Below are 72,089 nucleotides of genomic sequence, written 5' to 3' on the forward strand. Positions count from 1 at the left end.
TTCTTTTGGACAGTCATTAAGCGAGGAAATATAAGATATAGTGAAATGGCTGCCCAGTAAATCAGGTTTGTTCTCTGTCAAATCTGCAAATGAAGTGTTGATTCATTTTGCTGTTGAGGTCTATTGGCATCATCTTGTGTGGTTAAAAAAATATATTCCAAAACATTCATTTATCTCATGGTTGTTGGGCAAGAACAAATTAAGCACAAAGGACAGGTTGGTTAAATGGGGCATTATGATTGAAATGAAATGTGTACTATGCTGTACTGGAAATAAATCTTGTAATCATCTCTTTTTTCAATGCGAGTATGCAGCTTATATTTGGTCAAGAATACAACAATGTTGCTTGCAATATCGAGGGACTTATGAATGGAATACTAAAGTTGAATGGTTCAGTTGTCATTGGAAGAAATAATGCTTTATAAACAGTAAAGAAGTTGGCACTAAGCGTAGTTGTATATTATATATGGAAAGAGAGAAATTATAGGGTATTCCAATATAAATCCTCTGATGTTGAAACTATTGCACACAGAGTGCTAAAGGAGATTCGCTGCTATGTGGTAGAATGGAGGGATGTATCAAGTACAAAAGACAACTGATTATTTTGCCTTGGTTGGGATTTGATAAGTGACTAATTTACGTAATAATTGTATGATATTTTATATTATTTTTAGTCACTTTGGTTACATTATTGGAAGAAAATAATTCATTTTGGGTATAATTGGTGTAAAATGCTTTTGTTCAATTAAATGAGGTTTTTATCACTTTTTACTTGGATTTTGTGCATTTTGACAGTTTTGACACATTTTCGTATTTCGGCTATAACTTGAGCTATAATGATCGGATTGAGATGATTCTTAAACCAATTTAAAGATAAGAGATAGATATACAACTTTGATGAAGACATCTGAATCCCGTTTGAATTTTTTCCAGGTCAAAAAACTGAATTACAGTAGTTAATTTCTATTGGTCGAAGCTGAAACAGGACAGTGAGCAGTTGAGGGTATTTCGGTCATTTATCAGCCTACACAGATCCAAATGAGGTGATTCTTGATGCATTGCAAAGATAATCAAAGGGCTACAAGTTTTATGTTTTGATCAAGAGCTAAATCATCTTTTATCATTAAGAACAGTTCAGTTGAAGTTGATGCAAAATCGGAGCAGAGCTGGAAATTGAACAAAAGTGCACCAAAATGTCACTGTAGCAATCCGGCTGGAACTTGGCCTGATTTCTGGCCAGATTGTGGTCAGAGAAGTCTGCTCTTTACGCGGAAAACTCAATTTCACCTTCACTAAGTCACATGTGATGCTAGACATGTGAGAAGCATTCCCAACTGTAAAAGGGAGGTGTAAACCTCACTTCTTGACCAACTTTCACCTTTATATAGCCAAAGCTTGCAAGATTGAAGAGAGAATATAGAGACATACGGGAGAACTTGGAGAGTGCAAAAATGTAGCTCTTTCATCTTCTGAGTGTTAGGTTAGCATTAGTGTAGACTAGTATAGTTCATCCATTCTTGAATGTTAGCTAGATTAGGATGAAGATGGAGATGAAGAAGGAGAAGTTGAAACTCAAGTGACATGGGTTATCTCTTCTCCAACTCTTTATCTTTTGTATCAGATTCTTAAGTATAGTTAATATGTAAGTTCTGGATTTTGTGTTCAATATGTGTCTCTAAAGTTTATGCCTTGGGTTTGGTTGAACTTTCTATAATTGTTAGTGTTTATTATTTGGTTATTTGATTGTTATGATTTGAGCAAGTTGTTTAGCACTTTGGCTCTTTAAATCATGATTAATCTGGTACCATTGATTGTGATTATCTAAGGTGTTGTTTCTGCAATGAAAATTGAGATTTAACACTAGTTCAAGAAGTGCTAAACATAGGGAGTACACTCACGAAAGTAGAGGTACACCTATGTGGTTTTTAGTGATTCATTTCATGTAATTTCACTGAAGAAATGAACTTGTAACTAATTTCATAACCATGAGAATAGGTATGGATTAGTTATGAGTATAATTGATTCACTACGAAAGTAGGTTTCATATGCATGAGGAAATTACACCATAACTAGCCTAGATGTAGTACTCAATGATCCAAATATAGCACTTGCATGAGTAGTTGGGGATACCAAAACCTAAGGAGCATTCATTTGTTATTTTGTATAATTTCAATAGGTTAAATTTGTTATAATTCATTGATAGTCTAAATAATAGAGATGATTTAGTAATACCGGTAATTGTTCACTCTTCCTCCTGGGATCGACCTGATATATACCCTAAACTACTAGTTGACCTGTATACTTGCAGTGAACGAGTGTAATTCAATTTTTTAACTTGTACGTATATGTAAAATACCCGTCAGGATTTTCCCCAAGTGATTTTCCTTAAATGTTGATAGCATAATCGGCGTTTAGTTCATTGTAGCAGTACTATTGCATAGCTTAATTGGTTGTAGCGGTACTTTTGTGTAGCAGATTCCTCTGCTCTTGTATACATTCATGTTCTATTCAATAAAATCCCTTTTTACGTAAAAAAAATACACTTAAATCACTCAAAATACACACTTATCAAATTCTTCCACACTTGAACTATTAATTGTCCTCAAGCAATTAAAAATTACAAACTATCACAATAGTTCGAATATATCCCTTTTGCTTATAGGGTTAATTATAATTAATCCCCTTAAGATATACCTCATTTCTTAATTTACCCCCTAATCTTTAATTTTGCTCACTTAAACCCCTATAGGACAAAATTACCCTTCTATTATTTTGACTTTTTATTTACCTTTTTTCCTCTCTTTATTTCTTTTTCTCTTTCTTCTCTCTTTCATCCTTTCCAATAAAAAACTCCATCTCAACGGAAATTTTTATTTTGAGTTTATAATTGCATTTCTGGGTGAAAGTTTAAAAGGCATCAAAAACTAATTTTGACTTTTTGTATGATGTCACGTGTCACAAATTTCAATTGATGAATATTAATCAGGTCACAATTTCATCTTATAATATTTTCTTGATAATAAAATGAGAAACTAGAAAGGAAAGAGGAAAAACCAAAATTAAAAGAATTGAAAGGCTAAAAAAAATTCTATTTTAGGAAAGTGATTTGAATATTTTTTTAATCATTTAAGGAGAAGATAAATCTCTGCAATTCCTCATTTTTAATTTCAATCATTAAGATGAGAATTTTTGTGGGAAAGAGGAAGAATTAAAAAAAAAAAAAAAGATGCAAAGAAAATAAAAGAGCACAAAAGGGGAAAGGAAATAAAAATAAAAGAGAAAAATAAGAGTTTAGAATAATAGAGGGATAATTTTGTCCAATGGGGGATAAAGTGAGACAAAAAATGGTTAGGGGGTAAAATGGGAAATGAGATGTACTTTAAGGAGATTAATTGTGATTAACCCTTGCTTATGTGTCTTTCAAATTTATTTCCTCAATAACAAGGTAAACCACTATCATATAACCGTTCATTTCATCACAAATACTTATCATATCAAGTAAATAAGAGAGAATTATATTAAGAGTTAAGACTCATTCAATTCATTTACTCCCTTCAACCAGTAGCGGAGTAAAAAAAAATTCTTAGTGAGGACAAAAGTAATACTAAAATTTTTTGCCTACTCTTTTTCTAGTTTTTTAAGCAAAAAAAAATATTCACCAAAAAGTACAAATGATACATATATTCCATGAAAAACATAAAAAGACAAACTCGAAATTATTAATGTAATAATAATTTATTTCAAAAAATAAACTAAATCATTTACAATTGTTCATGACAAGTTTTTATATTTTGATAACGTTTTACAACCTTCTCATTTTGAACTTCATGAATTATATTTTCTCAATATATGTAATTAAGTAATCATTTATCCAAGTGTCTCTCATTCTATTTCGTAACCGATTCTTCACTATATTTATAACTGAAAAAGCTCTTTCTACGGTAGTTGCAGCAACAGGCAAAATCAAAGCCAACTTTAAGAGCATATAAATCGATGGATACACAATATCTTTTTTAGTCTTCGCCAACTTTTGAGTTAGATAAGAGATTTTTCTTAAATCTAGAAATTCCTTAGTTGATTTCAAGTCATTAATATAAGTATCCAATTTAGTGTCAAGTGCAAGAACATCCAACTTAGAAAACTCACAAGGATAATGTTCTGCAAGACGAATCCATTTTTTCTTATCAAATGCTGCAAAGGAATCACTTGGGTTCAAGCATGCCATACAAAGAAGCAACTCCATATTAATTTCAATGAAACGATTGTTAAGTTCTTGGAGTTGTAAATCTATCACAGCACAAAATAACTCAACTTGATAGTGGTGAAGGTTTGTAATTTGTTGAACTTTTCTTCGAGATCTCCCACTAGTAATGAATATTTCATCCATTTTTGGAATGGATCTCATGTTTTTTTATAAAACAAACAAATTTCATCAAGTAAAAAATCCCATCCATGTTCCCTAGTAGCTTGTAATTGTTGCTTGGAAACTTTGACCAAACCCATAGCATTCACAATATCTTAATCCTTCCTTTGTAATGCTTCAGATAGTGCATTCGTTATTCCCATGATTTTCTTCATCAAGTGTAAAATACATGCAAATTCAAAACATTGCAAAGAATTAAGAAATGCATATGCTTGACCTTTTTGCTCCACAACACCATCATTTTCAATTATCAAAACAACATCTATTACAGAATCATACATAAGAACCAACTTTAACAACAAGCCAAAATGTGTGTAGTACAAGTTCTTTGAAGGCTAGTTTCTTGATTTAAGCCCTGACCACTCACAAGTTCTCCAGTCATTAGATCATCAATGACTTTCTTAAGTCGTTGTTCTCTAAGAATTTCTTGTCTTTTAGATGAATCTTCAAGAAAATGCACTAAGGTAGACAATGTATTATACATAGAAGAGACTTGGACATGTTTCTTTGCAACCCCTACAACTGACAATTGAAGTTGATGTGCAAAACAATGAATATAATATGCAGAACCATTTTCCTTCATGATCAAAGTCTTTAAACCACTATATTCACCTCGCATGTTACTAGCACTATCATAACCTTGACCACGGATTTGTGATATGCTCAAACCATGCTTTGAAAATAAAACATCAATTGCTTTCTTAAGTGAAAGAGCAGTAGCATCACTTACATGTAGAATGCCAAGAAAATGCTCAATCACATATCCATGTAAATCTACATAACGTATAACAACTGCTAATTGCTCCTTTGTTGATGCATCACAAGATTCATCACATAAAATAGCAAACAATCCATGTCCAATGTCATTTACAATAATGCTTGTAGTCTCACTTGCCAAAGCATTTGTAATATCCTTTTGAATATTCAAGCAATGAGTTTGAGATTTTTAGGGGCATTTTCAAGAACAACCTTTTTTATATCATCATTATGACCGGTAAGGAAGTGCAGAAGTTCAAGAAAATTTCCCTGACTTTTCGAGATATTAGATTCACCGTGACCACGAAAACCAAACCTTGGTGGAGGAGAAATCTAGCACAATCTACTGAGACTAATAAACGAGTCCGATACTCAGCTTTCATTTTCTCTGATTGCTTATAAATTGCCACTTCGATGTGCTGATTTTGATTAATAAATTTTGACATTTACTCCAACCTAGATTGTGTGTGCTGGTAGGACAACCAACATGAACATCAAATCTATACTTTTTTTTCCAATTTGTGAATCCTTCCTTAATGAAATTATCATCACTAGATTGTTCACCCACATCTGGTCTATATAGATAACAGCATAAGCAATAAACGACATCTTTTTCAATACTATATTCCAACTAATTCTTGTAATCATCATACCAGCCCCGGACAAATCGATGTATCTTTGTTCCTACCTTTCATTGTGAAAAAACATGCTCACGAGGTTGATATGGTCCCTTTTGTAAGTAATATCTCGGAATTTCATCTTGAACGTTTGGATGATAATCCCCAATTTTTTTTCTTTGGACTAGATCCGCAGGTAGTTCATCTAAGTTAATCCCCAAGCAACATTTTTTATTTTCATTTTTTGCACTTTCATCATCCTTGGCTTCTTCTTTATTAGATGACTCTTTTTCCATTGACTTCCTCTTGAAATATCTCTCCATAGCTAAAGAAATTAAAGTCAATATATAAGATACTAATCAAATTAAAATATTAAATAGACAATAAAATCTATCCAAGAACTATTTCACAAGTTAAAGTTATTTATTAAATGATTTATTTATTCATTACTAGATCAAATCATCCATCCCAACATATGAACCTTATCAAGTTAATTAGACAAAAGGATCCATATAAGAATAATTTGAAAGTTAAAATTATATGTCAAATGGCCCTCTATTCATCATTACATTAACTCTGATATAAGAAACTAATCAAGGTAAATAAAAAATAAATTATAAATGCATAAAAGCACCATTTCACAAGTTAAAATATTTATCCAATAATCCATTTATTAGTTATTATTTTAACCAATCAGTTTTCAAATTTCTTTAAAATAGTAATAGTCCATGCTCTAGAAATATATTTGCAAACAAATTCAAAATAATAATAAGAAGTAATTGTTTAGAACCTGATTTTGATGATCTCCTAAAGTTGGTGAAAAGTTTAGCAAAGAGTTGCAATGATCAGTGGCGGACCCAAAAGATCAACTGATTCTGGTGCAATCTCTGAATCGAATGAAGTGATCAAGAGAAAGAGTAGGGAAAATGGGGGACCGGAGGAGGGAAGGAAGAGTGGCTCTCAGTTGTGGGGGAAAAATAGGGGACCAGATGAGGGAAGGGAAATTGGGGAGTGGGGACCAAAGGAAGTGAATGATATGATTGGTACTTGGTAATTAAAATGAAAAAACTTTTTTTAGCTTATTTCAAATGAAATTTTGTGGCCCACATATTCTTTTAAAATTTTAGTTCATGAACTAATTTAGAGGACCACATAATTCTTTCACATCCTTCATAAGAAAACTTCAGAGGGCACACTTGAGATTATATTAAAATTCTATGGGTACTATAGGAATTTAAGGGGGGTAGTGGGGGCACCACCTTAAATCCACCAATGCCCTCAACTTGATTTCACTTTTAAGAAACTTACATGACCAATTCAAGTTATACAAATTCCATGATCATCTTTATTTACTCAAAAGAGGGATTTATTCAATACACAACAAATAACTTCCTCAAGTAGTGAAGATCGACATTGGTAGATAAAGACCTCCAATTACTCAACTTTATCACTAACTAGAGTTGCTTTTGCATACTCCTAATTCAAGAACTGTTTTACGCAAAAATCGACATTTGTAGATAAAAACTCGCGGTTACTAAGTTTCAAGAATCATTATAGTAGCACTTTTATTTATTCTCTCTCTTTTTTTAGTAACTTCCCTCATATGGAATGATTATACAAAAAATAATGCAAATATTGGCCATATTCATCACTCAAATTGTGAAATTCAATCAAGATAGATAACTTATCAAGCATGTAAAATTTAAGGTATAATTACTTCCACTTTACAAGATACACTTTCTTCATAGCAAAAATCCTAGTCACATAAGAGTTATTTCCAAGTCAAATAGGAAATGAGATTCTTAAGACACATAAATTGTACTCCAAATGAAGAATTTTGACTACTAATGGTTATGGAACTTCTTCAAAAATTGACAAAATTGTAAAAATTCTGAACCATTTTTCTCAAATCACCATAATTAAAAAGGAAGTAAACCTCTCCCCACACTTAAAGTGCACAGTGTTCTCAATGTGTGAAAATGAAAAGTAAGGTTAAAAGAAATACTCCCTCCATGGTGAATTGGCCTCTTGTTTGGGATCTTTGATGACCTCATTTTTCTTAAAATTTAACCATTATCTACATAAATGAAAATCAAAGATTATAAGATTCATATAATAACCGTTAGTTTGAAAAAAGTTGAAAATAAAAGCAACAAATTTTACTACTAAGGTCCAAGAAGTGCATATGATACGTAAATGTCAAATAATGAATTATATTGACCATAATGATTCACCATGCAATTAATATGCAAATGTATGCTTTGAATCTAAAAAAAAAAGTCATACGGAGTCATTTTGTATGATTATGCATCGTAAAGCACCTTTATATGTTCATCATACAAACTTATGCATAAATGAGAATAGAGCCGAAAAGGTGAAAAAGCAAACTAGCATGCAAAGTTAAAGAAATTCACCTCAAAATAGTTACAAGTGAAATGAAATGTGACAAAACTATTTTCACACTCAAATGAGGCTTAACATGAACTTTATGCAAATTGAACTTAATAAGGATTCATGAAGATTAAATATACCAATGATGCATTTGAATGTTAAAAACTACTTCAAATCATGTTAATGGTGAATACAAGTGTTGATTGATTAAGAAATTAGAAAAAAAAAGTGAAGTGCATGTGTTTTGCCCATAAAAAGAAGAAAAAAAATGTTGAGCAAAGTTTCCCTTTTTGGGGAATTGAAATACGCAGCCACGGGAACACACGGGCTGATACCCATGTTTTGATGATGCGTTTTCTCAAGAAATTATGAAGATGAACTAATACGTGACCTGAAACCGCATGCTCAACCATGCGTTGAGCATGCGTTTTTTAGGGTGAATATTCACTTCCTGCAATTTTAGTGCGAAAATTCTGCATTTTTCTGGAAATTATGTGTATGACCCCAATTTTTCAAAATGCAATCTAAATCACTCTATTGACAAAATAATCAATTCGCACATATCTAAATTGATCTAAACATGCATTCCAACCTACTATAACACATCATAGATACAATTACTCAAATTGAGGGGTTGAGTTCTCTGATTTTCCTTAGTTTCATTGACATCAAAAAGTGACTTTTGCCTTCTTTCTTGAACCCTACAAAACAAACATAATAAACATACTTTAAAACATATAACAAACATGAAAATACTCTCAAATGAAATAAATTAACACAAAACATTGAGTTACCTCCCATTAGGCGCTTCTTGATAGACGTTAACTTGACTATTTCATCTCATTTTTCAAGAAGGTTTTATTAATGAATAATCCATTATTTTAGGTCGTGGTGGATCCATAAAAGATGCCTTGATAGAAAAAATCACATAATCAAATTATACGAGAGATGAAAGAGCTTTACCTATTGCAAGTGTTTCATAAATATTACCTTGTAGTAACACCACTTGAGAATTGTCCAATAGACCGTCTGCATATCTTTATTAGGTGATGGTATCCTTAGAACTTACTTCTTCAAAATACTCCTCAAGAGGGGTTAAATATGAATTATTCATGCTCATCTTTTAAGATTCAACACTAGTTCCAAAGATATAATCATGTGAAATGGACATTTCTTCATTGGAACACAAATTAGATTTATCATTTTGATCAACATGCAATCCATTTTCATATACAACATTCTCACCATTCATAATAGAGTCAATTGGCATATGATTAGAAGAAATAACTTTACACAAATCACACAATTGGTCTTGAATTTTACCTATGTGAGAAGCTAGTTCTTCTAATCTATTGTCAACCTTAGCAAAACGGTCAGAAGTTGCATTAATTAACCTTTCAATTGCTAATTCCCAAGACAAAAGTGTATTAGGTAACCTTTCAATGGCTAACTCCTAAGATGGCTTTGATTCAACTTGGACAAATTTGGATTGGTAATCATAAAAATACGGAGAAGCATTATATGCATATTGATTACCCCAACCATAAGTGTAGGAATTATCCCAATTAGTACCATATTGATTAAAACAAGGATTGAAATGTTCAAATTCATCATAATAATTCACATTTTGTACTTGTCTATATGTATGAGTAGCATGATAACCTTTACCGAAGTCACAAATCACATGAATAGAATTGAAAGCATTAACATTCCTCTTTCATTCAAAAATGTTTGTAATGGTGTTTAATTGAACTTTTAATGTTATAAAATCAAGTTTAGCCTTTAAGTTCCTTAATCCATCTTTGAAAGTCATACTTTCGGACATCCTTTAGTTACCTCCATAGTTGTAATTTCGAAAATTGTTATCTATTGCCAAATTTCCTTCTCTCAACCTTTTATCCAAGTTTGTTTGCTATTCTCCTTATTACATAAAAAATGCTTACAAACAATCACAAATGCAAGATTAGTTAAGAAGAATAATTTAAAAGACACAAAAAATAAGACATTAAACACAAAACAAAAGACTCAACAAAACACTAAACACAACAAACAAGACACTTGACACAACACAAACACGAAAAGCAAGTAAAAGTGTCTAAACTGATAAAGTTATTTTTAGCACTGATATAGAATCAAATCTTCCCCGACAATGGCGCTAAAAACTTCATGATGTTCTACCATTTACCAAATTTTAACAAAACCTAAATATCCCATTTTCTACAAGTATACAGATCATTAATCAAGTACGGAGATACTAGGTGTCGATCCCACAAGAAAGATTGTCAATTACCAATGATTTTTGAATTCTTTTATTATTTAGACTATCACAAATACAAGAGATTAAATCTACACTACAAACATGAAATAAAAGTAATAAAAATAACAATGGAAAACTCTTGAGGTTATGGAATTCTTCACTACTCTCGCAAATGAAATTACCGATTAGTTGAATGTTATTATCTTGACTAGTTATGGTGTAATTTCTTAATGCATGTGGAACTTACTTTTTTAGTGAATCAACTATACTTGTAGCTAAACCATACTTACTCTTGTAATTACGAAATTAACTACAATCTTATTTCTTCTATGAAACTACCTAGAACAAGCCACAAAGGTGCACCTCTACTCTCGTGAGTGCACTCTCTAAATTTAGCACTTCTTGAACTAGTATCAAGACCCAATTCTAATTGTAAACTTAAACCTTAAGACAATCACAATTAATGGTCAGTTAATCATGAATAGATAAGAAAAAGTGCTAAAGAACTTGTTCAAAATAATGTAATCAAAATAACTAATTGAACATCACTAATAAGATATAGAAAATTCATCCATAACTCTAGACATAAATTTTAGCAAAATGTGAAGAGAATGAAACAAAAGACTATACTTATATTATAGTTGAACATGAACTCAAATACAAAAGAGAAAGTGATAGGAGAAAAATCACCCTTATCACATGAGTTCAAAGCTCTCCATTTTGCTCCTTAATTCTTCATCCAAATCTAGTTACAAGTATAAGTTGGATAAATTACACTAACTATACTATACTAATGAATTAAGAAAACTAGTGAAAACTATATTTTGGTAGTGTCTCTAGCCTTTCAAAGTTAATCTAGAATAAAAATTGATATTTTAACTGCAACAGTGACTATGGAACGTGATGGTGACATTAAAAATCTCAATATCTATGAGACCATGAAATATCCTAGTGATGCACATTCAATTTTTGTTAGAGATGTTATTGGCACTTTGACGTTGCGAAATTTTGAATTAAGTGATGAAGCTGCATTGAAGTTGTTTTTACTAAAAGTTTTGGTCATGAGCATGTTCAAGGAGTAAAAAGGAAGTTTGATTTTCCTTTTGAATTGCAAGACGCTGTCTTGGTTATAGAATCTCTTAAATGTATGATATGTCTTATGTTGACTTACCTTTGTCTCATTCAAAACTTCTACCATTTATTGTGCAGGGCTCAAAGTTAGAGTTAAGGCCATTATCTAGCCATCTAGAGTATGTATTCCTTGGAGAAGGAGAGAATCTTCCAGCGATTATCTCCTATAAGCTAACTACTTTAAAGGAAGAAAAGTTGATTCGGATGCTTAAACATCATAAAGAAGCAATTGAGTAGACCATAGTTGGCATCAAAGGACTAAGTCCGGTCACTTCCATGTTCAGAATTTTGTTGCAAGAAGATTCTAAACCTTCAAGAGAAACTCAACATAGATTAAATCCACCATTGATAGAGGTAGTAAAAAAAAGAATTTTTAAATCTTCTTAATGTAGGTATAATCTATTCAATTTCGGATAGTAAATGGGTAAGATCTATGCAAATGGTTCCTAAAATGATAGGTATAATAGTAGTTGAGAATCCAAATAGTGAGTTGATGCCTACTCAAGTTCAAAATGGGTGGCAAGTTTGTGTAGATTTTAGAACATTGAATGCATGAACTCGAAAAGACCATTTCCACTACCTTTTATTGATTAGACGTTAGAAAGGCTAGTAGGAAGTCTCACTATTACTGTCTTGATGGTTTTTCAGGTTTTCATCAAATTTTAGTTGCATCAGAAGACCAAGAGAAAACTACTTTCACCTGTGCTTTTATTCACATGTTGAAGGGTGTCATTTGGTCTTTGCAATGCCCCTTCAACTTTTCAAAGGTGTATGGTTAGTATATTTTCTGATTATGTAGAGAATGACATAGAGGTATTTATGAATGATAGTATGGTCAGTGATGATTCTTTTGATTCAAATTTAGTTAATCTCACTAAGGTGCTAAAAAGGTGTATTAAGACAAATCTTATCTTGAACTATGAGAAATGACAATTTATGGTAGACCAAGGCATTATTTTGGGACATATGGTATCTTCCAAGGGAATTGAAGTAGATAAAGTAAAAGCAGAAGTCATTGAGTGTTTGCCTTATCACAAATGTGTGGGAACTTTGCTCTTTCCTTGATCATGCAGGCTTCTACTGCCACTTTATAAAAGATTTTTCGAAGATAGTCCAACCCCTGTGCAAACTACTCCGAAAGGATGTGGTCTTTAATTTGATGAAAGTAGTAAGGTGGTGTTTGGCACACTTAAGGAATCATTGACCTCAACACTAGTTATTCAATCACCAGATTGGAGTCTATTTTTTGAAATCATGTGTGATGTGAGCAACTTTGCTGTTGGTATTGTTCCTTGACGAAGGGATGGGAGAGCTGCCTATGTCATATACTATACTTCGAGAATCCTTGATAATGCCTAGTCATTAAAGTACTTGCATACCAAAAAAGAGGCAAAACCAAGACTCGTTCGATCATGGATTCTCTTCAGTTGATTGGCCACAAGTGAGAAACCCATGCCTTTGCAAGTTAATTTTTCAAATAAGCATCTTTTTACAGTTCAATAGACAACTCCATGGTATACTGATATAGTTAACTATTTAGTGATTAGAATGCTACCTAGTGATTTATCTCGATTTCTAAAGATAAAATTAAAAGTGAGGCTAAATATTTTGCGTGAGATGATCCATACTTGTGAAAATATTATGTTAACCACGTTATTCGTAGGTGTGTCTCTAAAGATGAGATTCCCTCTTTACTCTCATTTTGTCACTCATATGCATGTGGAGGACATTTTGGTTCTAAGAAAACTACATGAAAGGTGTTGTAATATGGTTTATTTTAGCCAACATTGTTTTGTGATTCATATATGATTTGTAAAGCATTGAAAATTGTCAAAAGATGGGCAATTTAGACAATATAGATCAAATGACTCTTACTTTTATGCTTATCTGGGAAATATTTGATGTATGGGGTATTGATTTATGGCCCGTTTCCCTCATCTTTTGATAATATTTATATTCTTCTTGATGTAGATTAGGTATCAAAGTGGGTGGAAACTACTTGGACTGGCAATGCTAAAGTTGTAAATCTTGTCAAATCTCATATTTTTGTCAGCTTGAGTACACCAAGAGCAATAATGAATGATCGTGGAAAACATTTGTAGTTTAGGCTTTGATGAAGAAATATGGTGCCACCATCGAGTTTCTACTACCAACCCAGTAGCAGCATCGGCTAAAATTTGTCCCTTTTATGGGGTATACTTTTTTCATAATATTGTTCACATCCATAAAGGAGCCGAATGAAACCAAAGTTTTAAAGGGAAATTGGAACGACTTTTTGGAGCTTTTAAAGCAGTCTTAAAATTCCTTTCTTCTTTTCAATTTCAATGGATCATTTTTCAGGAGATTGAATGACATAACTCTTATTTGTATTTTACTTCTGAAGAAAGTGAAAAAATTATAGAGTAGTCTGCTAAATTATTCCAACAAATAATTGTTGCTGGGCATATGTGACTTGGTGTGGATGGAGGATCTAACGGTGATATATTTATCAAAAGTACAAGAAGTATATCGATTTTGGAAGTTCAGTGGTCAGATAAACTCCAAATAATTGATTGAGAAGTATTTTTGGAGTTCAGTGACCTGATGTTATTGATGATCAATTGGATGTAGTCAAGTTGCAAAAAAGTATAACGTTATACTAAATAGTGACTACTTGTACATTTTGCAAGGTTGAAGGGTGAACTAAACTATTTAATATTCAAGTTGACTATATGTACACTTTGCAAGGTTGAAAGGTAAATTAAATTATTTAATATTTGAGTTGAGCTCAACTAGGTTTCAGACTCATTTTAATTCTGTGACAGCCCCACCTCCCCCTAAGGCGAACCAAAGCGTTTGGCGGACCGCCTGCCCAACTCTCGCCGGGACTACAGGGTCAAAACACTCACAGCTCTAAAGCACGCGTGATAGAAACCAAAGGAAGCGAACAATTCGGAAGCCACCAAGTTAACTAATAACTTACCAAACCATAATATTGTCGAAAACCCTTGCCACATTTTTCTTTTCCTTTCACGCTTGAACACTATACCCGTCCGAAACCTCAGTAACATTAACAAACGCCACTCTATGTAGTGCTAAAGAACGAACACGTTTGAGCAGTGTAACACATGTACTAGTATATGTATATACATGGTCGCAAAATTTCAAATCAAAAGGGAGTGTGTCTGATCAAAATACATTCAAGATTTCCATCCATTGAGGAGCTATACAAAAGAATATATAACTAGCTCAACTCATGCTTCCAAACATCATAGTTCCCAAAAGATTTTCCTGTAAGGAAAAACAAGGATAACGAAACGGGGTGAGCTATAAGCTCAATGAGGTACCAAAAATAATAACGGTCAAGAACCAAGGCACTTCATGCTCAATTAATCACATAAGTATACCAAATAAGGAGGTAAGTAAACAACTTAGATAGAAAGGATACAGATGGCTCTCAGGAGCCAATTTTCCCGTTGCAGTACTTGATCCGACTACGTTGACCCTCCGTCCACTTCCAAATAAAGAATAACCAGTCCAGTAGAACACCGCTTTAACGCCAAATCCCGTTCACCATTCATACCCCCTTACCGGGCCCGAACGCCAAATAGAAACAGGAATGGTAATACTCGAGTATACCGGAATCAAGAGTCTCACTACTCAAAGATTCCATAAAACAGGCACTCACGGCTTGTCAATTTCCTCGACCAAGCCCTTGCATGGCTCGATTTAATTAACTCCCCATGAGGTTGAGCTCAGGTTTAACAAGAAGGTCGTTGGACACATTTTCAAACGACATTATAACAAGTGCAGGTAACAGGCTCAAGTTCATAACAAGTACAAGTAATAGATTGCAGTTTGTACCACACAGGTAAGAGAACGAGTGTGATAAAGTACACCATCGTCTCAATCAAACTAAACAGGATTCATAGTCATTCAGGTCATAGATTTCAAGTACAGATAACTCAAATAGCAACAATGCAAGGGGGTGGTACACTCACCAGATCAAACAAGAATAATTTCAAAAGTTTCCTTGCAAAGTATGGTTTTACTCGCTGGCACCTCCTAGAACAAGCAAGGCAAACACTTAAGACTTGACATTAAAATTGAATAAATGAAATTTGCAAGTAAAACCCGGTTACAAGTCCTGTGCCTATCCACATGAACCATTAATGCAAAGATAATGCGACTTCGGAGTGAAAATGGGTAACAATCGGTCTTAAAGGCATGAACAACCTTAATACCCTACCTATCATAGGTAACCAACTCCAAATTTGAGTAGAAAATGAATGTACGATCATTATTCGGAAAACAGGATTTTTCAGTTTTGCACAACCCTATAAGAAAAATCGTATCTCAAGTTTTGTAAGTCCAAAATTGATAAAATTTATACCGTTGGAAACTACATTCAAAGGGTTATAACTTTCCAGAAAACACCATCTTAAGATTCAGAATGCAAGTCAGTCAAATTTAAGTCGCAGGTTACTGCTTTAACCATCACAAGACAGAACAGGTATACAATTTTCAGTTAACTTTGAAAAATCCCCATAAATTTTACAGACAGAAACAGGGTCTGAAATTTATATGGTTTATAACCCTATGAGTCTAGTTTAAAACGCAACAAACGGAACTCAATTCCGATATTCCTGCATCAAGATATAGTAATTTTCCCAAGACTGCGCAGGAGCTCTTACGAAAATTTTGACAGCACTTCCCTTAGTTTTTCCTTACTTTTCCAACCAAACCTCAATACCAATTCACTCCTCAATTTCACCACAATTTCCCCCACAAATCACAAGCTATAAAGCACCTTTAATTAAGACTACAATATCCGTCAAATGCAACCAAGTAAAGGATCAAAATATAAGCCCTAAAACTGGAAATTTTGCTACAAAAGCTGAAATTCTTTGAAGGCAAGTAAAACTAACATTCTCAAGCTCAAAATTGCTCATATCAACTACCAAATCATGCCCAAACATTAATCATCATTTGAGGACAGAAATTTTGCTATAAAACTGAAATTCACTATACCTCTACTTAACCCCATAAACTTAGCTACAAAACTACACATGTAACCTCTCCAATCCACTACTTTGCAAGTATTAGGAGTAAAAGGAAATTTCTAGGTGGTTTACCTTGAAAATTAAGGAAAGATGATAGCTTAGAGCTCCTTCTCCAAAACTCACTCCACCAAGCCCTTAAACCCTTTCTAGCTAGCACTTGTACGGAATGAATTTAAAATCTAACGGTGAAATCTCAAGATTGAAGCAAAATTTGAAGTTAGGAAAAGAAAGCTTTGCTTGGTCTTTTCTCTCAAAAGCCACGGTTGAGCAAGGAAGAAATGAAGATATTTTTGGACCAAAACAAGATAAGAAGGAAGAGAAAACAGTCGGTCAAACTGCTGTCCCATCAGAATCCGGCCAGAATCTGGCCGGATTTCCGGCCGGATTCCAGGCCGGATATGAGGCAGAGACGACTCCAAAATTTTTTCAAAACCCTCAAATAATCCGGCCAACAATCAGGCCAAAAACTGGCCAGATTCCCGGCCGGATTTGGTACCAAGCAATTTTTAACAGAAAATTTCTTTTTCCAAGCTCTCACACCATGCCCGTCCGTACTTCCAATGAATATATAGATCTATAACTCACCCAAAAATACTTAATACACACAATCGAACGTTCATATATATGAAATGAAGCCCTCCTTAGTGATAGGTAACAAATTCTTTTCATTTTCAGAAAGGAAAGTAAGCATCAATAAAATGCGGGGAAAAGATGAAACTTTAGGGTTCTCACACTCTCTCCCCCTTAAAAGAATTTCGTCCTCGAAATTCCTTATCATTGCCTTCTCCAAGATACCATACTTAACTAACCAATCCGTACCCATTCACTGGCCAGGCTCATTGAATTCTTTGGTATAGTTTCTTCTTCCTTCCTAAGTTGCAATTCTTATACCCCATTCTAGTAGGCAATCGGTGGAATACCAGAATCTTACCTTCCACGTCTTCATACGGGTCCGAGACTTGATGCTGCTCTAGGGCATATACCCGAGCTAACACCTTTGGTCCATTCTTTTCCCCTTTGACTGGTCAGGGTTGGTCGTGGGTGGCTGTTGACTCCTATTTCCTTCTCGAGATCGGCCTGGGCAATTTGCGATTTGATGATCTGCGCTCCCACAACGCAGACATTTTCTTCCTTTCTTCCAGCAAACATCCTCCGTGTGATTCGACTTTCCACAGTACCCACAGGGACCGCGGGAAGCAGAAACTGAGCCTCTCTGTGAGGCACTACTCGACATCCCTGGCAGTTGTACTCCCCCGTTGCCCCTTCCAATCTTAGGAGGCGTGCTTTTATCTCCTTGCTCTGAACTACTTCCTGGAAATCCCCTTTTCTTGACTTGAAAGTTCTTAACTTGTAACCTCGTGCTTTCAACTCTTTGAGCTTTCTCCACCGCATCACTAAAAGTATTAAATTGGGCCACGGCCAAGTCCTTCTGAATCTCAACATTTAATCCTTGGACAGAACGCCTTATCCGCCTCTGCTCAGTCACGATTAGTTCGGGAGCGAACTTAGACAATCTGGTGAACTGGCTTTCATATTCCGCGACGGTTTGAGTTCCCTGGCGGAGCCTAATGAATTCATCTTCTTTCTTTTCTTGGATCAAAGGTGGAAAATACTTCGTGTTAAACTCTCTCATGAAATTCACCCACGTCCTTGGGGTTTGTTCTCTTTCCCATTTCAGCCTTATGATATTCCACCAAGAACGGGCTGCTCCCTCCAGTTGGAAGACAGCAAATGTGACCTGTCGCTCATCGGTATAATGTAACGCAGCAAATATATCAATCATCTTCTCTAACCATCTCTCGGCCACGTCGGGGTCTGGTCCTCCAAGAAATTGTGGTGGGAAGAACTTTTGAAATCGTTCGAGGGCTCTATCCTCACCCTCTATATGATTACCAGGGTTGCCCGGCTGATTAACAGGATTTTGACCCTGATGTTCCACTACATGGGCCAATAAGTCAGTCATACGCTGGATGGCGGCAGCTACCTGAACATTAGGATCTGTTCTAGGTTCAGGGTTTGGTTCAGGCATTGGTTCTCGATTTTTCCCTCCAATCGAGGGTTGCTTACGACCGCGCCCTCGGCCTCATCCTCTACGCGTACTCTCCATTGGTTTAACCACTCTAGGGTCGAAACGCAAATACAATAGTAAAACAAATGCAGGTAGGTACGAGTAACAAAAGTGGATACAACTAAAAAGGGCATCTATATAGAACACAACTTGATCCAGCAAATCACGCAGTATCAGTCAGATGGAAGCAAAAGTAAGTCCAGGAAAGTAACGAGATCAAATCCAAACTGCACTAGACAAACTAGGCCCAGAAGTATACAACATCAAGCCAAAAGCTTTCCATTTTCTCCATCCATAACCTACAGGAATACAAAGTTTATATCTTAATCACTAATCACACTGAATGAAATCTTAATAGATCACACGAAGTGCCGAAAATCAAATTCCTCATTGGCCTAAGCAATTTCTAGCCTAGGCTCTCATCTATTTCGTAGTCAGGTACAAGAATCCCAAAATAAGATAATTTCACAACTCGGGCTGGCCAGGCCCAAGAGTAATTCATCTACAATCGAGATTCCCACCTGACCTACAGATCTACTATCTCCAAGCACCATGATAAACTTATAACACTTCACGATCCATGACTTATGCTCAAAGACCACTTAGACATTCATAAACATTCACAAAATCGGGACCATAACACCACTTGGCCCAAGCTCACTCCGGCAGAGACCACGCGAAGTGGCTCTGATACCACCTGTGATAGACCCACCTCCCCCCAAGGCGAATCAAAGCATTTGGCGGACCGCCTGCCCAACTCTCGCCGGGACTACGGGGTCAAAACACTCACAGCTCTAAAGCACGCGTGATAGAAACCAAAGGAAGCGAACAATTCGGAAGCCACCAAGTTAACTAATAACTTACCAAACCATAATACTGTCGAAAATCCCTGCCACATTTTTCTTTTCCTTTTACGCTTGAACACTATACCCGTCCGAAACCTCAGTAACATGAACAAACGCCACTCTATGTAGTGCTAAAGAACGAACACGTTTGAGCAGTGTAACACATGTACTAGTATATGTATATACATGGTCGCAAAATTTCAAATCAAAAGGAAGTGTGTCTGATCAAAATACATTCAAGATTTCCATCCATTGAGGATCTATACAAAAGAATATATAACTAGCTCAACTCATGCTTCCAAACATCATAGTTCCCAAAAGATTTTCCTGTAAGAAAAAACAAGGATAACGAAACGGGGTGAACTATAAGCTCAATGAGGTACCAAAAATAATAACGGTCAAGAACCAAGGCACTTCATGCTCAATTAATCACATAAGTGTACCAAATAAGGAGGTAAGTAAACAACTTAGATAGAAAGGATACAGATGGCTCTCAGGAGCCAATTTTCCCGTTGCAGTACTTGATCCAACTACGTTGACCCTCCGTCAACTTCCAAATAAAGAATAACCAGTCCAGTAGAACACCGCTTTAACGCCAAATCCCGTTCACCATTCATACCCCCTTACCGGGCCCGAACGCCAAATAGAAACAGAAATGATAATACTCGAGTATACCGGAATCAAGAGTCTCACTACTCAAAGATTCCATAAAACAGGCACTCACGGCTTGACAATTTCCTCGACCAAGCCCTTGCATGGCTCGATTTAATTAACTCCCCATGAGGTTGAGTTCAGGTTTAACAAGGAGGTCGTTGGACACATTTCCAAATGACATTATAACAAGTGCAGGTAACAGGCTCAAGTTCATAACAAGTACAAGTAATAGATTGCAGTTTGTACCACACAGGCAAGAGAACGAGTGTGATAAAGTACACCCTCGTCTCAATCAAACTAAACAGGATTCATAGTCATTCAGGTCATAGATTTCAAGTACAGATAACTCAAATAGCAACAATGCAAGGGGGTGGTACACTCACCAGATCAAACAAGAATAATTTCAAAAGTTTCCTTGCCAAGTGTAGTTTTACTCGCTGGCACCTCCTAGAACAAGCAAGGCAAACACTTAAGACTTGACATTAAAATTGAATAAATGAAATTTGCAAGTAAAACCCGGTTACAAGTCCTGTGCCTATCCACATGAACCATTAATGCAAAGATAATGTGACTTCGGAGTGAAAGGGGTAACAATCGGTCTTAAAGGCATGAACAACCTTAATACCCTACCTATCATAGGTAACCAACTCCAAATTTGAAGTAGAAAATGAATGTACGATCATTACTCGGAAAACAGGATTTTTCAGTTTTGCACAACCCTATAAGAAAAATCGTATCTCAAGTTTTGCAAGTCCAAAATTGATAAAATTTATACCGTTGAAAACTACATTCAAAGGGTTATAACTTTCCAGAAAACACCATCTTAAGATTCAGAACACAAGTCAGTCAAATTTAAGTCGTAAGTTACTGCTTTAACCATCACAAGACAGAACAGGTATACAATTTTCAGTTAACTTTGAAAAATCCCCATAAATTGTACAGACAGAAACAGGGTCTGAAATTTACACGGTTTATAGTCCTATGAGTCTAGTTTAAAACGCAACAAACGGAACTCAATTCCGATATTCCTACATCAAGATATAGTAATTTTCCCAAGACTGCGCAGGAGCTCTTACGAAAATTTTGACAGCACTTCCCTTAGTTTTTCTTTACTTTTCCAACCAAACCTCAATACCAATTCACTCCTCAATTTCACCACAATTTCCCCCAAAAATCACAAGCTATAAAGCACCTTTAATTAAGACTACAATATCCGTCAAATGCAACCAAGTAAAAGATCAAAATATAAGCCCTAAAACTGGAAATTTTGCTACAAAAGCTGAAATTCTTTGAAGGCAAGCAAAACTAACATTCTCAAGCTCAAAATTGCTCATATCAACTACCAAATCATGCCCAAACATTAATCATCATTTGAGGACAGAAATTTTTCTATAAAACTGAAATTCACTATACTTCTACTTAACCCCATAAACTTAGCAACAAAACTACACATGTAACCTCTCCAATCCACTACTTTGCAAGTATTAGGAGTAAAAGGAAATTTCTAGGTGGTTTACCTTGAAAATTAAGGAAAGATGATAGCTTAGAGCTCCTTCTCCAAAACTCACTCCACCAAGCCCTTAAACCCTTTCTAGCTAGCACTTGTACGGAATGAATTTAAAATCTAACGGTGAAATCTCAAGATTGAAGCACAATTTGAAGTTAGGAAAAGAAAGCTTTGCTTGGTCTTTTCTCTCAAAAGCCACGGTTGAGCAAGGAAGAAATGAAGATATTTTTGGACCAAAACAAGATAAGAAGGAAGAGAAAACAGTCGGTCAAACTGCTGTCCCATCAGAATCCGGCCAGAACCTGGCCGGATTTCCGGCCGGATTCCAGGCCGGATATGAGGCAGAGACGACTCCAAAATTTTTTCAAAACCCTCAAATAATCCGGCCAACAATCAGGCCAAAAACTGGCCAGATTCCCGGCCGGATTTGGTACCAAGCAATTTTTAACAGAAAATTTCTTTTTCCAAGCTCTCACACCATGCCCGTCTGTACTTCCAATGAATATATAGATCTATAACTCACCCAAAAATACTTAATACACACAATCGCACGTTCATATATGTGAAATGAAGCCCTCCTTAGTGATAGGTAACAAATTCTTTTCATTTTCAAAAAGGAAAGTAAGCATCAATAAAATGCGGAGAAAAGATGAAACTTTAGGGTTCTCACAAATTCGATTCACAAACTAATCAAACTAAATATGAATAACATTTTGTGCTTTATTATATCCAAAATTCAACTTGAACTTCACTCAACTAATATGATATTCAAAATTTACATGTAAAAAATTCAAATTATTCAAACTTGACAGGAGCTGAACACGATAAAAGCTCCATTAACTTTGATTCAATAAATAAATGAGCAAAATCTGAACATAGTTTCAAACATGTCAAAATAAACAAATGAGCTTAAACACTAGAATGTTCATCTTGATTAGACTCAGTAATACTTTAAATTAAGTAAACATAAAGGAAACTTAATGATGTGGATATGGGTGTGCAACAACTTCAACCTTGGGTCAAGGATCCTTTGGTCCACATTGGCAGTCCGATGACAAGATCAAGATCCAAGAGGGTGAAGGAAGCTTTACAAGCCTTGATCATTCACCATACAAGCAAGGAGCAAACTAAGTTTGAAGATTTGATGGACCATGAAGTTACCTTGTTCACTTGTACGTTTAAAGTGAAAGAATGATCTCATACTTGTTAGCTTAGTTAGTAGTTGTTTTAAAACTGTCTAGTTTAGTAGTTGTTAGGCGTTGAGTATTTTATTACTTATTGGGCCTTATCGGAAAGCCTTAAAGAGCTGGCTCTTTAAGCTCTTTTATGCGGACCGAATCTCTTCCAGGTTTATGTGGGCCGGATTTTGCCCTAGTTTTAGCCTATAAAAGGCACCTCTTGTAAGAGTAAAGGACACAGATTATTACAACCAGAAATCGTGAGGAATTTTCCTTCAAGTTCTTAATCGAACTTACTCTTGAATTCTTGAGTTCATGGCTTAGGATTCAAATCAGACTTTATCGATTAGCTTGTTCCCTAATCGTGGTGTCGCTTCATCCATCCTTATTTGCTTAAGCTTGCTGATTACCTTTGTGTGTCAGAGGTCTTGAGTTCATGAGAACAATCGAGTTCAATTTCTGTTGGGAGAAAAGATCCAACTCTGATAATTACAAGGTTGGGAGGTTCTAGGAGGGTCTTCCCCTAGGGTTGCCTATATCACTTAATTTTGGTAAAATGCAATTTTAGTCCACAAAATTTTTATTTTGGGCATATTTAGAACAATTGACAAAAACTTAACAATAGCTAATAGTCAAAATCAAATCGCTACTACAACTTTGACTTTTCATTCTTGGTCCCTTATATCTGGAGTTTTAACTATTTTAGTCACCTAAGTTTTCAAATATTTGATATTTATGGTTTTAGGATGAAATGAGATGCGATTTAGAATGAAATTGTGTTAAATAGGCAATAGTATCATAATTAAATTTTTTTCCATCTTTTTTATCTTTTACTTCATTTTATTTATGCCACTATGCTTCTTCTCTTCTACATAGTTGGTATCCAATTTGGTATACAATGTGTAAGTATTGTTTGGCTTATTTGAAAAAAGTATTGTTTTGCATTTTTAATAACTGATTGATATAAGTTTTATGAATTTTAACTTTTGGTGATAATTAAATAGCTTAATTCAGTTTAAAGTAAAGGACTACATACTATAAAAAAATTAATTTCATCCTTCTTTTTCTTTTTGCCTTAGAATAGATTATCAATTGAGATTGAAATTAAACATTGTTATTTTGTAAAATTGTTTGAATTATTCAATAATTATCAAGGTACATGGGTATCAAAACACATACTTCAAAACTTCAATATTGGAATGCTAGATTTTATTGAGTAGGAAACACAACAAAAAGCAGAAGGAAGTTTTTCAAAAATTCCTAAAAGCACTCTATATTAGTGCATACTTTCACTAGCTTTTATAATTACCGCTACTAATTATAATAATTTAAGACCTATACCCATAAGTCATGCAAGAATTTGTGTATTTACTAATATAATAAACTTATATATATATAAATACTAGAATTCTCCTTTTCCTGCACTAATTCTTATTTTATATATTATCCATATATTGGCATCTAATTGTACTTTATTTAACAAAAAGATACTTTTTTTTTTTATCGCAATGATAATATTTTTATAACTTACTCTATCTTATTCTAGTCCAGTCAGAGGAAGTCACTGAAAGTGACAAGTCACAAATAGTGGCGATGGAAGGCAAGATTTGAACTCTTGATCTCCCACCTACAACCAAGCCTTAAAATGTTGGTGGTGACTGGTGACCAACAGACCATATAGCTGTTAACAAAAAGATGCTTATTAGGCCAAATAATGATGTTGTTGTCAATATAAAGAGTAATCATAAAATTGTATAAGGATTTAGGAACACATTTATCATATATTTGGTTCAATTCCCATTTCATCTCATCTTAAAATCCGCAATGGCAATAACATTTTATTTTATAAGTGGGGGGTTTCAAATTCGAGACCTTTCACTTATACTCTCTTCCCCGTGCCATCTAACCCATCCCTCCCTCCTTGTCATGACAATAACTTAAAATCTAAGGAGCCATAATGATCAAAATTTCAAATATTGGGGACTAAAATTGAAAAGGCAAATCTTTTGACACAGATTAACTTGATTTGACTATTATTTATTGTATTTTTTATTAATTGTCCTAAATTTGATTAAAATCAGAAATTCTAAAAACAAAATTTGTTTTGACCGAGACATTGAGGACTAGTTCTACACACAAGCCAAACATTGGGACTAAAATTGCATTTTCCCTTTACTTTTTTGTAAGTACATTTGGACTATAAAAGGGTTGTAAATTTCCATACCAAGTTGGGTAAACGAGACACTCGGTATGGGCCAAAAGTACAGGCTTAAACGAAGAGTTACAGTTTAGATTTGGGAGAACTACAAGGTCTATTTCCGAAGATTTTGGTGCTATCTTCATCAGCACCTCTTTTACGAATTAAGTTTAGAAACGCTGGCTTAGCCATCCTATCAAAAAGCACGGTAAGGCTTAAGCAAAACCTCCCGCTGTTAAGCCAACTAGCATATCTCCAGGTGAAGGTAGGAAAGAATATAACTTGCACAAGTATACAAGAAACAGAGAGAGGAGGAGATCCAAACGATGAATCAGGTTGACAATTTTGTTTGATAAGCCAAATTCATAGGAAAGAAGATGAAAACTCATTCTTCACGTGGACATGATATCATTAAAAATTGCACTAGATATAGTCATAATTGATTGTACAAACCAAATTGCAGATAAAAAATTGGGTTTGGAAAAGGTTTGGTAGTTTATTCTCGAGAAAGTTCGAAGTCCTGAACACGGAGAAATGGTTAATATAAAGCAAACAGCCAAGTTGCTCATAGTCATAGATGAATGAGACAGCGATGCGTGTTTCGAGTAAGCTAGCCATAATTAACACACACACACACTCGTTGCAAAGGATTTTCAATAGTCACCAAAGAAATTTAGATGGAGCATCATAGCATAACCCAGGAAAGGCCACTGCTAGAGGTCTAATTAGAAATGAATACGGCCAATGGATTGAGAGGTTCGGTGCCAATCTGGGTAATGCAAACAATGTGGCTGCAGAGCTTTGGGCTATCCTACTGGGATTGCAAATTGCTTGGAGTTCAGGATTTAAAAATGTAATTGTTGAGTCGGAGTCCAAGATTGCTATCTCCTTGTTAGAAGAAACATCAGGAGAGAGTCAATATTGGAACCTAGTAGCAGAGATCAAGAACATGCTGAGGTGGCACTGGGAATGCAGGTTGGAGCATATATGGCGAGAAGGGAATGGATGTGCAGATCATTTGGCTAAGCTGGGAAGATGCATGAACTATGGCGTGACAAGGCTCAGGGACACGCCGTAGACAATTAAAAAGCACCTATTTCAGGATGTTTGTGGTGTGTCCTTGCCTCGTTCGATTAGTATGCATTGAGCCTATGGTTCTCCTTAGCACCTTAAAAAAAATTAATAATCCTTTATGGCTAACAGTGAAGGTAATTATCCTCCAAATCCTTCATGTTACAATTTTGGTTCTTGTACGTGCGAGGAATTTACCGGCTTGTGACTTCCAATATGGACAGCTAGGAGTTCTGCCACACGTACCTAGAAGGGGATGGGGCATAATCCTACGGACACCTACAATGCTTAAATCAGTAAAGCTTAGAACAGAAGGACGAGGGGCTGGAGCGGTTGTCAGACAACCGCTCATAAACTTTTTATGGCCAAGATGTGGTGGGCCCATCATCAACGGCCAAAACGAAATGGAACAAAATGGAGATGAGTGTAGAGGATTGTTGCTTTAATACAAGCTTAACTTTTAACTCCGTTTGGTCTAGCCGTTAAGGGTATGAAAAATTCAAAATCAAAATTTGAAAATCAACTTTTGGTACGATCGGCGGGATTTAAAACTCTTTCAACTTAAAAGATGTGGGAAGAAAATGGCGGTAGTGGGTTTTTCTCTGAACACAATACATTGTCGCTGTAGCTCCTTTTGTTCTTCTCCTTTCAACAAATTATTTCGCATAACATAAACATAAATTTTTGTCTTCTTTTCTTCCAACTCTTAAATAAACCATATCAAAACGGGCATCTTGTCTGAGGTGTGCACAAGATAATTGTAAAGATCCGCTGCAGCAACAATACACGCCGATTTAAGTAGTGGATGACTAAGATAGATATTCATCGAGTAACAAATGCATAGCCGAGACTTGTGAGCGGCTCATCTGAAATTTACTGCTTGGTGAACTCTGTCCAAGGTAAACGCTAATATTATATGTAATTTGATTGTAATAAATGTGTTATTTAGTGAAGCATGATTTAAAAATTATAAGAAGTATGTCATTATCCTTTTAGAGAGAATGGTTAACTTGTACAATAAAGATCCCGTACAGAATTTCAAAATATAAATGAGGATGTGTACAAATAAAATAACATAAGCGTAAAAATTACATAACAATGTGACCAACTTAAGTAACTACACAAACGGTATAGATGACAATGTATAGATTTTGAGAATTCTGTCAAACCTTACGCTATGTAAAAGTGTATGAGACATACATGCATTGGTTATGTTACAAGTTGATATAAAGGGTGTACACATTGTTATAAAGTGTGTACATATGATTGTAAAGTATGTAAATACTGATATTATACACAAATTGGTTATAATATTTGTTTGAAATGTATATATTATATAGTGAAATATGCTATGCAAATTATTAGAGTTATGTGATTATCTATTACAGAGAAGATACACATCCATAAAAATTATTTTACAAAATGTTGTAAGGTGTGTACACGTTGTTATAAAGTATGTACATATGTGAATACAAATAATTAAGTGCTTATGATGTGAATAAAGAAATAAAAAATAAATATAATTGTTTGTCTTGAAAACAATAGCAAAAAATGCTTTTGTCGAATACAACACAATGGAGGAAGCGTTGTGTCCTAAGATTGGCATGGAGTTTCAGTCAGAAGATGAGGCATACAACTTCTACAATAGGTACGGATTAGGTGTTGGATTCAGTGTTCGGAAAGACTACTTGAATAAGGATAGAGACGGTGTAGTTACATCAAGAAGGTACACATGTTGCAAAGAAGGTTTTAAACCACGATACGAAGGAGATGTAAAACCAAAGAGAACTCGGGCTGAAACAAAAACCGGATGTGAAGCTAAAATGGGGATAATTTTGAACAGAGAAATAATGAAGTATCAGGTTCCAGATCTGGTAATCGAGCATAATCACACACTACACATTTCAGAATGTGCTCATATGATGCGTTCGCAAAGAAAAGTAAGTTTTTCTCAAGGAGCCCAAGCTGAAATTGCAAATGATGCAGGAATATCCTTGAAACAATCCCATGAACTCATGGGAAAAGAGGCAGGTGGATTAGGCAATATTGGCTACACTCGTGATAACTTAAAACACTATCTACGAACAAAAAGAGAGAGGGGATTAAAGTATGGTGAAGCTGGTGCAATGCTACGATACTTTGAAGAACAAAAATTGGAAAATCCGTCATTCTTTCACGCAGAGCAGCTTGATTGTGAAGAACAAATTACAAATATATTTTGGGCTGATGCATCAATGCTGATGGATTATACCTATTTTGGGGATGTGGTTACATTTGACACCACATATAAAACTAACAAGGAGTACAGACCATTGGGCGTGTTTGTGGGATTCAATCAATTTAGACAATTGGTTATTTTTGGAGCAACTCTATTGTACGATGAGACCATTGAATCATTCAAGTGGGTGTTCGGTACATTTGTAGAGGCAGTTTGTGGAAGGCACCCAAAAACCATTTTCACAGATCAGGATGCAGCCATGGCCGCTGCAATTTCAGCTGTTATGCCTTCAACATACCATGGTCTGTGCACTTTTCATATTAGAGTCAATTTCATGAAACACCTTGGGAACTATTACAAGGATGGTAGTAATCTCCCATATAGATTTGCTGAATGTATGTATGAGATAGAAGATAAAAATGAGTTTATCATGGCTTGGGATGCAATGCTAAAAGAACACAAGCTCGAAACAAATGAATGGTTGTGTGGCATTTATGCATGTCGAAAGAAATGGGCAAAATGCTTCATGAAAGGCGCATGGATTGCAGGTATGCGTAGCACCCAACTAAGTGAGAGTCTAAATGCTTCCATAAAAAATTATCTGAAACTTGATCATGACCTGGTTCAATTCTTTAAACATTTTAACCGAGTTGTGGATGAAAAAAGATATAATGAACTAAGAGCTGAGTATCACAGTCGACAGAAGCTGCCAATGTTGAGATTGCAACAGACTCCCGTACTGATCCAGGCAGCTTCTATATACTCTCCATGCATGTTTGTTGCATTCCAGAATGAATACGATGAATCCACTACAATGGTGATCTTGGACCAAAAGCATACTACAATGCATGTGGAATACAGTGTCAGTCACTATGATGGAGGAAGGGAGAGAAGAGTGATATTGAATCCAATAACTAAAGACATTACTTGTAGTTGTAATCTTTTTGAGCAGGAAGGAATCCTATGCTCACATGCTTTAAAGGTGTATGATATGGTTGGAACAAAGTTTATTCCTGATCAATATGTGACAAAGAGGTGGACAAAGAAGGCAAGGTCCGGAGGCAGCGTCGATTGCAAGGGTAGATAAATATCATCAGACCCGTCTCTCTCTATTTCCCATCGATATAGGCTATTAGCACCCGAAATGGTAAGACTTGTTACCAGGGCTGCCATGTCAGAAGCCGCTACAAAGTTAGTCAGTAGCGTAATGTCTGAATTGTCAAAGAGAGTCGAAATGCTATTTTCTGGAGAAATAGATGAAATAACACAGAATAGTGCATCAATGGATCTATGTAAGGAAATACAGGTGCAGAATGCAGCTGGCCACTTTGTGACTCCAACGGGTTTGAAGAAACGAAGTGGCAGAAAAACTAAGAAAGTATTGCGTAGTTAGGTGGACAGGTTTCATAGGCAAAAGAAGAACTCTAGATTGTCTGAGGCAAGCACTCCTGAGATGGTTAGTACCGAATCTTATTTTTGAACTTACATAATTACATCATTTCAATTGACTCTACTATCGTAAACCGACTGAGTTGTTGTATATTCTTCTCTTGTCAGTCATCAGAATCCTATCAACCTATCCAAAGTCAAACATCAAGCAAATGTTTGTCATCGAATAATTCGGTAGTAGTAAGTAGTTATTTTTATACTTTACATAATGTGCATTATAGTTCACTGTTAGTTATTTAGGTGTTACAAATTAATATTTTATTTGTACACATTGGTTATAAGGTGTACATATTAGTGATAGGATGTTCATCATATGTTATTTATTTTTGACACAGTAATATCATATTTTGTACATATTAGTTGGTACACATTACAGAGATCTCTTAATTTAATAGCATTTATATGTTGTTGTTTTATGTGTACAAACTGATATATATGTTGTACGCATTGATTGATACCATGTACCACTGGTTACTTTGTTTTGAACTATGAATAATTTCATTCGGACACATGATTACACATTTGGATAAAATTTTTCACACATTATTAATTTATTTGCTCACATTTATTTTTTCAATCGTACAAGTTACAATTATTTATCACCCGTTGTTTAGTTTTGACATCGTGTTATTATTCTGGTACACGGTGTATATTAGTTGGTACACAGTATGGAGATCTCTTGATTTAATAACATTTACATTTTGTTGTTTGATGTGTACAAACTGATATATATGTTGTACGCATTGATTGATACCATGTACCACTGGTTACTTTGTTTTGAAATATGAATAATTCCATTTGGACACATGATTACACATTTGGATAAAATTTTTCACACATTATTAATTTATTTGCTCACATTTATTTTTTCAATCGTACAAGTTACAATTATTTATCACCTGTTGTTTAGTTTTGACATCACGTTATTATTCTGGTACACGGTGTATATTAGTTGGTACACAGTATGGAGATCTCTTGATTTAATAACATTTACATTTTGTTGTTTGATGTGTACAAACTGATATATATGTTGTACGCATTGATTGATACCATGTACCACTGGTTACTTTGTTTTGAAATATGAATAATTCCATTTGGACACATGATTACACATTTGGATAAAATTTTTCATACATTATTAATTTATTTGCTCACATTTATTTTTTCAATCGTACAAGTTACAATTATTTATCACCTGTTGTTTAGTTTTGACATCACGTTATTATTCTGGTACATGGTGTATTTTATCTTGTACACTACAAACCATATCATTTGAAATCTATTGCATAGTTACTTCAGTCTAATGCATTGGTTATGTGTTTTATTCATAGTAGCCCATAAGTTTGTAGTATAACTTTACAATGTATTCATTTATGGTCACGTATGTACTGAATTTTGATTTTTGTTTAGATTACTTTCAGTTGATTTTTGTTTACATATTGTTAATTCAGTTGAACATGTTGTTATAAATTATGTAAACATTTGCATCATAATTTTCGTACGACCTAACACCTTAAATTTTGGACACAATGTGTATTTAATTTTTACAAATTAGTTAGTTTGCTGTTATACACAGTGTTAGCATGACTTTGCAATTAATGTAATGTGCTACTCGTGATAGCAGTCATTCAGTGAATCAAATTTTGGATCATCCCCAGTTATTCACTCAGATATGCAGTCTGGTAAGATGGTAAGTCAGATATTGCACTTGTGTGAATAATCAAGATTTTGGACAAATTTACAGTATCTTATTCAGTACAATACTTAATGGTAGACCGGTGAAATTGGAATCACTCCTCAAATACTGAGTGCTCATAATATCCGTATTCAAGATCGTAACAATCTCCCACTTTTGCTTCCCAACGATCCTGTGAGTAAGACAAAGTACACAAGTTTCACCGAATTCTTAATGGTCAGTAATTCTTTAAAAAATTCATTATTTATAGTTATTATTTAGAACTATTCTAACCTTGTTACAAGACTATTGTAGGGCATGCTTTTATGAACACTGAACTTTTGATTTAAATAATTTATTGCTTGTTTCAATGATTGCCAGACCCCCATTGTGGCCTCTGTGGAAAGGTCAAAGAACAGTATTCTCATGTAATTAAGCGACGAAGAAGTGCAACTACCTACGATATAATTGGGCAGAAGCTAATTGCCTTCCATGAATATGTATGCTAAGCTGATGTATCTTGTGACCCTTTTGGAACTGGATTGGAACAATGTAATACTAAAATGATTGTTTTACTTTTATATTAGATAGCAGTTTGAGAATTGCAATCAATGCAGAATAGTTTTACACCTTTTACTTCTATTCAATTGACTACAAGAAGTTATATATTCATCGTGGTGTCCCAACCCTGTCTGACGCAAACAAAAAATGAAGCATGTCCCAACAGTAATGAACTTTGCTCCCAACACAAAATTCTATATGTCCCACTAGTAGTAAAAACTTCATAACTAATGAACTTGCTCCCAACAGTAATCCCAAAAGGAGATAATTCTACACGACACAAGTACAAAATTCTACACAACACAACTCATAAATTACTAAATATTTGTCAATCATTTATTACAACTGGTTTTTTCGTCGGTGAGGGATATTAACAACTCAAGGATGGATTCGGCCCATTCGTTATGCTCGGCTGCAACCAACATAGACACATATTGCACTCGATACTTCCACATGTTATCCTATCAAGCATTGAAATAATCAGCACCACATGTTATACATTAGTCATCATAAAAATAATTGCTACCAAAAAATTTCTATAAATCAAAATAATATATATACCTCCGTAATGCGTATGCCTAATCTTCCATTCCAGTACTCCAGAAATTTCATTACGAACACACCACAATCATAGCTGAAACACCAGGTATACATTGTCGTGACAACCAGATTGTAGGACATACAAGTTTTACCTTACCATCCTAATAATATAACTTAGTATTTAGTTATATTTCAAGATAGAATATAAATAAACTCTTATTTACAGGACATATACCTATTGTGTGGAGACTGTTGAGGCACATCTGTGACTTGCAATACAAATCTCTCGAAATCCACCAACTTATCAAATTGTTTTGCCATTATTAAGCCCAAGGTTCGCATCTGCAACATAAAAATATACTTTTCCTGATTACACTTTCTCACTAGTTATATAATTTAAAGCCATGAAATAGATGCATTAAAAATTCAAGGTATAAATAGTGTTTAGATTTCACCAGTCGCCGTAAGATGTTAGTCTGTCGAACTCGTGATGAATCAACTCGTGAGTCAAGGAGATGAACAATGCTTTGTGCAATATCAATTGAGTATACAAACCAGTGACTTTTGTTCACCACCGGAACCAGTATCTGAAAATATAATGTGTTAGACTTTACAAATGCAACATATTTGATATAAAATAAAAGGTATTTGATCCAGCAGTTATAAGAGATTGATCACCATATCGGCATTTGCTAGACTTGACGCATTATCTGCTCTTATTTTGAACCATTTGTTCAGTTTCGAATATAGGACATCATCAGACTTTTTCTCAAATCGGTCTACACCTTGAATGGCAGCCTGCCCAACAAATCAATGAAATTGGATCGAAAGTCATACAATAGTTAGAAATTGCACGAGCAATTTATACTATTTAATAAACATTGGAATCAAATTTTCTAATAAACTAACAATAAGTGAAACTGTATATGCATGGTGTTAGTTGGTGGTAAAAAAAAGTTGGTCATTATACTTACAACAACACATGGCTCGACAATGTACCGCTTAACCTTCATCAGTCTTTTACTCACATCATTATTCAATAACCTTGCATACATATCAACGACCTAAAAGAGAGGTGAGTATAACAATAAAATATTTTAGCATTCCAAAAGGTGAGACTATCTCCACAATTACAGCAGTTAACTTAGTCAAATAAAATAATTTTCCTTTTCTCGTGGCTTACCCTATCTGATACCCAATGCTTCTCCCGCAAGGATTGCATATCTCTTCGGTTAAGGCTAAATTCGAACATAGACACTAATATCTCACTACATTGAACATTGAGTCAACAATGTTAAGTTCAATTATAAATGAATATGAATAAAAATAACATATTACTTCGAATATTATTGCATAAAAAAAGATTTTACCTCTCATCTCCCGCGTCTTGCCATGTGAAATTCGCAATCTTCCGGCTACATTGTGTCAAAGTAGCCTGGATTTGGAGCTGATAATCAGTAGACCTGATCAGGGTGTTGTGCCTTGTCGTCCGCAATGTCTTGTGCATTCGGCCATCTTCCGCATCTATATTAAGTCAAGAATAGCAAATGTTTTTGTAATGATCAATTTTTATATCATTTACAAAGTGCAATAACAAATGAAAGCAAAATTTTAGCTACAACATATATAACTTGCCTTCGTACTCTCTTTTTTTATATCTAGACCGACCTTTCCATTGTGTTACAGCACATAGCGAATGTTGCTCTACTGCAGCTCCTGATGGGGAAGTTAGACTTGCATCCAAGCAATGAACTTCTGCAATTACCTTGGCATCATCTTTTCCTTCTTTATCTTCGGGTTCACTTGCCTCATTTTCACCAAAATCCTCATTCCTATCCCCAAAACATGCCTCGTCTTGGTTGTTTTCATATTCAAATTTGTCAGTATCAGAATCTATAACAACCTTTGCCTTCTCATCATCGATCATTCGCTTTTTTGCCCATTTTCTTGTGGATCTAACGGCTGCCTGGGAACATGATGGCATGGCACTACGTTGCGAGCAAAGGATACTGGATATATGCATTACACTTTGTTGACACTCAATTGCTATCCGCTCAGCAGTTGCTGCTTTTGTATATAGAGTGGCTAGATGAACCTGAATATAAAAAAATAAATGCAATTAATCCTCATATTCGTACAACTTCAGACATATTTGCATTGTATTAGATTTAATTTGTTATCTTACAGCAATTTCTCCATGTCCATTATTCACCATATGGCTAATCACATCCGGTGGAAGCTCAGTAGGTTCCTCTTCCTCATTTTCTTCTCTGTTCGTTTTGTTTGACCCTACCTTTGTGGACAAAAAAGTATGTTGTAAGTTTCGCAAAGCAGTTAGCCGTATAATATAATGTCTTGCTAACTCAAATTCCAAAAATATCATTGTTTCAGTAATACTTACTAGCTTTCCTTTGCCAAATTTTCCAAGACCACCCAATTCTAGTGTTTCTCTTTCCATTATATTGGCATCAGTCCATGCTTTTGCTACAGGACAGGTCCTATGAACACAATGATTGAGTATACTTACTCGATCATAATAATGTAGCTGCAAAATAATAACAACTTATCCTTGTTAGATACAATGAACAAATATAAGTTAAGATCATCCACTAGTTGAGATTTCTTAACTTACCAGCAAAAATAGGATGCAACCTCCAACATTTTTGTGGGCATTGCTTTGCATATTCAACAATTTTTTGCACAAATCAACTCTGACAAACTTAGCCCAATTGAATTTTGCTATTTCTGAAGTTGATTGTAAACTCTCCCATAAATTGGCTTTAATTTCAGCTCGTGTTGTTGGAGCAAGCAAGCACCCACATGCAAAAATAACAAATAATCTCTTGAATTCATCCCCGACCTCCATGGATATTAGCTCATCTTCTATATCATGCCAATTATACTTCTTCTTCCTAGGATAATGTGGTTCGCTATCAATTCCATCATCTCCAGTATCTTCAACCGGCACTGGCCCCTCACCTGGAATTCCAAGAGCCTTTGCTATATCTTCTGACGTTACAGGCAGTACACGTCCACCTTCAAGTTGTATGTATGAGTGAGTTGGATTGAAATTATTCACCAACCACATGCATATCATACTTGGAAGGTTGTGGCATCGGATCTCCAGCAATCCACCAAAACTTATTTCTTGGATTGCAGCTATTTTCTCCCCATCAATACGCCCCACAAACCTTAAAAATTTAGCTGGTGTGCACCTAAACCTGTATGCCTATAAAAACAATATAACAATGTTGATAAAATTTACCAAATAACACTCCAATACTTGCACTTGCGCTTTGAAACTTCTAAATCATTTAATTTAAAAACAATAAAATTGTATGCTACGTCCTTACTTGTTTTGCTACATCACTCTTTATGCTTTCTCCCCTATTGGCTATAGACTCCTTGTAGCTTTTCATCAGCTCCTTATATTTTTTCATATGTTTTTCATTCTTCCATACAAGCTTCTCCTCATCACGCAATTTATTCCATGCATTTCTCGAGGCTATGTTTAGCTCCTGCATTGTTAATGCCTTTCCCTTTGCTTTTTCCTTGCGTACGAAGTCAATCCTACCAACATTTAATATGATTAGATCCTATACATAGACTTTTGATTTTATCATGAGTTTTTTAACTAATTCAAAGCCCCAAATGTACACAATAATGCTTCTATAAAGTCATATATACCTGTATGCAATGAAATCAGTTGGTGGCCTCATCGGCTTTACTGGATTCTTGTCATGAAGTTCCTCAACCTGCTTGCCTTTATCTTTTGTAACATTCATCTTCTTGGTTCCCCGACGTCCCATTTCAAACTGCACCAAAATAAATGACATGAAAAAAACATAAGGGATAATTTCAATATCCTATCCCTTGAGGTTTCTTCACAGAAGTGTATTAACACACTTCTGTTGTTACAAATGTACAAGAGGTTTACATAAAGTTACAAAATGTTCAAAATGAACTTCTTCAGAAAGAAGAAAGGTTGAGAATTCCAAAATATTATAATACATCTTTGCTGGATAAATATTAATTAAACATTATTTACACCAGGGTAACATTATGAATTTCCTCTGCAGAAAGAATATAAAATACACTTACATCTTTCCAATTTCAATCATACAACTTAGGAGAGATAATGTATTCCAAAAATAATTGTCTGAGTTTTGATTTTTTTTCACAACACACTAAATAGTCTGAAAAACAGCCTCCAATGTTGACAAAAGTAAAAGTTGTTTTTAACTTAATTATGGCATTTAAATTTATTTAGTTCGAAGACACGTATATGTATAAAAATATAGTGTTATTCTTCTTAGTTGATATTTCATTACTAGGAAATGAAAATTCAAAACTCAATATGTAATGCAACACTTAACTCCAAAAAAATAATAAAATAAAAATCATACCTCAAATTTTGGTATGTTCCTCCTTGTTCCACCTTCAAATGCAAGTACAGGCAAAAATGCCAAGGTTGGTCCTTTAATGTCCACAAGAAAGTTCTGCCATGACAGTTATGGTCAAAAACTAAGTGCTTAAAGCGGACAAGTAACAGTGAGGCCATCAAATGTATACATGCATCTAAAGTTTGTATACCTGTATGATTGTGTTTTAGTAGATACAAGTTGTGGAATCATACCATGTTATAGATATACAAGCGTCACTAGTTATGGTCTCAAGAAATGATATGGACACGGCACCCTCTTATTTATCAGATTGTTTCTCTAAATGTTTGTAGAAGCAAAATTTTTCTAATTGTGATCATAATATGTGGCAGGAAACCAGGAGAAGAATCGTTCAGGAAAGAGGAAATAAACAGAATTGCCTGATGATTATGAACCTAAAACTGGATGTGTTTTGGCTCATTAGCTTATTTTCTCATAAAACAAAACTTCTACAACAAGTTTAGGGAAGAGAGGAAAGAGTAAATTTCACTGACAAGATAAATGCAGGTTTAATAAAAGCCAAACAAAAGAAATATGGAGTGCTTACATCTGATCTAGAATCTACCACAATCCCAAGAACTGTATCTCCAGCGCACGGTACATACTGCGAAAAAGAGTGCTCAAATGAAATTCAAAATGTTTTTATGATAAACACAAGAAAGTGTTCTTAGACAAGAATCTAAAAGCAAACAGTTTCTTAAATTGAACATCATATCCTGTCTTGGTAATAGTAAAATTAAGTGGAAAGTTAAAGATTCAAGAGTGCCATCCTTTAGTATTTGTATTCTACAAATAAACTATCAGCTGAAAATCTCATACCAAGCACTTGTAGATATCATTTAGAAAATAAAAAGGCAAGTACAAAAAGTGGATGGAAAAAGAAAAAAGGAAACACTAAGAACATTGAGTTCATTAGCAATGACTTCTTCAGTGGGATAGCCACTGGGGGTAAAACTAGAGACATCAAACTCTGACACTAGACATATAGGTAGTTTACCAACTTAAGAACCCAATTATCAGCTAAGACATTAGATGGATCATCTTCACTAAATGTAACCATTATCATAGTGCATTATGAACCAGAACACACTTATAAAGAAGAGAAAGGGATTGCAATGATTGCCAAAAAAAAAAAAAAAAACTTACAATTAGCTTGAACAGAATATAATGCAAAACTGAACAAAACAGGATCATATTTTTGTTGACAGTTTCTCATCTTTTCCTTTCGTTCTTCTAATATTGCAGGTTCTTTGGACTGATTACTAGATTTTCAATAATTTCGTAATTAAATAAATTCATTAAAATCGAAATTAAACCACAACAACTTAGGTAGCAAAAAATTGACATTAAAAATTGAAAAATGCAATCAACATAATTGAGAGGGGTAAAGAAAAACCCTAGTGAAAACGGAGACATTACAGAGAAATTACTAGTTTGTTACAAGATAAAAATAAAAAATCAGGAAGAAGACATTACGAACCTGTAATTTCTCTTTAACAACGAAATTATTACTGATTACGAACTAGTAACAACGAAATTACTAGTTCGTAATCTAGTAACAACGAAATTACTAACTAGTAACAACGAAATTACGAACTAGTAACAACGAAATTACTAGTTCATAATCTAGTAACAATGAAATTACAGAGACATTACGAACCTTCTCAAAAGGTTTGTAAGCAGGAAGAAGACACAAAAAGTAAGTACTAAACTAACTAAGCTTGCAACCTAAAGAAGAAAAATAAAAAAGATAACTTTTTCACAAGTATAATTTCAACAATTTTGTCCTGCCAGCTGAGCTACCCAGCTCGAAATAAACTAAGCTCCAAAATTTCTTCAATCCATCCCACGAAAACTAATGTGAAACTTCAAGACTCACCAAAATAAGAAATTAACTCAAAAATCCCAGAAAATTTTGACCCCAATGAATTAAAAAAAATGTCAAAAAATGAAGAGTATCAATGTTGCGGATAAACATTACAAGGGCAACATAGGAGCAGAGAGTGTAAAAGATCCCATCTTGCCTTAGATTATGCAGTTTCTCGTCCTCCAAAAAACACCGTGGGTCTTCTTTAGGAGGAATTCAGGCAGTTGTTTTGGAAATTAGCAGACAATGGAAGTGAAATGGGAGTGATTTTGTGGAGTGATCTTTTGCATTAGCAGAGGGAAAAGGGTTTGGGAAATGGGGAAAGTGAAATGGGGATTTCTGATACAAAAGGAACTTTTCATTAATAATTTGGGCGGGATAAATTTGACGCCGTTTGACGATGATGCTCCATCCGTTTCTATAATTTTTATTTTTTTATTTGCCACTGAAGAAAACGATGCCGTTTTCTTCAGCTGATATAACTTTGCGACGTGACTTTGTTTTGGCCGTTGATGATGGATCAAAACATCTTGGCCATGAAAAGTTTATGAGCGGTTGTCTGACAACCGCTCCAGCCCCTTGTCCAGAACAGAATGGAAGCAAATAGCCTGTGTGTTCTTGGAAGTTGCGAGAGGTATTTATAACAATGGGTAAGAGAGAGAATGAGGGGATAAAACCTGACATCACAGTTGGAGAATAATCAACAATATCAGAGTTGGTATGGCATGTCAGTGAGTGAAAGGCGATGCTTGACATAGCAACGTCACAGGATCTTCTGAAGTAACATTCTTGACAATGATTTGGACGTTTTATAACATCGAGAGGGAGGACAGATTGGATAAAAGCAATCAAGTTGTACAATGCTATAGATTGCCCAAGGGGGATTGGCCGAACTCCAGAGGAGGAATTTTTGTTAGGGTACCCACAGTTCCTTTTAGTTGAAGTGGTTAATCACTCATGGTTACAACATTGATTCTAAAAAAATATGACAACGAAAGAGAAACTAAATACAATAAATGTGGAAGAAAAAATAAGGCTTTATTTGTATTATTAGCTGAGAAGGAAAAGAATAATGATACAAATTTTCTGAAAACTACCTTGCATTGATTGAATGTTTTAAATAAACAAGAGACGCGTTCTTTCGATGAAATTGAAATGGGAAAAGGAAAATGATTTAATTTTCTCATTGGGTTGGTTTTTCGTTTGTTGGCTGGACAGTTCAAATTAACCTGCCGGCTTCAACTTGCTGATGAAATGGTTTCGGCCTCAATTCTGGACAATAGTCCAGAATCCAGCCCAAAATCCAGCCCCCCCGTTTCCCAACCGTTTCTGCAGCCCAAAAAGAAAGATGTACAGTACAATCAATTTATGAGTCCTGTATCTTGCTTGATATAAGCAAATACATATGATATTATCAACTTATGCATCTTTAAAAGAGCAAATACATAGTATTATCAATTCATGAGTATTGGCATCGATGAGATAGAAAAAGGACTTACACCAACCTCATATATGAGTCCAATGGCTTTTTGACTTAGTTTTTACAGTATTCTTTGATGATTGAATAAGCACTACTATCTTCATCTGCAATTCTTAGCGCAAAGCACTACGTGGAGTATAATATAAACACTAGGCATACTAAGCCCTCTTAATTTGATTGATTGGAAATTTACGATCTCGACAAAGTTCATAGATTGATGTGGTTACTGTCACCACATGAAACTACTTTTACTTGAGGAGTTGTTAAATTGAATGGAACTTTACAATATTCAAAAAGTTCATAGATTGATGTGATTCCTATGACCCCTTGAATCCACATTTAGTTGAATTGTTAGAAGCGAGCATGATGAGGATACAAATTACTTTAGAAAGGTTAATAAAGTAGGTAAGAGGACCTCAATTCTGATTTTCTTGGGGGGTTAAAAGACCATAAAATGCATTTTTGCATAACTCCACTCGAAATTTAGTGTAAGTTAATTGCTAGATTTCTTGGGTTTACTTTCAAGAACGTTTTGGGATATAAAATAACAAGAGAATTGTAGTTCTGATCTCAAATGATTGGGCAATGAACACTTTAGTTTCTAGAGTTTGGACGAAAGTTAATATAATCCCAAATATTTTAATTTTTAGCACATTTTGTCTATTGACTAGTCAATTCCTACTGTAATCCAATCATGTGCTATCACGTGTTGGCACTTGATTTTTTTTTAACTTATAAAACATGAAAAAAATATTATTTGTTAGCCATAAATTATAGTAAAAGAGAACTAATTACATGCATGCCGATCACATTATAGGATTAGTATTTAGCCTAGAATACAAAAATTTAGTTAACAAAAAAATTTATAGGTTAAACACTAATTACTCACATGATCAGATTGTGGATAATTAATCATCTTTTGTTATAGATTATGGCTAGTGATGTTTTATCTATTTTTTTATTTTTCTAAAAAATTAGTTGCCAGCACATCACTTGATTCCGACAGTAATTAGTAAAAATTAGTCATTAGAACTAAATATGTTTAGAGTTCGAAATATTTGGAACTATATTTCCTTTCATCAAAACTATAGGGACTAGATGTGCTCATGTCCCAAACATTTGGAATCAAAATTACAATTTTTTCTAAAATAAATTTTCTTACTATCAAAATAGAATTGACTATAGATTAAACTTTTGTTTGGAGCAACTTTGCTTTTAACACTAAAAAAAATTGGTCATTAGTGACAACATTTCATAGTGATGACATAAAAGTCATCACTGATTAGTCATCACTGATTGGGGCCCTTTAATCACAACATTGCAAGTCATCAAAACTACCTTGTGGGAGGTAACTCATCAGTGACAACTACGGATTGTTGTCAAAAACTGATGGGTTAATTCCACTTTGTACCCTTCAACTTTGGCCTCATTCCCACTTACGTCCTTAAACTTCAAAATGGGACACTTAACTCCTTAAACTACAAAATTCATCTCATTTAAATATAATCCTTGACGGAATGTAGAAAATTAACAGAATAAGTGGCACATTCTGTTAACTTGTTTCGCAACTTAAAAAAATGAAATTTATGAGGGACATAACTGTAAATTTGAAGATCCCAAAAAATATCACCTTCACAAGTTCTCAAATTAAGCAAAAGTTTTTTATGTTTTTTATTTTCTTTTCTGCCTTCAAATCCAGATAGACCAACATTGCCGATAGTAGATCTTATACTAGAATAAGTATGCACCTTTCTTGGAGTCAGTCAACTCTCCACTCAAGTAGTGTGGTACATCAGTAAAAGCAGGAGAAAGCTAGAAGATATCCATTATCCATGGCGATGCGATCTGTCGTTTTACGTAGTGGGCTGGGTCGTTTATTGGAGGGGACTCCCCGAGCGTCTTCAATCTCTGCCTTTCGCTGCTTCGCTGATGATAAAGGTAGTGTCCTCAGCGAAGAAGAGCGTGCTAAGGAGAACGTCTACATTCAGAAATGGGAGAGGGAGAGGTTGGAGAAGCAGAAGCTGAAGGCGGAGAAGGAGAAGGAGAAAGCTGAACGTGAGAAGTCTGAAAAGAAAGCTGAAGAAGAGGCCCACAAGAGTTGAAGTGAATGTTTGTGCAACTTTGTGCTCAAAGCTTTTTATCTCCACAAATACAATGTGTTGTAATTAACTTTGTCATAACTCTTGACTAGAGTTTCTTCCTTGAGTAGAGTGTGGTAACACTTGTTCATATTTCACTACTGGTGTTACGATTTTGTTTTTCCTTCGATTATAAAACTTTCACTGCTTTCTTCTGTTAAAAAAAAAGTATGCACCTTTCTTCAACACTGAAAAAAAAAAAACTTCAATGCAACCCTCAAGAGAGAAGCCCGTGTTTCGTTGAACAAGTACTTGGAATCATCAAAGCTAATCCCCTCGGCATCAAGAGAGAACCAATGCTCAGTATTACAAAAACGCTGTTCAAACCCAAAAGCCACAATTTGGGACTAAGTCTCTCTGTGCTGCCTAGTAATTGGCTTCATCACAGGTAATATAGCCATAAACTCACCATTGCTTGGCTTCTTCATCTTCTGCTTACGCCTCCAACTGTGCCATTTGTTATTGAACACTGAGAGTCTGAGACAGTAGACGAGAAATTGCAGGCAATTTCTCTCACTTTGCCTCCTTCAAAAGGCTTATTTGGTTGAGAATCGAGATCTATATAATCTTTCATCGATGTTGTGGGACTAAATCAACCGCCTCTTCTTGTTCCACAATCTCCAAATTGGTGTGCTACAAGGGTGATTTCATCAGACTCGTTTTTGTTGTATTGTTGTTGTTGCTGCTATTGTAATTGCATACATTTTCTTCGTTTTGAGGCTTCTCTTCTTTTTCTTCTTTGGACTCAAAAACAGGTTTATTCACAAAATCATCATGGGTATCTTTGGTGATGATGCAATGTTGAGGATTTAAAGAAGACGAAGAGGTAGAGGGTTTGGCAGAGATGGTGACTTTAGACTCATCGTCGAGAGTGAAAAGGGGCCAGAGGGTGTTGCGGACGTGAACATCGCAAGACTTGCATCGATGCTTGAAAGTGCTAGAGAAATTCAAGCCTAGGCCATCGTGTTTTGGAGGCGAAGAAGGACTTGGTGCGGCGGAGCTCCGGGAACAATGATTGAGAGGGTTTTTTTTTTTTTTTGGCCTCCTGAATTTACATTTATGCCCCTTGTAAATTTGAATTATTTTGGTTATAATAATTAGTTAACGGGATATGCCACTTATTCTGTTAATTTTTTACATTCCGTTAAGAATTGTATTTAAATGAGATGAATTTTGTAATTTAAGGAGTTAAATGTCCCATATTGAAGTTTAAGGACGTAAGTGGGAATGAGGCCAAAGTTAAAGGGTGCAAAATGGAATTAACCCAAAACTGATTCCCGCCGCTTGACTTTGGAGAGCGCGAGAACAATTGGGGAAAACAACAGTGACAATTTGGTGAAAGTCACCGCTTTTTTCTATGTTTTTTCTTTGACAACTTTGACTTGTCGTCACTATATTCATGTACCCACGGCACTAACAACTCTAAGTTGTCACTATAGCAATGTGTCACAAAATTGACAATTAACATGCATGAATCATCAGAATAAAATAACTAAAACATACACTACTAGAATTTATGAAAAATTAACAATTAACATGTATGGGTTATTAGCACAAAATAACTAAAACATACATTACTACGAGCTAAAAACAATAAAATTTTCTTTCTTCCAAATTAATCAGATACGAGTGAGATATAAAGTATATACAATTCTAAAAAAACTTATATGAAAGAGATTAAGATGTAGTGATGTACTGCTCCAGATTTGCAATTTTGGAAACTAATATATAGTTTTAGTAGTTGTATGAACTATTAGAACACGAACAGAAATACATTTTCCACTTTTATTAATTTAACAAAAACTTACCACCCATCATGAAAGTTTTTCGCAAAAAATGTTAAAACTAGTAATTATATTCTAAGGTTGAAGTTTCAGAAATTAAAAGTTCTGAATTCAAATCCCCATTTGTCTTCCCCACTTCTAAGATCCAACCCACTCTCGCTAGAAAATTTTTCTTTTTTAAAAATTATACTTCAAAATTAAATCTAAAAACTTGATGGATATTCTAGTACAGGATGACTAATAGGGAGTCAATGAGACAAAGGTTTGTTCAAAAAGTACAAGCTAGCTTTACTTTGGGCTATGCGGTACATGAGAGATTGATCATTATGAGAACTTTTCCTCTTTTAAACTAATTTAGTTTTCATTATTCAATCTTTTGTTTTTTCCTGTATACAAAATGTCGTAGCTCAATTTTTTTTAAGCCTTAAACAATTAAACTATCCTATTTTCTCAACTATATGGTGTACAGAAGCTGTACACTTGACCTATGTCACGTTTATTATAATATGTTCACATCTAAAAACTCTAAGATACTAGAAATTCCAATTACGAAGTACCAGAATGATATGTATCTTCATGTACATTTATGCAACATAATAGAATAAGTTCAAAATATAAGATTCTAACTACTCATATTCCATGCACGTGCAGAGCACGTGAATTTTCCTAGGTGATTTTTTCTTTTTCTTGTAATAGTGAAGGTGGCCTTGATAAATTTTGTAGTCTTTGCCTAAGTTTTGCTTGATTTCACACATTTAAGATGTGAAAGACCTCTCTGGTTTCACTAATTGTACCTATGAAATCTTACAAATTTTCCTGAATTTTCATTCAGCAAAGATGAAGCCTGGCGATTACATTATGACAAACTAAGCATGCGAATTTTGTCGTCATGTTTTAACTTATAATAATAATAATAATAAATGGACCCCTTTTTATTCAAAATGCCTACTGACAAGTTTTCTATTTTATTCACGGTAGGTGGAAATTAATTGACGATTTCCAGGTTTATATTTCCAATATAGGATGAAAGTTGCTTTTCCCTTCTTTAAGGGCACCTAGTTGGATTTCTTAAATTATGAAAAGGCCTTCATTTGCCTATTGCGCCAAACCCAATTTTTGTAATATTTCATTAGATGTTGTCAATCATAGATACATTCCAGGACCAAATCCAAGTCCACAAATAAATTTTCAATACAAGATATAAGCACATAAGAGAAACCCTACGGAAAATGAACAACTTACCTGTATGTATGTGTAGAACGACTCCATTTTTTTCTCTTTTTTTTTTTGGGTTAAAAGATACTCCTATTGACCTACATGCACATATTTATTTAGGTGATCAGCAAATTTTGGTTTGGAAATTCAGAGAAAGCATTAGAGCTGGAATTGTCGAATTGTGGAGATAAACTGCGGTAAAATTGTTTTCGCTTTATATGAATTTGTTTAACACACAATATCAATACACAAACACAATCATTCGTTTGTTATTCAACATCCTTCCTAGACCCAATCCAGGAAAGGACTACAGAACAGAAAAGGAAGCCCCCCAGAAAGAAGAAAAAGATGCGTAGAGGAAAAGGAAAAACTACCCAAGCAAAAAAAAAAGGATTATTATGGAGAAACCAATGAAGAAAGGAAAAATAGACAAGCGGTATATCTAGTCATGAGCGATCAATTGTTGGTTGTTGCAGTGGGTGTGGCATTGCCTGTCTCAAGATAATTGGCAGCAGCTTTCATGATGGCAGTGAAGGGCTGAATATTGATAAGAGAAGCATTTTCAGCAGCATCTTCCTTGAGCTCATAGTCAAGAATGCACTTGGTGGTGCATGAAGATTCATCATTTAGATTTGGAAATACTTGGAAAGTAACTCGATAGAGCGTAAACCCCAGGTTGAGATATCCACCTTCAAAAACCTCTGCTACTTTCACCATTTTCTGGTCATCCACCACCACAAACTGCTCTTTGGAGTAGGATATCAGCTTGTTATCCGGTGGGAAAGTGAGCTTCAGTTTGGTCCCCGGACCTCCATCGCCCTCTAGTACGTCGATCTTGTGTAGAACATCAGGAAGTTGTTGGCGAACCACATCCGCCAGTAGCAGCGTCCCATACACTTTCCAAGCTTCACTTGCGGGCGCCTTGACCTCAAGCTCATCAGATAATGTTCCAAACATCTTTCCTCTTGAAGTTGTAGTAAACTAGTAGTAGTGGGCTAAAAACTCCTGCTTCTGTTTCTAGCTTTTCGTCTCTAATAAATAACCAAAGAACAAGAGATTTTTGAAATTAATAATTAATTGAAATCAAGTATTTAGAATCATTTGAGAACAGACATTATGACCATAGTATGTAATAGTTGTAGTATTTGTGCAGAACGTATATAGTGAGAGCAGCGATGCTTGGCCGGCAACTCTTGTGCCCGTGCAAATCGCAAAAAAGCAATCAAGAATGGACGAAAAAAAATGTTCCTAAAATCAAACACTAAAATCGAATATGAGAAATCATTTGAGAACAGACCAAGTGATGATGGAGTATATTATATATGCCATAGGCCGGCAGTGGCCGCAGAGAAGTTTTACCACAAAGGATTGGTGTGGTCGGCACCTTCGTGACTACAAACATATGGATAAGAAGTATGGTCCAAACAGGAATCCTTTTATTGTGCAATATAATACACTAGTGTAATGATAAAGACAGCAACAAGATACAAACTGTTTAATACTATTACTCTGGTTTGATCTTGGTAGTATTTATAGTGAGAGATGAAGAGAGGGATCACATCAGGATTTATTTTAACTGGTATCCAATAACACAGTTTTATTTTTTTTGGACAAACAAAACGGTAACTTTTATTATTGCAGTGGTTGAAAATCGTCCAGCATTTTTTGCTTAATAAAGTTTGGAAGAGAGTTTCCAAAAAAATCAAATTGATTGGCAGATCTAGCATGCTGCACTAAGGTATTTAAAAACACACTTAAATTACATTTATATTATCGTATTAATATACATGGTCACTATTAATGGAATCCTCTATTAAACGCTTTCTTCAATTAATTACACTTTTTCAAAAACTATAATCCCTCTTAACGAGTGTTTGTCGAGGATAGCCAAACCATTACAATTATTACCAATAGGGATGAGGCAAAAGGAATATTGGATCAAGACAATATCAATAGCATATATGAAATTCTCAATGCCACTTTTTCAATGATAATTTAATGTCACTTCTATATGTATACTAAGTATTCTATTTATTTAATTTATAATATGCTTTTTATTTAAATTTCTTTTATCCTCACGTGATAAGTGAGATTAACATTAAATTTGGTATCAGGTAGTAGCACACAGGATCCTCGCACTAGTTTCTCTGCTTGCTAGTAATTCATAAGCCCAGACAAAATTCAATCTCCGCCACTGGCTCTGACTTCTATTTGAAAAGATTCCATGGGGAAGATAGTAAAAACACTCGTCACCACCCATTTCCTAAAATAAAAATAATACTCCTCACCCACCCTCCAACAAAATTCCAAAAAGGGCATCCTGGACATTTTTGGTCTTTTATTGGAAGAGATGCTGATAAACAAGTTGTGGCATATTATTGATAGCTAAGATATTAAAATGTCATTGATTCAATTATGTGCATATAGTACCATTGATTTTCTACCACAAAATTAGCACAGTTGCATATGGATAATCATATATTAACAACAAAATTAAAGAATTTGAAGTCATCTTTGAGCTCAAGCTACACTCGAAAATTTAAAGAGGCAAACTTGAATATGAACGTGAATACCTCTATTAAACTATTGAAATTGAGGAACAATTTAGATTCCTTCGATGAAAGAATGGCTTCAAATCTTGTCTCTATGATAAACTAAGGTTTCGTTTGGATTGAAAAATTTCACGAAAGATTTAAAATTCACCCAAATTGCTTTGGTTTCCTTTATATTACTTAAGAGTTATTTAGGTTTGTAATTCACCAATTATCCAAATAAATTTTAAATACTATAATAATTGAGGATATACAAACTCAAATATCTCTTAAGAAATCTAAACAACTAGAGGAATTTTAGAGAATATTAAATTCTTTATCAAATCTTTCAATCCCAATGCAGCCTAATAGAATTTGGGCATTTGGTATTTGACTCAATTCAAAAGCACCACTCGTTTAATAGCACTTCTCTTCATCTATTAAAAGCATAGAAACGCCCACGAATCCCATTTTAGTTACGGTTAATAGTGAAGGAATGGATGTTAACGGAAGGTACCTGAGCTGCTCTTTTTTCTGATTCACATGGTAAAAGAGAAACGCTTCTGGTATTTATAGCTACAATTATGGGTAGCCCAAAACGCTTAGGGAACCATATGATTTAATATGAGTACAGAAATCTCACATTCAAGATCGTGTTGCCACAATCGGTGGCAGCCCATCGAAGATATCCACTTTACACACGAACGTTTACAAAAATATGTCTGTGCCACAAAGTACTTAAGATATGGTTAATTATACTTTGTACCTTTCAGCTATATTTAGATATCAATTTGATCCCTAAATATCAAAATAATTTAGTCCCTCAAATATAAAATTTGTCGCACTTAAATAAAATCATTGACGGAAGTAGAACAAATTTTATTTTTAAATGGACAAATATTTATAGTTTAGAGACTAAAATGAGATAGATTTTATATTTTATGGACTAAAGTGGGATAGATTTTATATTTTAGGAGTTGAAGTGAGACAGGATTTAAAGTTTAGCGACTAAACTGTCAGTTTAGGAACCAAAGTGAAATTCAGCTAAAATTGAAGAAGGCAAAGTGAAATTAACCCATAAGATTTTAATTATTTTTTTGTTGGGCTTTATAAAGTACATGTCTAATTATGCCTAGTGAAATAACATTTTAGTTACAACTATTATTTAGAAACTAATAGAACTTCTTATTGTTGGTTGAAACTTATTATTGGCTTTTGCATATATATTTGTTAATGGTGCGATCCATTTCTTTGCGTAATGTGAAAAGTAAACAGCATCATAAATTTATTAAGATGCCAACTCGAAAGAAAATGTAAAATTCTAACAGTAATAAAGCAAAGGCAAATGACCTATCGCTACTAAATTATTCCAAGTAAATAGTTTTGGTTACTCAATTATTTTTTCCTAATATAGTTATCCAACTCACAAAATCAATATACTAGTGGTCATTTTGTCCAGTTTTGCTGTTAACTCTAATTGAGCGAGCTTCTCACGTGTCTCAAGGCCAAAAGACAAGGGCAATTTCAATCTCCATCTAGCAAAAAATTTTATTCGCCATTAAGCTATTAAAATCAACACTTTTGGTCAGCAAACCATTTTTCATTTCTAATCACCCACTCAACTAACCAAAGTTCTACACTGGTGGCAATTCCATTGGTTTTTCTCGTTAGATATTCGCTTTGCCCATGATTTTAGGGCTATTTACGGCAACTCAAGAAAAATTTGTATATTATTGATACATATTTTTTCTCCTTTGCATTTTTCTTTTTATTTCCCTTCTCTTTCTCTTTCTATCATAGTGGATTCCAATTTTTTCTGCTCTATCTTCTTTAAGGATGTTCTCCTTTAATTGTTTCACCTAATTCTAGAAATTGATCTTAAAAGATCAATGATTTAAGTTATTGTTTCTAGATTTATAAACAAAATAAAAATTTAGAATCAAGGAAAGAATAGCTTTAACATATAATTTATATGTTTTGGCAAAATATATAATAATCAAGAACAATTTGTTTATATATATATGTGTGTGTGCAAATTATAGAATGCAGTTCTTGTGATTAATTCCAACAACATTGAATCCGAACGGAAACAAGTAAATTTAAGGACAAGATTTGGCAAAATGACCACTAATATACCAATTTTGTGAGTTGAGGGGACAGATTTAAAAAAAATAATTTAGTTGCTAAAAAATAATTTAGGGGACAGATTTTTATAGTTTGGTCATTGCTTAATATGTTCGTAACCTCTATTTGAGTGAGTGCAGTGCACGTGCAACTCATACCATTAAAGTTGATCCAAATTGTGTAAGACGACTACTAGTATGCCGATTTGTGACTAGATGGCTATTTTGTAACAAAAAATAGTTGAGTGGTTAGAAGTATACAATCCAAATAGTTAAATAACATTTTTGGCAATTATTGTTAAGTTTGTTCTGTATCCCACAGCAAGAATTTTATAAAGAAATATCTCCTCTTAATGGTTATAAATAATGTGGACTTATGTGAGTATAATATGCTGTAGGCACGAGTTCAAAAGAGGTTTCAGGAGACTAGGCCCCAACTTAAGAGAGGTTTTTGAGTTAAGCATCAAACCAAGAGAACTAGTTAGTGAACTATTTGGGCCTTTGGGGTATTAAGTGTTTTGTGTTACTTTGAGTTCTCTTGTGTTTTCTGTGTTACATGCTTTTAAGTCTAGGAACTTTTTTCTAAGGTTTTGTACTCTCTTTTTGTGCCTTTTTTTATTATAATAAATTTGCTATCCCTTCACTTGTGGATCGTCAATTATAATGAAGCACTTAAATTTTAGGGTCTCTATTTTATTTATTTTTACTTTGTTATTTGTCTTTCGGGGTTGCTAAGAAACCTGTCATCAATTTTCTAAGATCAGGCTTAACAAATTGGTATTCTAGTTTTGGATTCTGGATTTTGTGGCAATGATGCTGATAATGGACTGTCAATATCAATTATAGGATATTGATTTAGGGCTATAGAGAGTGGAGAAAAAATTCCCATTAGAGCTTAGTTGGATTTTTTTGTGAAGAAAAGCTATTTAACCCATTGGAACTTGTTGAGGATTTTGTAGAGAATGTGGAATAAGATTACTATGTTTATGTTTTTAGCCCGTTGGGACCTGTTGAACTTTCTGTAAGTTTTTGTGAGGACCCGAATTTTATTTTACTTACTTTTATTTTATTTTATTTTACTGACTTATTTAATTATTTATTTATTCGTTTACTCCAATTAATTTATTTCATCCATTTTAATTTCATTTGCACGGAACAATGTATCATTTTATACTTTAAAACGTTTGCTAGAAATTTAATTTTCTTTTGCGGCTCGTTTAGTAAGAATTAGTGAACACACGTTTTTCGACCCAAAATTCGATCCGAGAGTGCAGTGGTCTTGGAGAATTAAGGGTGATCAAGAGTAGACTAAGAAAAGTTAATTGAGAGATTAGAAGTGAGTGAGTTAAATTAAACTCAATTAGGAGCACTAATGGCCTCCTATTCATTTGTTGACTTTTGGGTACCAAAGCACCTTTATGTCATTTCTTCCTTTCACTCCATCACTTCACCAACTACCACACAAGACCTCTCTTCTCCTTCTTTTCTTGGCCGGCTCTTCCTCCTCCCTTTCTCAACCAAAATTTCAGCTAGCTTTCTTCTATTTTTGTGCCAAGAAAACACTCCAAACTTGCTACTTTTCTTGGTTCATTACTCAAGCTTGAAGGGAGTCTTGAAGGAGGAAGGAACCTTGGTGATTTAGAGCTTATACACTAGTGGTTTGGTCTTCATCTCTTGGAAGTAAGGTAATACACCAAAGCTCTCATCTTTTCCTCTCAACTTATAGTAGTTAGTTAGCTCTATCTAGTTAATTATTGGGTTGTTGATGGGTTCAAAAGAACCTTGACTCTAGGTAGAGGACTTGAGGTGACTTTATAGGTAGAGGGCTTGAGGAATTATGGTATGTTTACTTGCTTGTTTGGTGTTTGTTTTGATGAATTATGCCTTAGTTTTGATTGGGAAGTTGAAAAGAAAACTTGAAGAAAGGAGGATGCTTGCTGTCCGAAAATTTGCTGATTGATTCCCTCATGTTTATTTCGAATTTTGTTATTATTTTGGTACTATAATGCTTGTTATATGTTGGTATTTATGTGTATTAAATATCTCGCAAAAAGCATTGCATTTGGTTGAGTTAAAGTAGGGGAAAGTGAGGATGCAAATCTGTAAAATTTTCTGATCAAGAGACCAGACCAGTGTGCACGTTTTGGGCCATAACTTTTAGTCTAGGAGTTGAAATTAAGTGTTGTTTGTGTCATCTGAAACTAGACTTCGAGAGCTTTCCAACGGTATAAAATGCACCCTCTAATTCATTTTCTATGAGCCGTAGTGAACCTGTAAAAATGACTGATTTTCCTTACTGTTTTCATCCAAGAAACAAGCATGGCTGCAGTTTGTAGTTCATTTTCACCTATCTTGCAAAATGAATTTTGATACGAATCTCGTTGGGGAGAAGATTTGTGACCCAAGATCGCTTGTTAGAGTTGATGTTGGATGGAAGAAACGGTAGCAGCGGAAACCCTACGACCCTTCTAATCCCTGTGACTACGAACCTATTGATACTATCTCAACCCGTAATCAAACGAATTAGCGAACCTCAGGCAAGTGTAGAAGGCACCACAATTCAAGTGCGATTCTTGAATTGATAAGCCGAACAAGAACACTAGAGTATAACTCTAAGTTGTTCAAGGGTTGCTCGAAAGTTATGGAGAAAATTCTCTCAAGTATTTTATGATAAAAGTGTCTACCCCTTTATTGATGTAATGTAGTGCCTTATATAGGTTACAAGTAAAAACCCTAATCTAGTAAGGAAAAGGACTAAAGGTGCGGTCAGATATGGACCCTAATAAGTGACGAAAACGGAAACAGAAGCTACGAGCTCAACCCTCGACGGGTTGGGCCTCACGTGGGCTTTCCTTCCTAGGCAGCCCACTCTAGCAAATAATAATGAACAAAATAGCAATCCTACCCTTGGCGATTCTACGTGCAACATGCACTTAGCCAATTATTCAAGCTATTTAACTAATGTGGAAAAAACTGACTATGATGCTAAAACGGAGACTAGGGTTTGGCAACAACCCTAATCCTCAGGTGTAGCTTCAATGCTCATTACCGGACCGCGATCACCCTCACTTGAGTGTATGAATCCTTCAAAGGACTTGTGTATGGCTTGAATAAGTACATTGAGTTGCTCACGAAGTCTCTTCGCAGAGCCCTAGTAATGGATCCGCTTGGAGCTTGCACATGATCCTCAGCCCCTCGGTCACTCGAGCCATTGTTGGCGTGCCCACGTACCATGATGCTATCATTCCCCTCTTCTTGAGAAGGTTTTGCCCTCAAATCAAACTCATCATCTGCATCAAAAGGAGCTAAGTCAGAAACATTAAATGTAGCACTAACTCCATACTCACCAGGAAAATCAAGTTTGTAGGCGTTGTCATTGATGCGCCCCAACACTTGAAAGGGTCCATCACCCCGTGGTTGTAATTTGTTTCTCCGTTGAACTGGAAAACGTTCCTTGCGCATGTGCAATCACACCCAATCGCCAGGTTCAAAAAGTAACTTTTGGCGACCCTTGTTAGCTTGCTTAACATATTGAGCAGTTCTCCTCTCAATGTTGGCCCTGACTTTCTCATGCAGTTGCTTAACAAACTCTGCACGTTTCTTACCATCCAAATATGCGCGCTCAGTACTAGGTAATGGCACTAGATCAAGTGGTGTTAGCGGATTAAAATCATAAACACATTCAAATGGAGAGAAACTAGTAATAGAATGGACAGCCCTATTATAAGCAAACTCTACATGAGGTAAACACTCTTCCCATGAATTCAAGTTCTTTTTTATGATGGCACGCAACAAGGTACCTAATGTACGATTCACCACCTCAGTTTGACCATCAGTTTGGGGGTGGCTAGCAGTAGAGAATAGTAATTTGGTGCCTAACTTAGACCAGAGTGTCTTCCAAAAATAGCTCAGAAATTTGACATCTCTATCAGACACAATGGTCCTAGGAATGCCATGCAATCTCACAATCTCTTTAAAGAATAAGTTAGTAATATGAGATGCATCATCTGTTTTATGACAAGTAATGAAGTGTACCATTTTAGAAAATCTATCAACTATCACATAAATGGAGTCATGGTCATACCTGGGTCTAGGCAAACCAAGTATAAAATCCATAGAAATATCGACCCATGGTGTACTAGAAATAGGTAACGGGGTGTAAAGACCATACGGGTGTACCTTGGATTTAGCTTTCTTACAAGCTAAGCATCGCTCCACTACCCGTGCAACATCTCTCCTCATGTGCGGCCAATAGAAGTGTTCCTGCAGCATTGCAAGAGTCTTGTCAATCCCAAAGTGTCCCATAAGTCCAACTGAGTGGGATTCCCTTACCAAGAGTTCTCGGAGTGATCCATGTGGGATGCAAAGCCGATTGGTACAAAACAAGTAACCATCGGAAATGAAAAACTTACCTTATCCAGTATGTTTGCAAGAAGTATAGAGCTTACCGAAGTCACTATCTTGGGTATAGAGCTCTTTAATCAGTTCAAACCCTAACCAATGTTTTTAAACTCGGACCGGCCAGCGAACCGGAGATAGGGACGGTTCACGGTCCGACCGGTCCGACCGGCCGGTTCAACGGTTCAACGATTTTTTTTTTTTTTTTTGCTTCATAGTTCTTTACTCTACAGTCTACACTGAAACTTAACGGCTAATATACAATCTAATATGATTATTAATAACTTAAATCCCTAAAATACATTTACCAATATAACTTAAAATTAAATTTAAGTTGAGATAATAATAAATTTTCTAAAAGTTATACATGAAACCTGGCATGATAAATATAACTAAAATATCATAATTCATCGCAGGTTTTCATAAATTCATTACAAACATAAATAGATATAGTCCAAATGTTCATCAATTATCACAAACAAACACACAAAAATAAATAAAATAAATGTTGACATTCTTTCACAATTCTCAAAAAGTCCATAACAGAGTTCAACTCATATTCAAAGCAAACAATTTGAATAACAAATTTCCATCATTGGCATGACAAGGCAACAGCACCTCCTTCACAATTTCATCAATTTAACCTGAAAAATTAAAAAGTTTATTACAAAAAATATAAATCTAATTGGTGGAACTAAAAAAAAGTCAAAAAATTTCTAAAAACAAAGATACAACCAAACACAAAAAGAATCAATTGCTACTAAACATTACTAATTAATATGTTATATTACCAATCATTATCTTCATCATCATCCAAAAGGCGCCTACGCTGAAATGCTTCCAAATCAATATCATTATGTTCCCCAACTTCACTTTCATCATCTATATAAATAAATAAATAAATAATTAAGAATTTATCCATATTTATAATACAATTCAAATTAAAAAATGTACTTTTAGCACCTTATATTACAAGTTAAAAATATATTTATTTTAATATTAAAACCAACCTTCAACTAGTTGAGAATCATCTTTAGGAAGTTCTTCGAGTTCTTCCTCCAATTCATCACAATTAAGCTCGCCATCTTGTTCTTCTTCTATGACCCAAAATTCTGTTTTATCAATAGATTCATAATCAATGGGATCATAAGATCTCTTTCGGTGATCAAACCTACAATAAAATACATTAGTTACAAATCTAATATTACTTTATAAAATAAAATGTAAAGAATAAAGTAAAAAATCAATTATACCTATGTTGCAAACGCAAATTGTAGTGCACATATACAAGATCATTAAGTCTTTGGTGCTCCAACCTATTCCTTTTTTTAGTGTGAATGCGTTCAAAAACGCTCCAATTACGTTCACACCCAGAAGAAGAAGCAGTTTGACTCAAAATTCTAATTGCAAGCTTTTGCAAATTCGGAGCATCACAACCATATAACTTCCACCAATTTTCTGTCACAATCATATTAAAATATTAGATCAAATAAAGAATAAAATCACAATTTTTAGACATTAAAAAAAATATAAATAACCTGGCCGATCAGATTTGCTAGTAAGAATAGCAAGTTTGCGGCCAAAACTCCCTTGTCTTTCCCGATACATTCCAACCTCTTGCGATAATTTTTCAGGGTTGCACCAATCCACTTTTGTTTCAATATAATCAAGCAAGCCATTTATAACCTCTGGATGTGTACAAAATGTGGCACTCTCATATTGAAAAGCAGGATTCAAATAATAAGCGGCAGCATGTAGATTTTTTCTCAACATTCTATCCCACCTATCACTGATGATGTCAATATAAGGCTTGTACAATCTCTCTTTATTTCTAAACAGCCTTTTGATGCCATTTATTGCTCTAAACATGCCTTCATAAACATAACCCAATGAAGGCCTTTCATCAGTGTCACAAATACGCAATAAACGAATGATAGGACCCATTATTCTCACCATAATCAAACAGTTATTCCAAAACCTTTCATCCAAAACGATTTGCTTCACATCTTTTCCTTTTTCTATTCTCAGAAATTGTTTGTAATCCCCACTAGTAACCAAAGATTGCAAACTATCCTTATGATCATGCAAACTTTTTAATGCAATAAAGGTAGTTGCAAATCGAGTTTCACCTGGACGAATAATTTCTTTCCACCCTGTAGTCTTTCTTAACCAATTCAAAGTGAACTTATGATTGTAAATAAAAACAGTCACCGTTGAAGCAAGAGACACTATAGCTTTTACATCATTCATTTCACCAATGTCTTTCAAAATCAAATTGATGCAGTGTGCAGCACACGGTGACCAACAAATGTTCGGATATCTTTCACTTAACAAAGACCCAGCAGCTTTATAATTGCTAGCATTATCAGTAACTAAGTGCACCACATTATTTGAACCAACCATCTCAACAATTTCAGCAAATAAATTGCACAAATTTTCTGCACTTGTTACAATATCAGATGCATCCACAGATTTAATGAACGAAATACCCTTAGGACAATAAACCAAAAAATTAATCAATGGTCTTTGCCTAGTGTCTTTCCATCCATCACCCATTATAGTGCAACCAGTTTCTGTCCAAGTACTTCTAAAAGAATCAACAACCAATTTCACATCTCTCTTGGCATTTCGCAACAAATTAACCCTCAAAGAATGATAGGATGGACTTTTGTAACCATGACCCATTGATGCTATTTGATCAATAGCTTTTTGAAAAAATGGAGAATTAACAGCATTTATAGGAATGCAAGCATCATAAAACCAAAGAGCAATAGCCATGTCCGTATTTTCCCATTTTTCCTTACTTTGCAAACAAGCTTTAATGGTTGGTTGAGAAGTATCACATCCACCTTTAAAAAAAGCACGAATACCTGTTGATGCAGTGACCTTTCTCTTTCCTTTACTAGATGAACCCATCTTATTTGCTAAAGAAGAAGGAATCTCCAAAACTTCATCGCCATCAAATGAATGAGTAGTGTGGCCGAATGGATTTTCCACCCCAAAATCACCTTTTTTTCTTTAGATTTCTGCTCCTTCTCCTTCATAGATGCTAAAATAGCATGTCTAACTGCCGGGTCAACCTTTGAACATGGAACAATGCTGCCTTGTTCTCCTGCCAAATGTTGTTTCATTCGATGAATGCCACCACCAGCAATTACTTTAAAACAATACCCACATGTCAAAGTTCTTTTTCCTTGACTATTCACACCTACTGAACAATATTTCCATGCTATATCAGACTTTTGTCTATGATTTTGACTAGTTGATTGTTCACTATTGACAGCTCCAGCAGTCGAAGATTGTGAATTACTACCCGTACCAGTACCGGTATCCATTATCCTTCACATAGTTAATTCAAACACATAATTAGTTCATTTGTAAAATATAGTGTACTAATAAGAAAATAAAATTAACAAATTTTCAGTAATATAAGAAGATCAATTAGTCACATGAATAGCTCAACTGTTAGCATTTAATTTTTTCATTTACAAAAAAAAAAAAAGATATAGTTATCACAGTAGAGGGATTTTAATGGTTCTTAGTAGCACAAAACTCATGGCTATTAATGGTTCTTAGTAGCACAAAACTAGTTAATTTAAACACAGGAATCTTACTTTTTGTTTTCCTAAGAAACAAAGAAATAACAAGAAGGATATATACTAATAGTGAGACAATTATGTACCTAGTCAATTTATATACAGCGTGTGTTATATTGTTATTGTCTAGGTAATTTGAACAAACAATAGATAAAGGAAACAGAAAAGTTAGCAAATACGTAAATTGCTCAAACAAGTTACCATAGGCAATTTTTCTTGGGTTTGACAATTAAAATGATTTCTACTAATTCGTTAAAGAACACTGATTCGAAGAAAATGACTCCTAAAAGTAGTGAATTTTTCTATATTCAACCGAAGAAGGAAATCAACTGTAAAAAATGCTATCATTTATAAGTCATAAACAAATGCAGCTCTTACAAAAACTGAAATGTTTCTTCTTGAATAACATGTCTCTGGATACGTGGCAATGGGTAAAAAATGTCATGATTATTTCAAAGTCAGACATATCTCTGTATTTTCAAGAAAATTATTCGTTAATTAATATGAAATATTAATCCCAAATTATTAATAAATCTCTATTTTTATCCTCAAATTATAATAATTTTAATTTTAGAATCAACCCAATCAAGTAGGGGTAAGGGCTAAATTCTTGGTTGCTATCAACAATTTGTAGCAACAAAAAATTTACACCCGCAAACTATGAATAATTTGATGAAACAATTGATCAATATAAGAATAGTAAGAAGAAACAATCGGCATCACAGAAATAATCCAACATACATGTTCTATGAAAAACAATAAAAGGCAAAAATTAAACTTACCAAGATGGAAAAGCTCTGGAGTTTGGTCCACAGAAAATAGCGTGATGATCTTGTCTTGAATATTTGGATGTGAAAGGATTATGAAGAAAAAATTTAAAAAAAAATCAAGATGAGAAGTTGAGAACTGGAGGAGCCGAAAGCGGCGAAAGGGAGAAATGGAGGAATTGAAATTGAAATGAAATGTGCCTGTGCCGCCTGCACTTAATGCTAGGGTTTTTTTTATTTTATTTGATTTTAGTTTTTAGTTAAGTAAAATTTCACGCAACAAAAGCTTGTCCTTCGGCTGTGGTTCAGTGGTTTGCGTGCCTTATTCTGGTCTGGGAGACCTGTGTTCGAATCTCAGCAGCCGCCTCCACTCTTCCTATTATTTTGAATTTGAGGGAAAATCTGAGAACCGCCGGTTCGCGGTTTATGCGGGTTTTAACGGTTCGTATGGTTCGACCGGTTCATAGCGGTTTTTCATTACCTTCCGGGTTTGATATTAGACAGGATCGGTGGCATGGCCGGTTCGCGGTCGGACCGGTCGAACCGGCCGGTCCGGTCCGGTTCTGAAAACATTGACCCTAACAACTAAGTATCTAAGAAGGTGAGTAGAGAGTACCTTCGGGAGAGGGCATCCGCAACCACATTAGACTTACCATCCTTATATTTAATCACATACGGAAAGAACTCTACGAATGCAATCCACCTTGCATGCTTCTTGCTCAAGGTGTGCTGGGCCTTAAGGTACTTAAGGGACTCATGATCTGTATGTATCACGAATTCCTTAGATCTTAAGTAGTGCTGCCACACTTGTAGTGCTCGAATGAGGGCGTACAATTTTTTATCGTAAGTTGAGTAGTTCAGTGCAGTCCTATTGAGTTTCTCACTAAAGTAGGCAATAGGCCTTCCTCTTTGGTTTAGCATAGCTCCAACCCCAATACCTGAAGCATCACAATCAATTTCAAATGTCTTAGAAAAGTCAAGTAAAGCAAGTACAGGTGCATGTGTGAGTTTGTGCTTTAAAGCATGAAAAGCCTGTTCTTGAGAATCTCCCCAATGGAAGTTCTCATTCTTCTTGATCAACTCAGTCAAGGGCGCAGCAATGGTGCTAAAGTCCCTCACGAATCTCCTGTAGAAACCCGCAAGTCCATGGAAGCTCCGAACATCACCCACCGATCTTGGTGTTGGCCACTCTTGGATAGCTTTCACCTTTTGGTCATCCATCTTCATTCCTTGCGCACTTATAACAAACCCTAGAAACACAAGTCCATTAGTGCAAAAATTGCACTTCTTGAGATTGGCATAGAACTTCTCTGGTCGAATTACATCCATAACAGCCCTAATATGCTCTAGATGTTCATCATAAGATTTGCTATAAATTAGGATATTGTCAAAGTAAACTACCACAAATTTCCCTAAGAATGGACGCAGAACATGGTTCATTAATCTCATGAACGTACTAGGTGCATTAGTTAGCCCAAAAAGCATCACTAACCACTCATACAATCCATACTTAGTTTTGCAAGCATTTTCCATTCATCTCCCTCCTTAATCCTAATTTGATGGTACCCACTTTTGAGATTAATTTTGGTAAAGAACACAACCCCATGTAACTCATCAAGCATGTCATCTAAGCGAGGTATAGAGTGGCGATACTTTACCGTGATGCCATTTACGGTTCTACAATCGGTGCACATTCTCCACGTACCATCTTTCTTGGGCACCAAAATGACTGGGACAGTGCACGGGATTAAGCTCTCACGTGCCCATCCTTTGCCAAGCAATTCATCCACTTGCCTTTGCAACTCCTTAGTTTCCTTCGGGTTGCTCTTGTAAGCTAGCCGATTTGGCAACGAAGCTCCAAGGACGAAGTCTATTTGGTGTTCAATGCCTCTAAGCGGTGGTAATCCACTTGGCACGTCCTCAGGGAAGATATCAACATATTCCTGCAAAAGAGACTTAACCTCAAGAGGTATGTTAGTATCAAGTTCATGCACATTCAGAGCTATTTCTTTGCTAACAAGCATAAGGAACGATTGCTCATCCCTCACTAATTTCCTCACTTTCTTGGTTTTTATCAGGAGCATTTGCTTTCCCTCGGGCTTTACCTCACTTGCCGAGCTATTTATAGCCTTTTTTCGCTCTTTTTTTGCCTCGACTTTCTCATTTTCTTTCTTTTTGGCACTATACTTCTCAAACTCTTGTTGCAATTTCAATTGGTTCTTATGCACTTGTTTTGGGGAAAGGAGAGATAGGGTAACTATAGGGTGACTTTCTTACTATTGTACAAGAACCTATACTTGTTAGTCACACCATCAAAAGTTACCTGCCTATCAAACTGTCATGACGTACCTAGTATAATGTGACTAGCCTGCATATGGACTACATCACATAATATTTCATCCGAATATTTATGAATTTGAAAGATATAAGAACCTGTTTGGTTACTCGAACCTCCCCAAAATTGTTGAGCCATTGGAGTTTGTAAGGTCGCGGGTGATCCCTTATAGGCAGCGTCAAGCTCTCCACCATGAGTGAACTAACTACATTTATGCAACTTTCACTATCAATAATCACACTACAAAGGACTTGGTTGACAAAGCCCCTAGTGTAGAAGATGTTCTCCCGTTGAAGTTCGTCCTCCTTAAAACGTGCAGTTAATGCCCTTCTTACAACTAAGGCGGTCCCAAAGTGACCCTCGGGTGCATTAAATTCCTCTTCATTTGGTGACTCACCATCACTACCTCCTTCAAGGGGTGGCATGCTTTCATACTCGGATTCGTTCTCACTCACGATTTCGCCATTTTGCATCATAATCATAGTCATTTGATTGGGACATTGACTAGCAATATGGCCTCTACCTTGACATTTGAAGCATCGAGTATCACAAGCCCTAGTTTGTGCCCTAAGCTCCTCGAATTTTGGAGTAAAAGAGGGTGGTTTACCAATACTAGAATTGCCCACCTTACCTCTCTCGAATCTCGGCTTTGGTGTAGGAGCATTTGGCGAAGGTCAAGAATCATTCCGCGGTTGGTAGAATAGGTGGTATTGCCGAAATTCGAACGAGTAGTAACCCTTCTCTTGAGCCTTTGCTCGACCTTAATGGCCTTGTCAACAAGCTCATGCAACTCCATATAGTGTTGAAATTCCACTCGTTCAGCAATATCGGGTCTTAACCCGTTCAAGAATCTCGCCATGGTGGTTTCGGGATCCTCTTGTACATCCGCTCTAAGCATTAGGATCTTTATCTCCTTATGGTACTCATCCACATTCCGGTTGCCTTGGACTAGGGTTTGTAATCGGTGGTACAAATCCCTAGTATAGTGTTCAGGAACAAATCGGGTGCACATCATGGCTCAAAATTCGAGCCATGGAATGAGCTCGAGTAGCGCACTTCTCCTTCTAGACTTCTTGATTTGGTCCCACCAAACCACAACGTACTCAGTGAATTCCATGATTGCCAATTGCACCTTTTGCACCTCGGTGTAGTTTTAGTAAGAAAAGACCATTTCGATCTTGGATAATCATTCGGTAAAGGCCTCGGGATCGAACCATCCTTTAAACTCAGGGATTTGTATCTTGATTCCCTTGAACACATCGGTAGGTCTAGGTTGGTTCCTTTGCCTTGGTCGAACGCGAGGTTCTTCGTTATCATCATCATTGTTGGAACCATCGGACTCCTCTACGTCCCTTCGCCTTCGCGTGGACTTAGACTTTCTTGGTGTTCCAGACGCCCGGAGTTGCAGCAACTCTTCTTGAATCGGCTCTAGCATGCGTTGGAAACGCCGTTCCATTTGCTCCATCATTTTTTCAAAGTCCATGGGGCGGGATACTCTTTCGTTTCCACTAAACATGGAGTCTCGAGTGTACCTGCAAGGGTTAGTAGCAAAGAAAGGGGAAAAGAGAGAAGAAATGTTTGTCTCCCTTTTTTTTTCTTTCACTTCACTCCCTAAGTGTATACTCTCACACTCGTGTATGGTCACTCAGATCACTCTAATGTTCTCACCAAAGATTTTCTCACAACCCCTTGCAAACCTTGAAGAAATTAGAATTCCTCAAGTGCTCAAGTGTAGCTCAAAAATCAAGTTCACGCGAGAATTGGAGGTTCGTAAGAGTGGAGATTTTCTTGGAAAACAAATTTAGGACACAAATAATGGAATAGTAGAATATATTCAAGAGTAAAAATTAGAAAAAGAATGGACACAAAAGCTACAAAAAAATTACGAACGATGCTCAACGGTCCTAACCGACAAGGAAGTTGGTTCTTTCGCTTGTGCTGGATTCCTCAGTCAGCTTACCAACCAAGGTTACCAAATGCGTGTTAGTTGAATAGAGAAAATGAACGACTCAATAAATAACTCAAAAGCTGACCACGGCTCAATAAACAACTCAATAAATTACTTAAGACTGAATTTTACGAAGTCTAGACGAGACACTATGGACTTTGGCTTGCTGGAATCTGGTATTGCTACTGACTTGGGTTCGGGCAGGGGGTTTTATAGGGTATTCGTGCTGCTTGGAATGCTCAAGGAGTAGGGACGTGGTATTCCTTGATGGTAATTGATATCGATTCACAAGGTGTGGTAACCGAAGTGGGGAACAAGAGCTAGTGGGCGGTTGGTCTTTGTTAGGGAACTGATTTGTAGGTCGGTTCGCTCACAATTTAGGAACTGAATTGCGGTGTGATGTGAGCTGGTGATGTCGGTTGAAGGCTTTGAGACTGATTGGGAGTCTGACCAATGTTTCTTGGCAGCCGCTGTTTCAAGGAGAATCAAAATTGGTTGTAGTCACGGTTGGGAATTGGTTTTCAATTAGGAAACTACTAGAGCCGATACTATCTCCTTCCTCCTTTTTTTTTTCAATTCTCTTGCGGCTATCTGATTTGTTTTGCAGAGGTGTGGGAAAGCCTGGGTTTCAATATGGACAAGTGGGGGCTACAAATCAGGAAGCAATAAGGATTGGAACTCACCTCTAGCGGCTGTTCTCCTTTCTTTTCTAGATGTGCAGCCGAGTGGGTTCTTCTTCTGAAGAGCTTGAGGAGTGCATAGAGAATGGTTGGAGTTCCCCAATTTAATAAAGTATTCAAGACTCTTTGTTTCGAAATTAGCTTGCTGTGTTTGTTTTGTTCTCCTCTTTTTTTTTTCAGCAGCAATCTCGGATGAACAAAGGTTCGGGTTATCAATTTCTTTCCTAGGTTTGTGTCGAGTTTGTCCAGGTCTGTTGTGGTAGGTTGTTGCAATTGGATAGGCTAGGTTCGGTCACAAACGGGTTAAAGTACAGGTTCAGGTATCAACCAGCCTTTAACAACCAAGAATAGTAAACCAAACACCAAGAATGTCCAGCAAGAACTTCAGGAAGATCGCTGCAATTTCTAGATTTCAAGGTGCTAAGAATCCCTTCAAAAACTCCAAGAAATCGAGAAGTTTGCCCACGAAATTCAAGAACAAGGTACCACTACTTTCCTAGAGAACAAATAACTCGGCAAAGACTCAAGACAGATTTAGAAACAACCCATACACAACAAATAGATATGAACAGAATTTGACAACTTCAAGAGCTGCACCTCGCGACTTGGGAGAGAGCAATGAGCAGAATTTTTTTGTGTTTCCTTTTTTTTTTTTTTTACTCAGGTTAGACGTAATCTCGAGAACAAGAAGATATCAAGTTGCTGAACAATTATCATACACAAGCAATGAGGCGACAATTTGGACAGATTTATCAGTGATAGTGTGGCAAGATAGAATATCCTATCGACTCAATATTTTGTGCAACTTGGAAACACGACAATTTAGCACCGACTGAATCTTTAACCTGCTGGACCCAAGCGGTGGACACAATACAGCAAGACACGTCCAGATTTAACACACTAGACTCAATGGAATTGGCAATAAGACAGATTGCACAAGGTTCAATGGACACAGCAATACGGGAGCGACACTAAGAACACTAGCGGTGTGATTTTATTTCTTTTTTTTTTAACGACTGCTGCGATCACACACCACCAACCCAAACACAACATACTTGACTTACAGAAATTCCAGGAATCGAAGACGACACCAAGACAGACCCCAAAACACGATGACCAGAATTGAGCAAAAAGAAAAAAAGAACAAGGAAGACTTGCGGACAGTTTGCAGTTGTGCAAACAGAATTTAATTTAATTTTTTTTTTAACCAACGAGACAGATACTAAAGACACGAAAAGAGGGATAACGATGTTACCAACAAGCTAGCTCTGATGCCAGCTGATACGAATCTCGTTGGGGAGAAGATTCATGACCCAAGATCGCTTGTTGGAGTTGACTCGGATGCAAGAAACGGTAGCAGCGGAAACCCTACGACCCCTCTAATCCCCGTGACTACGAACCTATTGATACTATCTCAACCCGTAATCAAATGAATTAGCGAATCTCAGGTAAGTGTAGAAGGCGCCACAATTCAAGTGCAATTCTTGAATTGATAAACCGAACAAGAACACTAGAGTATAACTCTAAATTGTTCAAGCGTTGCTCGAAAGTTATGGAGAAAATTCTCTCAAGTATTTTATGATAAAAGTGTCTACCCCTTTATTGATGTAATGTAGTACTTTATATAGGTTACAAGTAAAAACCCTAATCTAGTAAGGAAAAGGACTAAAGGTCGGTCAGATATGGGCCCTAATAAGTGACGAAAACGGAAACGGAAGCTACGGGCTCAACCTTCGACGGGTTGGGCCTCATGTGGGCTTTCCTTCCTAGGCAGCCCACTCTAGCAAATAATAATGAACAAAATAGCAATCCTACCATTGGTGATTCTACGTGCAACATGCACTTAGCCAATTATTCAAGCTATTCAACTAATGTGGAAATAACTGACTATGATGCTAAAACGGAGACTCGGGTTTGGCAACAACCCTAATCCTCAGGTGTAGCTTCAATGCTCTTTACCGGACCGCGATCACCCTCACTTGAGTGTATGAATCCTTCAAAGGACTTGTGTATAGCTTGAATAAGTACATTGAGTTGCTCACGAAGTCTCTTCGCGCGAGCCCTAGTAATGGATCCACTTGGAGCTTGCACATGATCCTCAGCCCCTCGGTCACTCGAGCCATTGTTGGCATGCCCACGTACCATGATGCTATCAAATTTTAAGACAGTTCCTTCTAGTGATTTTTAGCATTTGGAATCTAGTTTCCAATGCAACAAACCACACTAAATTTTGAGTTGTGTAGCTTTAGTTATGACTTGATTATTAAACTCTGTCAAATACTTCAAAACTGGAAATTCCGTGAAACAGGTTCCAAAAATTAGCTTCCTTAAAACTGTTGTATCTTGGTGTAGAAAGTTCCGAATTGAGTTCCGTTTGTTGCATTTGAAACTATATTTGGGGTTCTATTAGTGGTATAAATTTCAAGTGTTGATTCTATTTCTATGAATTTTACCGAATTTTTAAAATTTACTGAAATTGCAAGCCTGTTTTGCTCAGTTCTGTCTGGAACAGTGACTTTGAACTAAGATTTGAATGATTTTGGATTGGAGTCTAGGAAAAGTGTCGTCCATAAGTTTTAGTACATTGAATCTAGTTTCCAACGGTATAAAGTTTCCAATTTTTGGACTTACAGAACTTGAGATATGATTTTTCCAAGTGGTGTCGCACAAAACTGGAATTTTCTGGTTTCAAACAAAATGCTCTTTTAAGAACTTTCAACTTTCCTTTAAGATTGTTAGTTCATTTTAAGTTTGATTTCATGGATGGATACAAGGTTTCTTTGAACTTTAGACCTTCGCTTTGAATCTTGGTTTCCAAAGGATTAAACTTCTCATAATGCATTTTCTTGGTTACCTAACTTTCTTGGTTAATTGCACCTCAATTCATACTTGAAAAATGAATTTCAACCCCTAGTCTTATGCTCTTGATTTCCATGAGATTGAACTCTAAAAATGGAGCGTTTTAACTAGAGTAATTCTTGAAGAATTTCACTAGTTTTATACACGAAATTTGGAACCTTTAGCTTTAACATTTACTGTGAAAATGAGTGAAGTTTTGATGAATTCCGACTCCATTAGTTTAGAAAATGTGAACGCTCCTTATATTCTTAAAACTTGGGCGTAGGACTAGAAGTTCGGAGAGATGAAAACTATTTTTCCTTTTCTCGATTTTTGTGTCGAAAGTATATATGATACTTTTTTTTGGAATTAAGATTACTTGCCACGACTTGAATCAAAAACAACCTTTGAGTTCTCTTTGAGCATTATTTCAATGATTTAGCGAGAAAACCTTCTTTAACTTGACTCGACTTGTGACCTTGAGAGTGGGTAGCAAGAAAATGTTTTTCTTTTTAACCTTGATTGAGTACCTAAGTAATCGTGATTATGCATGTCTCAGGTGGTCACGAGGACGCCGAGGAACTGGTCTGATCTCTCGCTTTGCTCTTGTTTTGCTCATGGCTCTTGGTGAGTGTCAAGTGCATGTTTCATGTTAATATGATTGAAATGATATTTGCACAAATGCTATATGATATGTGAACTTGTCGAGGCGAGGGTGTACTTTACCGCCCTCGTCCTCTCTTTCTCTCTCTTGATTGAATGATACTTGTTAAATGAATGTATATGACTTGCACTTGGACTCGAACATGTTTTAACTCGTGAGCATTGAGCGGCAGCATGTACCACACCCTATTCGGGTGGGAGGTACCTCTCATACCGACTCAGTGCTATAAACAATCATGTTTTAACTCGTGAGTACTGAGCGGCAACATGTACCACACCCTATTTGGGTGGGAGGTATCTCTCATACCGACTCAGTACTATAATCGATCCTCTGAGCTGCAGCATGTACCACACCCTATTCGGGTGGAAGGTGCCTCTCATACCGACTTAGAGCCATAAACAATTCTAAGTTGATTGGAGCGTTGTCTCATCGACCACTTATACTTGTGGGGACATCCCAACCCATTGGCTAACCTTGTAACTCGAGCCGGCAAGGGATTGGTCGAGAAACTTGGTGAACCATAGGAAATTTTATAGTTTGATCTTTTGAAATCTTGTTTGGCATACTTGATTAGTATTGGCACCTCATGCGTGTTTTTGGTTTCGGATCTGAGAGGGTGTTATGTGATGGAGGAAGTAAGTCGAGCACTACAGTCATGTTACTACATGAGTTGACGGAGAGTCAACCTCAAATGGCTTGAAGCGGTGGAGACGTGGAAGTAGCTCCTGAGAGCTCCTGTATCCTTCCCTGTGTGTTTATTTCCTACCTATGCACTTAAATGAAAGTTCATGTTAATGTTGCTTTCAAAAATGCTATTTGATTAATTAGTGCCACTTGCTTGCTTGCTTGATTTTCTTGACCTTACTGAGCGTTAGTTCATCCCCTTAAATTTGTTTTCCTTAGCAGGCTTTGGAGGTGGAAATTAGAGATTCTAAACTAGCAACTTTTGGTGGAAGCTAGTATATTTTTGTATGAATTTGGTGTGTAAATTTTGTTATTTTGGTTGGCAGATTGTAATTATTATTGCTAGCCCTAGAAGTTGTGGCTTGTTTATTCGAAGTATTTCTTATTTAAATCGATGGTTGATTTGCGGCTTTATATTAGGCTTGAACAAGTGCGTGAGTCCTGACGAGAGTTGGGCAGACATCCCGCTGATACCCTAGGGTTCGCTTTAAGGAGAGGTGAGGGCGGCACAGTTTTGACCTATTGAGACCCATTGAGCATTTTGCATCTTGGTTCGTTAGTGGCTTGTTGGGTTCGTTAGAACTTTTGTGGCTCATTGGGATCCATCGAAACTTTTGTGGAGAAGGTGGAGCATGTTTACTAGTTATCTGCCAGTTATGAATGTTGGATACATGTTAAGATGGTGATTTGTTGAATTCGTCTTTGTATCCACGTTGAAAATTTTACAAAGAAATATCTTTTTTTGGTGGTTATAAATAATGTTTACTTAAATAAGTTTAAGTGTACCAAGGGCACTGACAAGTGCAAGAGTATGCATACAAAATTAATTTTAAATCTACAGTTAAATTTTATATTTATAAATTTTTAAATACCTCACATGCGATTTTTTGCAAGTATATAGGTCGAAATTGAGTATAGGGCATTAAGGGTCAAACCGATAGGAAAGAATGGATAACTACCAGCACTTGATAGGGTGCATTTTAATGGGATATTCTGATAATATTGCATAATTGTTTGACTAAATATTGCACTAGTTGGGTGGATTCTACTCAGATTTTGTGTTTGGGATTAATTGCAGGAAGTGGTGAAGAAAAAGTGCTGAAAATCGTTATTCCAACAGACTTTCTGATAGTTAGGCATGCCCACGCCTAACTCCAGCCTTCAAGGACGGATTCTCGGGATTAATTGCACACGTGGAAGCTTCCAAAACAGAGTGAAGTGTCTGGCCACAAATTTGGAGATCGGTGGGGCCACTCCAAAGCTGAAGAAAGTAATTTGTAATAGGATTTCTATTATTTAGGAAGTTTTGTATTCGGATACCAATTTTTGAGGAGAAAAACTAGGAGCAGGAGGAGTTTCTTTCCTTTGGTGGGCCTGACCGAATTAGGAGAGGATTTTCCTTCACCTTTTTGGGGGCTACCAACGTAGGAAGATTGTACTTTTTTTCTTTAGGCTTGTCTTTGACTTTTCTTACTGTGGGAGGAAACAAAGGAATTGGCCACCATTGTTGACTTGTGGGATTCACTTTTTTCTTTGGTTTTAACCGAATTGACAGAGAGCATACGACTCTTTCGTATGATTTTGTTGGAAAAACAATAGAGAGCAACAATTCTTCTTGTTCTTTCCTTTCTCTATTGACCGAAATTGAAAGAGCAGATTTGACAACTTTTCCCAATTCTCTACGCATGGCTTGTTCTCCATTATTGGAGAATTAACTCTCTAATTATAGTCAAGGGGACAACTGAAGATTTGGTTCGGCAATTACTGTGAGATCTAAATTATTTTAACTGTTTTATTCATTTATTGGTATTTATATATTTTCTACTTTTAATTGTTATAGCTGCTGTGTATGATTGAATAGTGCATAATATTTGATTATTCATATGGGCTATTTTGCTAATTAGGAGTAGTTGGATCCGTAATTGTTCGATTACCTCTGTCCCGGAAGTAACTGGCATAATTGGATTTATATCAGGGAAACATACGATCTAGTTGAAACAAACTCTCGTAGCATGTTTGTTAGTTATAATTGGGCTTTTCTAATTCTTAGTGCAATCTAGAAATTAAATCCTACGGTCGTACCTAAGATTATTTCTGGGTTAGAGAAATAGTTAACGGTCGTACCTTGACTACTAAAAAAGTAAGGAGAAGCTGGTTGTTTATCGCGTGTATGACAACTATAACCAATCTATTAATAAATGTTGGAATTATATGTGAATCGATGATTAATGCATGAACCATTTCAGAAGTGTACCCTTGGTTAGAGTTTCCCCAATTATTTCTGTGAATTAATAATTTTTCGCATTTGATTTATTTAGTTCATTATCATTTAATCCTAAAACCCCCTATTTATCTTGACCCAAAAGAAAACAAATTTCTCCCCAATTCCTGAGGAGACGACTTTGCTTGCCACTGTCTACTAGTTAGTGAATTTAGTCAGATAATTAATTCTGGTATATCGGATTAAGTAAACTTTTCAGGAACAGAGTGAATCAAGTAATCCATTGCACACCTAAAGTCCCTGCTCCAGTACTTAGAATTGATTATTGACTACTTTTGGTGGTAGTTAGGTTTTATTATTATTATTGCACAGGCTCGACACCTATCAGCACTACTAAAACTCTTCTATATTTAGACAATCAACAAATCGGAAGAGCTAATACTAAGCTAAAATTTGAAAGAAAATAGAAAATAAAATCTCCTTAGATCATGATATATCTCACTGTTCAAACAAGTGCAATTTTTAAATCATTGATCACTACTATCTCAGCTAGTTATGGCATAATTTTCTTATGCATGTGAAATTCAATCTCGTAGTGAATCAACTATACCTACTCTCGTAGTTATAAAATTAGTTACGAGTTCATTTTCTGCTATGAAATTACATGAAATAATGTCACAAAAGTGCATCTCTACTCTCGTAAGTGTACTACTTAGATTTTGCACTTTCTTGAATTAGTGTCAAATTTCAGTTATCATCGCAAATCTAACACCTCAAAATTATCACAATTAATGGTCAGTTAATCATGATTATAAAAGCAAAAGTGATAAATAACTTGTTGAAAATAATAGTGTCAAATAGCCAAACAATAAACACAAAATAAACACAAATTTTTCTACTTTAGTTATTTTTATTTTATTTTTTAATCTTATTTTACTTCTAGTTCTTCACTTTTAGTTTTGATTTTTCTTGCTTAGGAGCTTGGTGTATGACCTGATCTCAGAACGGTGATTTGGATTTTGACCCAGAAATTGAAAAAACTGCAAAGTATTTGAGGAAGTAAATTCGCTTGCAAAAACAAACTTTGCAACCATCTTTATCAGGATTCCATATTACCTTAGAGATAGCTGAGTCGGGCAATTCTGACGACGAAAAGATGGCTAAAGAGAATAGAATTAATGGCAATAATAAACAGCAAATAGTGCAACCACCTGCAGGACTTCATCTTCGGGACATCCAAAGTCCTGTGATCGCAGCTTCTTCCCACTGTATCAGGCTAAGTGACGAAGCAAGGAACTATGAGGTCAAAACGATACACTTTAGCATGTTGCGCGCTTTTTATGGTTTAGCCAATGAAAACCCACTCTCCTTCATAAGGGAATTTTATTCGGTAGTCCAAACTTTTGCTTTGAGTAGAGTCTTAGAAGATGACTTATGAATGAGGTGCTTCCCTTATTGTCTCAAGAATCGTGCAAAATGTTGGTTACTTCATCTACCTAAAGGATCTTTGAGGACATGAGAAGATGTTTATAACATCTTTATGACCAAATACTACTCATCTCAGAAAACCATAGATTTAAGGAACAAAATTTGCACTTTTTCTTAGATAGAAGGAGAGCCAATACATGAGGCATGGAAGTGCTTTAAGCTACTACTTTCTCAATGTCCTCATCACCAATATTCATTGCCATTGCAAGTTCAATTTTTCTATGATAGGTTGACGTTAACAACCCAAAATATGGTGGATATTGCAGTAGGAGAGTAAATTAGTGACAAAACCCTGAAGGAATTAGTTAGT

The 72,089-nt window shown here is 35.5% G+C and overlaps 3 protein-coding genes, 1 long non-coding RNA gene and 1 other non-coding gene across 7 annotated transcripts; 2 read left to right on the top strand and 3 right to left on the bottom strand.

Moving 5' to 3' along the window:
• Window positions 1-27,711: 27,711 nt before the first annotated feature.
• On the top strand, window positions 27,712-29,442 carry LOC140036236 (protein FAR1-RELATED SEQUENCE 5-like). Its single transcript, XM_072077573.1, has one exon. It carries the CDS (start codon window positions 27,712-27,714, stop codon window positions 29,440-29,442), a length of 1,731 nt encoding a protein of 576 aa, XP_071933674.1.
• Window positions 29,443-42,010: 12,568 nt separating this feature from the next.
• On the top strand, window positions 42,011-43,643 carry LOC113735061 (uncharacterized). Of its 2 annotated transcripts, none has more exons than XR_011840751.1 (2): window positions 42,011-42,895; window positions 43,263-43,643. It is a non-coding gene; the product is annotated as an uncharacterized lncRNA (long non-coding RNA). The 2 variants fall into 2 exon arrangements; XR_011840752.1 differs by lacking the exon at window positions 42,011-42,895 and adding an exon at window positions 42,915-43,148.
• Window positions 43,644-45,699: 2,056 nt separating this feature from the next.
• On the bottom strand, window positions 45,700-47,022 carry LOC140036996 (norbelladine synthase-like). Of its 2 annotated transcripts, none has more exons than XM_072080433.1 (2): window positions 46,866-47,022; window positions 45,700-46,537 (listed from the first exon to the last, which is right to left on the bottom strand). In XM_072080433.1, exon 2 carries the CDS (start codon window positions 46,461-46,463, stop codon window positions 45,963-45,965), a length of 501 nt encoding a protein of 166 aa, XP_071936534.1. In that variant the 5' UTR covers window positions 46,464-46,537; window positions 46,866-47,022; the 3' UTR covers window positions 45,700-45,962. The 2 variants fall into 2 exon arrangements, with proteins under 2 accessions (XP_071936534.1, XP_071936535.1); XM_072080434.1 differs by having other exon boundaries at window positions 46,804-46,950.
• Window positions 47,023-54,956: 7,934 nt separating this feature from the next.
• On the bottom strand, window positions 54,957-57,415 carry LOC113740668 (uncharacterized). The gene is made up of 5 exons (XM_072081452.1): window positions 56,097-57,415; window positions 55,812-56,016; window positions 55,569-55,729; window positions 55,350-55,440; window positions 54,957-55,202 (listed from the first exon to the last, which is right to left on the bottom strand). The coding sequence occupies exons 1-5, from the start codon at window positions 57,334-57,336 to the stop codon at window positions 55,193-55,195; spliced, it is 1,707 nt and encodes a 568-aa protein (XP_071937553.1). The 5' UTR covers window positions 57,337-57,415; the 3' UTR covers window positions 54,957-55,192.
• A 14,449-nt stretch (window positions 57,416-71,864) lies between these two features.
• LOC140037417 (small nucleolar RNA R71) lies at window positions 71,865-71,971 on the bottom strand. The gene has a single exon (XR_011841322.1). It is a non-coding gene; the product is annotated as a small nucleolar RNA R71 (small nucleolar RNA).
• Window positions 71,972-72,089: the final 118 nt, after the last annotated feature.

The sequence above is a fragment of the Coffea arabica genome, chromosome 2e, assembly GCF_036785885.1.
Source record: "Coffea arabica cultivar ET-39 chromosome 2e, Coffea Arabica ET-39 HiFi, whole genome shotgun sequence".
NCBI lineage: Eukaryota > Viridiplantae > Streptophyta > Magnoliopsida > Gentianales > Rubiaceae > Coffea > Coffea arabica.

Bases quoted from the DNA above. Each gene is read 5' to 3' on its own strand.
- LOC140036236 (XM_072077573.1), top strand. From the start codon at position 27,712: ATGGAGGAAGCGTTGTGTCCTAAGATTGGCATGGAGTTTCAGTCAGAA.
- LOC140036996 (XM_072080433.1), bottom strand. From the start codon at position 46,463: ATGTTTGGAACATTATCTGATGAGCTTGAGGTCAAGGCGCCCGCAAGT.
- LOC113740668 (XM_072081452.1), bottom strand. From the start codon at position 57,336: ATGGCTATTGCTCTTTGGTTTTATGATGCTTGCATTCCTATAAATGCT. The intron at 56,017-56,096 runs GTTATTTATATT...TGATTGTGACAG, and splicing joins TAGCAAATCTGATCGGCCAG to AAAATTGGTGGAAGTTATAT. The intron at 55,730-55,811 runs GTATAATTGATT...ATTTTATTGTAG, and splicing joins AATTTGCGTTTGCAACATAG to GTTTGATCACCGAAAGAGAT.